Here is a 69600-nt window from a genome sequence, read left to right on the forward strand (position 1 = left end):
CTGACTCCGTCCACCACCTCCTCTTCCTTTCACCTGTCGTTTACCCTCGCTTTACGTCACCGTTTGATTGCGAAACGCAAACCTCCGCACCATTAAACGACACACAGCTCTCTCTCTTTCTCTCTCTCTAAGCAAAACTTTTCACCGGTACGACCCAGACAGTTACACAATCTTCAACCACACGCCTTCTCCTTCTTCTTCTTCTTCTTCTTCTTCTTCACTTCTTCACCAACATCACCAACGCAAATTAACCATGAAACTGTGCGTTGCTGCGGCTGCAGCCGTCACTCTGTTTGCGGCGTGGCTGATTCTTGTCGACGCGCGGTTTGTGGTGGAGAAGAGCAGCATAACTGTTCTTTCGCCGCACAAGATGCGGACGAAACGTGACGGCGCCATCGGTAACTTTGGCCTTCCCGACTACGGAGGATTCATCGTTGGCTCTGTCGTGTATCCAGCCAAAGGCTCGCACGGTTGTCAGGTCTTCGACGGAGATAAGCCTTTCAAACTTCAGTCCTATCGTCCTACTATTGTTCTTCTTGATCGTGGAGGTATCTATCTATCTATCTATATATCTATCAATCTATATGTGCATCTATCTGTTTCTTCTGTTTTGTTTTCGTTGACTTTGATTCGTTCATCGTGCGTGCTTCATGTTTCATTCACGTCGTGTTAATTTACTGTTACGTGATCCTTTTTTTTTTTGTATGGTGTGTTCTGAAACTAGTTATGTTCGTTGATAGTTTATACGTTGATTTTACTATGGAATATGTTTATCTGTTAGTTGGTCCCGTTCTTTTTTCTTGTTATATTTTCTCTTTTTACTGAGTTTCTTATCTTTTAGTGAAATATGAAGAGAAATGAAGTCCTGCTGTTTCTTATTTTGACTGTTAGCCTAGTCATTGTTTCCTCTTAAATTGGCTTTCTTTTCCAGTTCGGATAAATGGTTTAATTAAGCGCTTATCACGTAAGTTCACTTTGTATAAACTGTTTATATACCAGAAGGAAAAAAATAAAATGGGGAGTTATCCTAGAGAATTGGTTCGTGTTCGGACGAATTTCTTCCAAAATACTTATAAGTATAACAAAATATGAAAGAAAAATGAAGTAAATTAATTTTATATGTTAATTAATTCATATGTAAAATGATAAACTAACTTACAAAGAGTCTCTTATATTAATTTCCCATAAAATTAATTTTTAACTTACGTAATCTTATTCCAAATTTTACACAAGTAATTGTCTTATGATAGGTCCGTATAAGCTATAAATAAGCTCTTCTAAACAGATTCTTGGATGTTTCTTTTAATGAATCCTTAAGGCAACAAAAGAACATGGCTCATAAGCATTTCATGGGAACTTCAATAATCCTTTTCTACTATTATTCTTCATATCCATATTTTGTGATGCTTACTGGGAAATTTATTTGCACTTGTAGAGTGTTATTTTGCCTTGAAGGTTTGGCATGCACAACTAGCTGGTGCTGCAGCAGTTTTGGTGACTGACAGCATTGATGAGTCTCTTATTACCATGGATTCTCCTGAGGAGAGCTCTGATGCTGATGGATACATCGAGAAGATCGTGATTCCATCAGCTCTGATAGAAAAATCCTTTGGTGATTCGTTGAAGGACGCTTTGAAGAACAAAGATGAAGTTTTGCTCAGAATTGACTGGAGAGAGTCAGTACCTCACCCTGATAACAGAGTTGAGTATGAGTTTTGGACCAACAGCAATGATGAATGTGGAGCTCGTTGTGATGAACAGATGAATTTCGTGAAGAATTTTAAGGGTCATGCTCAGATTCTTGAGAGGGGTGGCTACACCTTGTTCACACCTCACTATATAACGTGGTTTTGTCCACCGCCCTTCATTCTTAGCAGTCAGTGTAAATCGCAGTGTATAAACCATGGGAGATATTGTGCCCCGGATCCAGAGAAGGATTTTGGTGAGGGATATGAAGGAAAGGATGTGGTGTACGAAAATTTGAGGCAGCTGTGTGTCCATAGGGTTGCCAATGAGAGCAATCGTTCATGGGTCTGGTGGGATTATGTGACAGATTTCCATATCAGATGTTCTATGAAGGAGAAAAGATACAGCAAAGATTGTGCTGAGGAAGTGATGAAATCATTGGGTAAATATTACTTTTTGATGCTGTTGAGTTAAATGAATTTTTTTCTCTTCTATTGTGAAAGTTAAATCTTAATGCTACAGATCTGCCTATGGAGAAAATTAAAAAATGCATGGGTGATCCTGAAGCGGATGTGGAGAATGAAGTGCTAAAGAATGAGCAACAAGTCCAGGTCACATTTTAATATTTATAGCTGTCTTTAGAAAATTTAAAGAAAAAAATGTTATAACTGTCATAAAAAAGGCTACATTTTAAAATGAAGTACCAAATCCAGACGATTACATAATTGAATAATTGATGTACTTGTGTTTCATTTGTGATATTCAGATCGGTAGAGGATCTCGTGGTGATATCACCATTTTGCCAACATTGGTTTTAAACAATGTCCAGTATAGAGGTTAGTTACTTAAGTCCCTACATGAAATCAAGTAAATTGAACAAGTCGTGCTTTTACTGATCTTCAATAATGTATGAGTGACCTATGCATTCTTTTATTGAATTTGGCTATCAAAATCCTGTTTTAGGGGTCCAGAAAAAATGCTCTTACTCTACATATTATGACTTTTGGTTCTACATATTTCCCTGGCTGGGCCACTAAAAAGCTCCGTAAATTTTGACGCTTCTGTCTAAAACTAGAGCATCAACCATCGTGATCATCTCCCGAGACGTAAATGGAGAGCTTTTTCTGTTAATGCAAAAGGACATGTTTCCTTGTCCGAAAACTAGTTTAGACTCACGGAAGACTTTAATTCGATACCGGATGTCAACCTAATTCTTGTTTATGAATTTAGGGTTTTGACTCTGCCTTTACTTTATTGAAAAACTTGGTTTTCTTTCTCACTCGAGGCAGATTGGTGTAGTTTAGAACTTTTTTAGTTCTCTCTAATGTAGTTTTGTTCTTCTGTGTCATCTTATTCCATTCCTTTATCTCTTGCTTGTATATTATGGGCTCTATGCTTTTTATTTTAGTTAATTGGTTAGTTTAAATTTTGTATTGGTGTAATGTAGAGGATGCTTGTGTTATATGTCAACTTCAGCTATCCTTTGTATGAACATACCTTATATATCTGATTTCTGAATATTATATTCATCTCGTCTAAAGGAAAATTGGAGAGAACTGCTGTACTGAAGGCTATATGTTCTGGGTTTAAGGAGACTACTGAACCTTCAGTTTGTTTAAGTGGAGGTTAGTGCGCTTGATATCTTATTATATGAATTTCATTTATGATTGACTCTTCTAGTTCTAAAAGTGTAATGTGTAATATTCTAAATTATACATCCTGGTTTGAGTTTACCAGATGTTGAGACTAATGAGTGTCTTGAAAGAAATGGAGGATGCTGGGAAGACAAAAAGGCTAACATAACTGCTTGCAAGGTATAAAATAAGGAATTACTGTTACCGTTTCCCTTCCCCAAAGTTAGAATCATTGGAAATGATGTATGGTAGCCATTTGTGTCTGCTTACGATTGACTACAAACTTAGCCTTTATACTTTTATTCAGGACACATTCAGGGGAAGAGTTTGCGAGTGCCCTGTTGTGAACGGTGTTCAGTATAAGGGTGATGGCTATACTACATGTGAAGGTATGCATTTTCCAATCTAAAAAGTTATTTTAGAATATCAAAATATTCGTTTCTCTTTTTTCATACATCAAGATGGCTATGGGAGCTACAGATTAAAAACACTTCTATGTTTTGGAAGTCATCCATATGCAACTTTCATCATTGAGAAAATTTGTTTTATATTGTAATGGAAATCCAAATACAAATGGATGTTTACTCAAATTCTGATGAAGATCGGTATATCCTCTCCCCTTAAACATTCTTATTTGTGGTCTAGATTGATTTACTTATGGAAAAAAAAGGCAAGGGAATATGAATTCATGTTTAACATTTTATGAGAATTACTATTACTATTTATTCGTTAATCGTTATGTGGTCAATTTTCACTTTAATAAGCACTGCATTCATAATGAAAAGATCCGTTATTAAATTAATCTTTAATTCCGTACTGGGTTGCTTGGTTTAACTTATAAAGATGGCTTTTGAAAGATATAAAAGCCCCATTTCAATATTGCTAGAATTGATTTATTCAAGCCAGTCATCTCTGCTTCTCTTTGGAGAGCCTTGTGTGTCAGTGTTACCTATGGCTGCTAGGAATAAATTAATAAAATATTCAAATACTATGGATGGGTTAATGTATATTTAGAATGACCAAACTACTAAAAAAGTCGTAGTAGAGTTCATATTAAGAGGCACAGTTATATGTTCTGTTTCATGACGTTTCTGAGGTTTACATTCTTTTCCTTATATGACAGCTTTTGGACCTGCAAGGTGTTCTATAAACAATGGTGGTTGTTGGTCAGAAACTAAAAACGGAGTTACTTTCTCAGCTTGCTCAGTTCAGTACTGCATAACCTAACTTTCATTTCATCTTCTGATTATTGAAAGACTTATTCTACCACTTTCCTTTACATCCCTCTTGGCTAACTTAATTCCCTTCTGTATAAATGAAGGACTCCAAGGCGAATGGTTGTCAATGCCCGGTTGGGTTTGTTGGGGATGGTTATAAATGCGAAGGTAACATTTGATTTTACTGTGGCAAGCAATTAAACAAATGAGGTTTTCTTCGTACGATCAATTTTTTAAATATACAAATCTATCTAAAAACATGTTTTGATCTTTTCAGATGTTGACGAATGTAAGGAAAGAAGTGTTTGTCAGTGTGATGGCTGTAGCTGCAAGGACACTTGGGGTGGTTACGATTGTAAATGCAAAGGAAATCTTCTATATATAAAGGAACAAGATGTCTGTATTGGTAAGATATTAAAGCCCGACTTTTACTTTGCTATTAATACTTCTGTCAATTTATTATCCCACCACCATAACTAATGTTTTCTAAAGAAAATTCAGTTTGTTTATGATTAGAATTTTGCTTTCTGTCTTGCGCAGAAAGAAGTGGATCACGATTTGGACGGTTCCTTGCCTTTGTGGTCATAGCAGTTGTTCTGGGCGCTGGTCTAGCTGGTTACGTGTTCTACAAATATAGGCTCCGGGTAAGCTTAATCCGTTCTCAACTACAGATAATGTTACACAGTTCATGTTAAATTGGAAATCCAAATTATCACCAATCACTATATTAATTTACGTGTCTCTTTTTTTGTAGTCTTACATGGACTCCGAGATCATGGCTATCATGTCACAATACATGCCACTGGACCAGCAAAATAATGTAGTTCATGCTGAAGCTCAGCCTTTACGACAAGAAGGCACCGCGTAAGGTATATTCAATATTCATATCTCTTCACCTATTAACCAAAAACAAAACTTAGATGCAGTTCAAGTTTATCTGATATTGATATTGTTCTTTGATTAGAATTGATGTTTTACTTAGTAATTTACGTTATAAAAGGTTTTTATAAATGGTCCACATAAATTATCAAGGTGAAAACATGTAAGGAACTGCATTCAGACAGCTTTTATGGGGAACAATATTCTTATTTTACCATTATCTGTATTCTGCCTGCAGACATACATGATAAGTAAAAGTAGTCAAAGGAACTCGTTGCACTATAGAATCCATTTGAGAGATGGATTATAAACAGGTCTGGCTATGTGGATTTGAATCCATTTGACAGCGAGGGAGGATCAGTACTTTACTGTAGGATAATTATGCGAACGATTGGAATGCATACAGAAATTTTCTGCATAGAATAATTTCCAATTTCCACAGTTTGTAAATAGAACTTTTGAGATGTACATGTATACCTTAGATAGAGAATAAGGATCCACGTGATGTTAGAGAACAACTTATGACAACATTTATACCAAGTTGTCAATACAAGGATATCACTCTGCTTCTTCTTTGTGGCCTAAATATAATTTTTGGTTCACCAATCGAATATCTCATCTTAATCAAATCTGCTCAAAGTTATCTTCAATTTATCAAGTTCTTTTCAATGTCTTAGTCGTGTTGCAGCCATGTATCAAGACTTATAATTAATAATAAAAAACTTACATAAAATACTTATGGTACCGGTTTTCTCCAATCAGATTAGGAGTTTTACTTTGGTAATTTACACTTAATTTAGTACATTACATATTATGAAGGTGTTAAGGGAATGATACCTAAATATCATAGGTGTTGTACGTAATCTTTTATTTATAAAATATATATTTCATTGTTTTATCAAACAATTGCAAGTCTTAAACTCCTTTTCCCCCTATTTCTCTGATAAGAATCTGATCATTATTGGTTACTGAATTAGGAATTGATAATTTCTGAGTAGCATCTTTTTACGCAACACATCATGTTAACCAATAGTAATATCAATTAATAATTTATTGATTAATTCTAAATAGGCGTTGAAAAAACTCAAATTAAAAAAAAAAGTACTTAATTGAACTGGAATAAACAATATAAAAAATCTGTTTTTATTATTATTAAAAACTAAATTAAATTATTACTTTTAATTCAATTTATAAAAATCTAAAATACTAAAAGATTAGTTTAAAGCGCTACTAAACAATTATAACACTTGAAAGGAAAAATATTACATAATCATCTATTATCCATTCTTGAAATTATTGGTTCTTTATTTGACAACAAACCTTTTTAAAAATATATTCATATGATTTGTTTGCTGTGAAATACTTTGAGTAATATATAAACTATTTATTGACCATTTATCTTGGTCGTTCAACCACATACATTGATGATTTATTGATTAATTCTAAGTGTTGAAAAAACTCAAATTAAAAATTTACTTAATTGAGTTGAAATAAACTATATAAAAAAATTGATTTTTTTATTAAAAGCTAAATTAAAGTATTATTTTTAATTCAATTTAAGGCTAAAATACTTAAAGATTAGTTTAAAGCACTAATAAACTATTATAATATAATAGTTGAAAAGAAAAATATTACATAATCATCTACTACTCATTCTTGAAGTTATTGGTTTTTCATGTTGACAGCAAGCCTTTTCGAACATATACTCATTAATATTATTATTTGGTGTGAAATACTTGGAGTAGTATACGAACTATTTATAAGTAATTTGCCTTGCCTCTTCAACCACATGCATTCAACGCAATTACGACCAACTCAACTACAGCTAAAACATAATTAGTGACCTTTATTACTAAACTTATTTAATATTAAGAAGTACTCTTAACATTTGTAATCTCTCAACTAATTATAACAAACTATTAAATGTAACTAATTACATTAAAGTTTACTCAACAAAATCTCCAGTAAACTTAAATATTTATTTTGTCTTTAATCATTTTTCTTTTCATCTTAGCTTTACCATACATAGTCTACGGTATGCTTACTACTTTTACTAATAGTCAGATTCTTCACCCTAGTTGACTTGTACTTCGCTTTCATTATGGTCAACTTGTTCTTACTTTGATCGACTTGTTACTCATTGGGTTCTTTGCTATCTTAGTAACCAACCTCTTCTTACTCGAGTTCTTATCAATAGGTTGAGCTTCTTTTAAGATATCAAACCACTCCCATGTATTGTTGCGCTCAATTGCATTGATCTCTTCATCCATTTCAAGTCGCACTTCTCATATTGCACCTTTAATGCAACTCTTAGATTTTTCTCGACATGCAATTGTTCTCGCAATTTTGAAATATCTTATTTAAGTTCCAGGCTTCGTTTATGCAAAACTTGCTTTCTTTTCTCTTAGTTTATCTGTAACTCTACATTTCCTATAACTTCCTTTTTAATTATTTGTTGCAAATCACCTTTTTCAAGCTCTAACCTTTGAATAACAAGCTTGTCTGCACACATGTTTAGGCTATCCGAGTTGTACAGATGCACCATTGAGCTTTCTAGACATCTCATCGAGCTATTTGAGTTTTTCACTTGTTTTGTCAACTTAACTGAATTATCTACATGATCCACTTAGATATATGGGTTATTTAGACTTCCCACAAAGTTATCTAAGCTTTTTATCCACCTTACCTAACTATCTGAATGCATCATTGATCTATCTAGGTGTTTTGCTGACCTCTCAATGTTACTTGATTATCTTGTCAAGTTATCTATGATACTCAACCTTTTTGTTGAATTCTCTATACTACTTAACCTTCTTGTCGAGTTCTCTCTTTGTTTATGTTCGACCCCTAAACTATGTCTTATCATTAATAACACCACTTCCTCTTCAATAATTTCTTTAAGAAGGTTGGTCTTCTCTTCCTTCTTGTCCTTAGATCGACAATTTTAGCAAAATGTCTGACCCTATCACAATTGAAGCACTTATCTAAGTAGCACTCTTTTGCATAATGATCATACTTGCCATATTTGAAGTACTAAACATTTGATTTGCTTGAATGACCTCCTTTACATAGACTTCGTCCATAATAAAAACGCAACAATATAAATGACATGTGTTGTTGTTTAACATGACTCAGTTATTCAATGTGATATGTATCATTCACTATAACATGTCATTTACATTATCATGTTATCACTCTCTAAAAAGTATTAACAAAAATTTAATAAAAAAAATTACATTAACTCAAACATGAAACCTACATAAAAAAAACAAAAGAAAACTAAAAAATATTAAATAACTTCAAAATATATTAAAAGCAAAAATGGTTTTAACTCAATTTAAAAAAATATGTAAGTAATTAAATACTCATAAAATAATCCAGCGTAAAAATACTTATAAAAACAAAATTTTACCATAACAAATCCTAAAGAAAAATTATTAAACATGCATTAGTGTAAAAAAAAAGATAGAATAGTAAATTTGGTGCTTGGAAATATAGCCAAGTTTCAATTTTATCCCTAAATACTAATTAAACAGTAAAATTTAAAAATATTTCTATATTTGGTTTTCCCTTTCAAATAAATTCTGTATACTATTATTAAAATGCAATTTAATATCTATTATTATGATTAAAAGGCAATTTACATAAGTTGGTGGAAGCAGAGACTGGATAACGTTCTCCTCTATTCATATTCTTCTGCCTACACTCTGCTCTGTTACTGTCACTGCTCACATGCTTTAACTCAGTGCTTCTCTCCATTTTCATTATCCAATGGCTTCTTTTCCTCTTTACAAGCCAACCCACACCATTTTCTCCAATACCCAGGTTCCAATTTCTTTCCTTTTCCCATCCATTTTCTGTCTCTCGCCTCTGAACCTCTTTCCAACCATGTTTTCTTTCTCAACAGTTCACGGGCTTGCGCAGTGGCTTTTTCTGGCGACCCTCTTACTCCTTTGAGGCTCTTCCTGAAAACAAAGTACAACCCATTAGAGCTTTGGTTGCTAAATCCCCATTTCCCCTGTTTCAACCTCCTCAAGTTGAAGAAGAGTCACCGTCTGAGGTAAATCCCATTTTTTGTGTTGCCTGTTTTGCCCCTTGCTTATTTGCTGTTGGTTGTTTTTATGTTTTGGCACTGACTGACACCTATGAACAGTTTGTGTCTTTGCTGTTTCCTTAATTTGATGTGCTTTGATGTCTGCAACACTTAAGCATGCTGGAGACGGGAGCCATTTGTTAGTCTTATATAAAGATTTAAAAAAAGTAGTTTTTATAAACGAGATAATCTAATTTGAACTTTTATAGAGAATCTCATTTCACGAGCGTTTTGTCCTCCTTGTATAAGTACTTATGGAGAAGCTTGTTAAAATATACCTTAGTCCATCTTTTTTGAGAGCTAAGTTGCATAAGTTTATTTAACATATACGAGAAACTCAATTCATTTTACCTTTTTTTATTCTTGCAGAAGTGATTAGAGAAAAGTTTATTGAAATAAGACCTATGTAACGCTTTTTCTGTGATTAGTTAGTTTTTGTTTGTCTTTATGCATGTAACAAAGTGGATTTAAATACTGTAATAGTGTATGGAGCAACTCCATCCATATAGTTCATGATTGTTACTAAGAAGTTGATATAGATACATGTGCATATTGAGATTAAGAAAAGTAGAAGAATGTGGGGACAAGATAGGGTTTACAGTGAGAAGCAAGAAAGGTGGCAAGAAAAGAGGGCTTACAGTGAGAAGCAGAAAAAAAGAGATTGGAAAAATAAGGCTTAGCCCAGAAGCAGGAGAACCTGAACAAAAGATGCTGAGAAAAGATGAAACTTTAGGGAGAGAAGTTTTAATTGAAGAGACTACAGATGGCTATGACCATCCGAAATCTTGAACAATAATGATATTAACGACGACATCATAGTAGGGGAATGGGAAGGAAACAAAGTTGATAGGGAGCTTACACATTTCTAGTTAGAACATTGTCTTAATATATGTTGCAACTAGATTTTAATATATAGTAAACGTATTCGATACTTTTATGTTCACAACACTTAATACGTTACGGTGAATGTTATTTCTAGAATTTGATGCGTTTTTATGTGTATAACTCTTATTGTGGTAGAGTAAGGGTTGTTTCTAATTTGATCTGCTTTTATGCATATTAAGATTCAATATCTTCTTTCTTGAACGGCCGGCCTTTTAAAGAATTCTTCAAGGGGCTTCTGTTTGATGAAATGTTTCTTCATTATCTTTTTTGTTAATTTATTTGTTCCTCTAGTTGGAGCCTGTGGATCCTGACTTCTACAAGATTGGGTATGTCCGAAGCATGCGAGCTTATGGTGTTCAATTTAAAGAAGGGCCAGATGGTTTTGGTGTGTATGCTTCCAAAGATGTAGAGCCTCTTCGCCGACCAAGGGTAAGTGACTGTATTTAATATTGCTCGTTGCCACAAGTGCTGATACATCACTAAAGTTCTACCAGATATATATAGCCTTTCCAAACAGCTGGTAGTGGAACAAGTGAAAATGATTGCACTTAATGTCAAAATATACAATTATTTAGATATTTAGTTATTTGTATCATGTCGTTTATGATTATAATTTTGGTAGCTGTCCATGGATGATTTCTCTAATGATGAAGTTGGGCAGGTTATAATGGAAATTCCTCTTGAATTGATGTTAACCATAAGCAAGAAGCTCCCATGGATGTTTTTCCCGGATATAATTCCCTTGGACCATCCAATATTTGATATTATTAACTCAACAAATCCAGAGGTATTTGGAATTCTCCTCTAAGTTCATTAGATCATAGTAAGATATAACCAACTATGCTTGATAGTTTTTTGCTTTTGATGATAAATGCTTATGTGTCATCCTTTGTTTTAATTGTCGTACCTGCTACAAAAGTAAAAAATGTTCTGGTCATCTGCCTAATGCAATTGTGTAAATCTTTATGGCAGACAGATTGGGACCTAAGGTTGGCATCACTTCTCCTATTTGCATTTGACTGTGAAGGCAATTTCTGGCAATTGTATGGTGACTTCTTACCAAGTGCAGATGAGTGCACTAGCCTACTTCTAGCTTCAGAGGTGTGCATAAAACAAACTGGATTTACATCACCGTTGTTAGATTGGGGAATTCCATTTTTTTAATTATTACTGATCAATTCTTGATATCAAAGGGAGATCATGTACCCAGTATATGTTTCAATTCACATATAAAGGGCCGTTTTAAAGTTTTCTCCTTGATGTTGGATTATTTCATAAGACTAGGAAAAGTAGTACTAGTTCTATCACGTGTTACTTGTCTATTTTCTTTCTGGTGTTCTGTGTAAATTTGAGGGACCCTTTAATTGCTTCTTCTAATATTAAGATATTTGTTTGGTCTACATAAAATTTAGGTAGGAACAATGTAGTCTTGCAACTAATTCTACTAGATATTGCACTTAAATAAGCTTCCATTTGCAAATAGTTGTAATTTGTAAATTACTCTGGTCCTTGTAGGTTTTATATTTTTACGTTTTCTTATGGAAACCTTGACGATAACATAAACTTTGGTTGAGCCACAAGATATATGTCAAGTCTTAATTAGCATGGATTAATCCCTTGCAATCTTAAGGTTTTACTGCATGCATTGACATGCATTTAAATTGCTTTATTTTGAAACTTACAATAAAGTTTTAGTAGTAGTTTTATGTCATCCCATCTATTGATCTGTATCGCTAGGAAGAACTTTTGGAGCTACAGGATTCCAATCTCGCTTCCACTATTAGAAAACAGCAACAACGAGCCTTAGAATTCTGGCACAAAAATTGGGTAAGCAGCAAATTCTTACTTGGTTAGTTAGTCCTCCATTTTGCAAAACTTATGATGCATTCTTAACAAATTGTGTTGATCTTGTTTAGCACAGTGAAGCACCCCTTAAAATAAAGCGTCTTGCTCGTGATCCACAAAGGTTCATTTGGGCAGTAAGTATTGCACAGTCACGATGTATTAACATGCAAATGAGAGTTGGTGCGCTAAATCAAGAAGCAAACATGCTGATTCCTTATGCTGGTGAGCTCAGTTCACCTAACTCTGACTAAATATATTACCTTTCATGCAGTCATATAGTCAACGGGAACTTTTATCTTTGAATTTTACTGTAGTTCTATTTTCTTAAGGAGTTTGTTTATTTTGATGTCATTTACCTGTTTCAGGAGAAACTCTAGAAATTAGAAAAATATAAAACTTGAAAAATAAGCATTACAAAGCCATATTTCATTATTATAAATTTATAATAGGAGTATATATTACAAAGAAGAACTTAAAAATTTCGCTGTTTGATTTATTCAATATGCATGGAATACGTTTTTTTCTGACTCTTTAAGCAGAAGAAAAAATTGTATAACATGCTAAGTTACATTCTCTTGGGGGAATTTATTTCTTTTCTATTTTTGATAATGTGAATTTTAGAAATGAAGTTTGTTGAGTGATTGGAACTAATAGTATGGATTGTGAGTTAGTTGTGAACCTTTCATTTTCTCACCGGCTTTCTTTTACATTAAATTTGGTTTTATTTCAAGTTAAAAAAAAAAAAAATCTTTATCCATTCCTTGTCTGTTATTTTTTCTTTGTATTGTTAGAAATTTGAACGACTATCACATTTTTATGCAACTGATTATACAAATAAACGAACACTATTAGACAGTCCTTGAAATTGTCTTTTTCTTTCTATATCACTTTAATTATCAGAAAAAGAAAACAAAGCAATATTGTAGAGGTAAAGAAGTGGCCAAAATTTTGCAATAGTTTCTTTGTATATATTGCATGTGGTGGCAGCATTTATTTTTACAACTTAAAACTAAGCTAAATGATTAACATGGTCTTGTTTTTCAGATATGCTGAACCATTCATTTGAGCCAAATTGTTTTTTCCATTGGCGTTTTAAGGACAGGATGCTTGAGGTTCTCATAAATGCTGGACATCGTGTTAGAAAGGGAGATGAGGTAAGCTATTTGCTTTTTTTGTGATAAATATGTTCAATGTATTTAAAGTATGCTGGAACTTCTCTTAGGAAATAACTATCATTAGTAGTGCATGTAAATTAATTATCCTAATAGTTTATTTTATACACAGGTGTCGTTTATCTCCTAGATGTATATGTAATCTATTTTTTATTTATCATTTGATTGGTAAGGAATAACATTTTATTTATCATAATCTTCCAATTCTGTTCATGGTGCTTGGGGAAACCTCTTCAATGAAGTGGTGATTATATCAATGCATTGTACTTTGGGATAGCTCTTCAACTTTTGCTACTCATTACTCTAATTATCCAATGCTTGGAACCTTCCAGAGGTCCCTTGAGAACCAAGACATATGTATTGTGGTTTAGAATGTTATTAGACTCTAACCTTTCTTAATGATGTAAAATGTTCTCCAGGGTGTAGTCCTGTAACAATTAACTTCACTTAGGAAAAAGAAAGGAAAAAAAAAAGAAAGAACAGAAGAAGAATAGGATGACTAAGCCTCCTAAAGTTACAAAGCAACACACACTTAAACAAACACAATTAACAGGAAAAAGACATAAAAGGAAATCATCATCATTACTTCAAGAAGGATCTAAAGTGGATTATTAACTCAAGAAGGCTCTGCAGTCCCTTTGCATATTTGTTCAAGAAACCCCCATAAGAACTGGTCAGCCAAAATGCTCAGAAAAAGCTAGATAACAAGTCATCTAAAGAGGATAGCTGCTAAATGAAAATTCTCATGTTACGCTATAGATACATGCATCTAAAACCAGAAAATAGAGCAAAGGTCCACAATTTCTTGCATTGGAAGATGCAGTTGCATTTAGTCCCGCATCAAGTAAAGATATGACCTAATTACAATTCACAAACCGGTTTGTGAGATTGAATTAAGTCCAAATTTTAGGATCTTGCTATAGCCAAAAACACTAATGGAATGGGGAGGAGGGAAAATAATGAAATTGAAGTAAGAAATGAAATCCATGTTTCCCTAAAAAGTTAAACATCTTATGGGTCAAATTCATATTGATGGCTAGCATATAATCATGACTTCATGTTTTGTACTTATCTTTATTATTATGGTCTAGACATAGGAGTATCATTGTTCTTAAGGTTGAAATATTAATTTGTTATTTTATTCGTTAGATGGAATTCCTTTAGAGCATAAATGCTTTTATGTTGGAGTAACTAAAATATTTGCTTCCATGTTTATTTTATCATTTGTATTGTATAATTCACCAATACATGAACACTCTGATTATACTGTCCAAAATTGTAACAGATGACAGTTAATTACATGAGTTCGCAGAAGAACGACATGTACATGCAAAGATATGGATTTTCATCACCTGTGGTAATTTTCTTTCAACTAAATCTTGATGAATGGGATTTCTATATCTTTTTGTTCTTTATCCTGAATATTTGTGGGTAGAGGAAAGTATACATTAAATAGAGCCCATTACAGAGCTCACTGTCAACCATGAAGAGTGTCTTTGTTTTTTACCCCCACGTCAGCTTTCTTCAATACTACCTTTAATCGACATCTTTTTAACTCCTCTCACCTTGGTTGTTGCCACACTTTATTCATTCAATAATCTCAACCACATCTTTCACCAAACTTAGTCTCAATGTTAAAAGATTTAGTTTTCCATGTAACTATGGGAAAATCCAATTAAATAATTTTAGTTTGATTTAAGTTTATATAACCATTCTGATATGTACTTCCAATGGTCACTTTGAAGTATGACACATGAAAGTGCTTCTTTGAATTATTTATATAATGATTTCGTTATTGATTTTTGCTTGTAATGAACAATTCATGCAAACTTCTACTTTTTCGGTTTATATGCTGAGTTTTTGAAATGTAGTTCTCAGAGTTGCTTAAATTGCAGAATCCATGGGATGAGGTAGAATTCTCAGGCAATGCACGTATTCATTTGGATTCCTTCTTGTCAATCTTCAATATATCTGGCCTTCGTGAAGAGTATTACCATAACAGTATGGCCAATATGATTTTTCTTTCTGGAATCTGCCATGTTACACTTAAGTCTATTCAAATTGGCAATATTTAGATTGTTAATGAGATATTTTTGGCAGACGATCTGTCAACGGATGGCAATACTTTTGTTGATGGAGCAGTCATAGCTGCAGCACGAACATTGCCAAGTTGGTCAGACGGGGATGTTCCTCCAATTCCTAGTGTGGAAAGAGAGGCTGTGAAGGAGTTACAAAATGAATGCCAAAAGATGCTCGCAGGATTTGTTACAACCTCTAAGCAAGACCAGAAATTGTTAGGTAAAATTTGTCGTTTGTAGCCTTACTGTAGAAAGTAGCTACACAGAACTAATTGTCGTAATAATTTGTATTATGCAATCATTGCTTTGTGAGAATATAAGTATATATTATCCTGAAAGTGGTATACATAGCCTCTTAAGTTTTCTTCTATATCAGTAGCACACGTGAGCTTGAAAATGTTTTGGGGTATATTCTGGTTAACCTGGAGTCAGTCTATCTACATTGCCGAAACAAGTTACAATTCTACATGACAATTATATCTTCTACATAAGCTTCATCACTTCTATGGAAGTTCATTAACCCTGCAAAATTTACTATGTAGTACTTTTGTCTACAATGTTAGTTGTACCAGACATGCGTCTTGAGTCAATTATGCAAATCCAATGGGCAAAAGGCTCAAAATATCATTAGGTTTATAAAATAGTCATATGTTGAGCCCTTGTAAAATTGTAAGACCAAAGTTTATTAAAAGTTCCAGGACTGCGTGAGTATTTTGACTAACTCAATTGATCAAAATTTACCCAAAGTTTCATGATACAAGCTAATTCTTAGCTTACACATCATGATTGCAGATTCCATGACAGATGCTACGAGGACACTAGAAGCTGCAATTAGGTATGCCATATTTACATCATTTAGCTGTTTCAAAAGTCTTTTAAATTTTTTGTAAGGACATCTTAATTCCTAAACCCTCTAATTATGGTTTCTCTGTGAATGCCACATATGCAGGTATAGATTGCACAGAAAAATGTTGATGGAGAAAGTTATCAAAGCATTAGACATGTACCAAGAGAAAATACTGTTCTAATCCCGATTCTACTGCAGGAGAATAGTTAGGAAATTTTGTTAACAATGCGGTATATATACCTGTAATCCCTCTCACCGAAACAATGCTCGGTAATGCTCGGTATCCATTAACTGCAGATTCTTCATTATGTTGTACCTTACCAGCTTTTGTGTTGTACCTTGTGCAAGTTCTAAGCAAATTAATAAAGAGTTAAAGCATAGAAAGAAATCAAACCGGTCAGCAAGTCACTTGTTTAACCATGTATCGTATGTTAGCACTTCGAGTCATTCATATATATATATATATATATATATATATATATATATATATATATATATATATATATATATATATATATATATATTAATAGTAAGATAACACACATTTACGTCATTTGATGTATGTAATAAGAATAAAATGATTATAAAAAAATGAATTTTTTGTAATTTTTTAGAAAAGAAGAGTAAAAAGTAAAAGAAAAAATAATATTAAATGAATGAAAAAAATTTGAGTGTCAAAATATTATTTTTCATGTATATATATAACAAATGATTAAATATGATGGGATTATTATATTTTATTAATTAATTTATTAAATTTAATTAAATTATGGTTAAAGGCTATATATGAAAATTTTATTAAATAAGATTATAAATAATATTTTAATTTGTTAAAGGATTAAATTAAAGTATTAAAATTAAAAAAAAAGGAATTGATAAATATAACAAAAATGGATCATGGTTCCTATTTATAACTATATATAATTTTTTTTAATTTTTTTAAAAAGAGAATTTAAAGTGTTTTACAGATGGAAGATTTCTTATAAAAAGAGAAAATTAAGAAAAAAAATCTACAGTTATTATGTTAGAAGATCAAATACCAATTAATTTACATTGTTAAAAATCAAATATTAATTAATTTACATTGTTAAAAATCAAATATTAATTAATTTACATTGTTTTCAATTATCTATAAGCTTCTGCGTGTTGCTCTATTAAAGAAGGTTTATTATGTTAATGTAACATCGAAGAGTTGAACTGCAAAAGATAACATAAACACCTTTCAAGAAAAGTGTAAATCTCAAAATTTCATACGAAAGCAAATGACAGCTTGGCAAGTGTTTAAAGACAACATGACAATATGCAAAAATCAATACAGCAGAGCAAGATGTTTATAGATTGTGGAGTAAAAGAAGCAAGCAAGATGCTTATAGATTACTTCAGATATAATACCCAGTACTTACAACATGGAAAATTGAGGAATAGAGATAAAGAACCGAGAGACCGCAATTAACGAAGAAAATTTCCGGCATTAATCATGATATGCTGTGTATTGTTGTGGAATATTTATCTGACACAAGAGTTGTTTTCAATAAAAAAGTAATTTTTTTCTTTTTATGATTTAAAGACTTCATCTTCTGGTCTTAAATTTATTGTCCCGTAACCCTCCTTTAAATCAAAGGATCTTTTAAGACCCATGTTTTAAAGTTACCATCTTAGATATATGGTCTTTGTTACCATGCAGTATAAATGATAGTTTCTCAACTTCTCGTGTAAAAACGTAGTTGAGAGGAAGAAAAACAGAGGGAGATAGGGAGGAGGCTGAGATGAATAAATTAGAAAAAATTAATATTTTACTATTCACTTTGTTTTACCAATAATCCCCACAAGAGCAAGTTCCATTTCTGAAATGATGGAACCTTCTAACATCTCTAAGAATGATTTCTCTGTCCACAATCTTTGATATGATTTTAGTGGCAACATGACAGTCATTACAAACTCGAAGGTTTTTGGCAACCCTGATGGTAGTCCCTGGGAGGGTATTTAAAAGGCCAAAAGCTATAGCCAGTCTCTCACTGTGCCCACATAGCATAGTTTCTTTCTCTTCATCATCAACGTTGTGAAGAACACATGAAGTATCAGGCACATAGCCCTCCTTTCTCATTCTTTGGGACAGAGTTTCAAGATACTCATGAAGTTCTTTACTCTGTGGGTGTGAAGCATCCCCTGCCAAAAACTTATGAACCTCATCACCATGCTCAATCCAACTACAACCAGGTTCTTTTCTTACTCCCATTTCCTTCATTTTCTTCCGTACCTCTATTGCCTGTTCCCAGAGCCCCGCTGAGGAGTATATGTTAGACAGAAGAACATAATGGCTGGCTACATTTGGCTCCAAGAGAAACAGGTTCTTTGCCGCAATTTCACCAATTTCTACACTCTGGTGAATCCTACAGGCGCCAAGCAAACTACTCCATGCATCTATTTTGTTCAAATTGGATGGCATTGTGTGGATCAATTCACAGGCCTCTTTGATCCGACCAGATCGGCCAAGCAAGTCCACAAGACATGCATAATGGTCAGCTCTGGCTTCAATCCCATGACTAGCTTTCATTGTATGGAATAAATGAAGGCCTTCATCCACCATCCCAGAATGACTGCAAGCAGCAAAAATAGCAATATAGGTCACTTCATTGGGCCTTATTACTTCCCTATTGCTTCCTTCTGCTGTCATTCTTCTAAAAAGTTTCAGAGCCTCTTCCCCTTTCCCATGCATCCCATACGCCATGATAAGAACATTCCAAGTAATAACATTTCTTATCGGCATTTGATCGAAGACTATCCTAGCCAAGTTCAGGCAACCACATTTTGCATACATGTCCACTAATGCACTTCCCACAGCAACATCCATTGCCAACATTTCTTTAACAGCGTAAGCATGAATCTCCTTTCCTTTACCTAACGCTGCCAAGGCAGCACAACCCGGAAGCACAGCCATTAGAGTTACCGAATTCGGCTTGAGGGGAATGCTCACATCATCTTCACAATCAACAAATGTGTCTCTCCCATCTTCACCTTGACCTCTCTGCATTTCATGCAAAAGATTAAGTGCATCATCATACCGCCCACAAACAGCACAGCCAGTTATCATCGTGTTCCAGGACACTATATCCCTTCTATCTATCTCACCAAATATCATCTTCGAAATTTTAATCCTTCCCATCCTGGAATACATGTCCATCAACGCATTCTGCACATACTTATCCTTCCCTAATCCCTTCTTCACAACGTAACCATGGATCCCTTCTTCATCCAAAAACTTCTCGCAACGCACACAGGCAGGCAAAACACTCGAAAAAGTAGTGGCATTGGGACAAAACTCAGACTCAGAAACCATCTCAATAAACAGTCTCAACGCTTGATCATCAAGCTCATTCCGAGCATAACCAGCAAGCATGGCATTCCAAACCGCCACCGTCCTCCTCAACACTCTATCAAAAACCAACCTACCCTTAGCAGCCTGTTTGCAATTACAATACATGTCAATCAACGCAGTCCCAACAAACGAATTCTCAATCAAATCCCCACTCCTCAACGCATAGCAATGAATTTCTCTCCCAATCCTCAACCTCTCCAGTTGAGAACAAGCTGGCAAAACACTCGCCAGTGTAACCCCATCAGGCCTAACCCCGTCAACGATCATAAGGTACATATACATCAACGCTTCCTCAAACCTATCATTCTGAGAAAGAGAACTAATAATAGTGTTCCAAGACACAATATCTTTACCATCAAACACGTCAAACAATGTCTTAGCATCGCCAACTCTCCCCAATCTCGCATACATGGTCACCAACGCATTGTTGGTATAAGTTCTCAAATCGTCGTTTCTCAGAGTATACGCGTGCACTTGCTTCCCGAGCCGCGTGCCACCCTGCACGTGAGAGCACGCGTGTGCCACACTGACCAGCGTGAACGAAGTGGACTCCACGTTTTCCGACAGCATTAACCGAAACAAGTGCAGGGACATCTCCCACTCCTCGAACCGACACATCGTCGCGATCATGGAGTTCCAAGACACGTGGTCTCGCTCGGAGATTTTGTCGAACACGAGGCGCGCGGCAGCGAGGTCGCCGCATTTGCCGTACAAGTTGACAAGGGTGTTAGCCACGGCAACGGAGGACGCGTGGCCAAACTTGAAGACGTGCCCGTGGAGTTGTTTCCCGAGGCTGAGGTCGTGCACGGCGGTTGCAGCCTTGAGAACGGCGGGGAAGGCGAAATTGTCGGGGGTTGCGGCGGCTGCGAGCATGGCCGCATAGGTGGCGATGGCGTCGTGGAAGGAAGAGGATTGGGTCTGGTATCGGAGGAGGTCTATCCATTGGGACGGAGAACGGAGTTCTACGGCGTCGGCGGTGGCGGTGACGGTGGGTGGAGGAGGGTGTTTGGGAGTCGGGAGAGTGCGGATTTGGTGATGGGTTTGGAGGGAAAAAGGATAGGGGAGTGGCGGTTGGATAAGGTTAAGATTCGAATGCATTTTAAAATTGTGTCTTTTATGAAACTTTTTCTGCTACTTATCTTTTTCTATGCTATAGGAAAGTATTTCAAATCATTTAGACAAAAAAAAATTAAAATTCCTTTTTTTCAAAATTGTTTTATCTCTATTTTTTAAAATTAAATTAAACTTCAACAAGAAAAATAATCTGAAAAATGTGTTCACCGTGAAAGTAAAATAACATTTTTACTTTAAAATCTAAAATAATTTAAAATAAATTTATTATAAAAGTATAAATATTAATTTTTTATGAAGTAGTCGTGTAAAAGTTTCCAACTTCAGATTAGTCTAGTTCTGCAAGGAAAACGTGGGTGGGTGGGTGTGTGCTTGTTGTTATGTCCGGTGAGAGTTGTATAAAGGTTGTTCCTTTGTGATGGTGACACAGTGAGAGCATTAGGGAGAATGGAGTCTGAATTGTTGGCACCAACAATTCCAGCAGCCAAAGTTTCAAGCCTCTTCATATACCCAATCAAGTCATGCCGTGGAATTTCTGTTTCCCATGCTCCCCTTACTCCCACTGGTAACTCTTCTTTCTCTCCTTGTTTCTGGCCGAATCAACATACACAAAACTGTACTAATATTATTCATATTATATTGTTATCTCGTGTGACAGGACTTAGATGGGATCGGCAATGGGTGGTGGTGAATTCCAAAGGGAGGGCATGCACCCAAAGAGTTGATCCAAAGCTTGCTTTGGTTGAGGTTCAACTGCCACCAGATGCACTTGCTGAGGACTTTCAACCTACGAACAATTCCTATATGGGTAACCTCTTCACAACATGTGATGATTTTCTGGTTATTTATTTCAAATATAGATGGATTGATATGCCGGTGGCACCTATGTTTTCATTTACAAAGAAGAATAAAAAAAGTATTTTATGAATGAGGAATGATGGAAATTAGAACTAGCTAGAGGATTAGATTCTCTAAAGGGAGTGATGTTCTCTCCTTCAGAAAATTGGAAGTTAGGCTATCTACTGAACTTGTCTTTATAGAAATTATTTTCATTTAACTTCTTTAAAAGTTAAGATGGATAAGGATAAGTTGATTTTTACTTATGGAGATGCTCAATGCATTTTACCTTCATATTTTCTTATTATGGAGACGTTTATTAAGTAGATTTTGACTATACTTTGATACTGGTACATATCCAATAGCTAGACTGGCAGTACTGGTCTCTGTTTTGATTGAAAAATCGTATCCTCATGGTCCGGGTTTGGATGCTGGTAAGGTTAAATAGAATGGACAGAACAGTTAGTCAGGGGAGTTGGTCAAAGAAATATATGGGTTTATGTTTCAGTCATAATAGAATTAAGAACATATTAAGATTAATTCAACCGCCAAAAAACTTATATCTCCAGGGTGTACTTTGTTCATATTCTTGGCTAATTTGGGATATGTCTTTGGTGACCACTCCTCCTCCTCCCCCCTCTCCCCTCGTGTGTCATATCTTCCTTAGAGACAATCATGGTTTGTTGCTTGGTTCTTAAGTTTACCTTTTTGGCCTTCTTTTCCTTTTGGTCTCTATGTTATTGTCTTTTACACTATAATTTCTTATCCTTTGCTTTGTTATCTGTCTCTTCTTTCTGTATGACTCCTGGCATCAATTTGTTGGATTCTTGTCTCGTGACCATCTGAAACTGTAGCATTTTTCAACGGACATTTTTTTTAATTCAATTTTTACTTAAGAACGTTGTACCTGTCGGTCAAATTGTAGCATTCTGGAATGCTTGAGATAGCAAGGATACCCTGACATCAACCCTCCTATTCTTAGTTAATAAATTCACTTTTTGTTGATTCCTCATTTGACAAATGCTTTCCTTGTGTTCTTTGTTTTGAAAAACAAAGTGGCAGTAGTTGAATTGATGATGGACTTTGTCTTTTCGCATTCTTCATTATCATGATTGTTTTAATATATTTTAGTATATAAATATTAATGCCGCTACCTTTATATTACAGTATTGAAAGCTCCTGGGATGGAATCTCTCAAAATTTGTTTGAGTAAACAGCATGAAGTAACAGAAGCTATCATAGTCTGGGAATGGACTGGATCTGCCTGGGATGAAGGAATAGAAGCCTCACGGTGGTTTTCAGATTTTTTAGGAAAACCCTGTCAACTGGTCCGCTTCAATGCTGGTAGGTCATTGAAACTATGAAACATTAAATATTAAGATAATGAGCACAGAATTGTCAAGAAGGGTTTGTTACCTTAGACATGTAATGAATTGGTAGAGAACTATAACCGTTTAGGGAATATACCTGCAATATTACTTGAAAGAACTATTAACTTGCATTGCGTTGATTCATTAAGATGAATACATATTACATTGTCTGGAGAAAGAGAGATTATTTATCAAGCATAACTCACAGAAAGAAAGCAAAACCCATTAATACGAACCTCTTCAATGTTTCCAAATGAAGCTTCGGAAGTTAGACGAGTGGATCCTAATTATGTTGGGGAACAACATCGGACCTATTTCTCTGATGGTTATCCATTCCTACTTTTATCTCAGGTCAGTCCAGTGTACAAATGAAGTTTTATTTTACTTAAACTCTGATTTTCTACTCAGTATTGTCATTTATGATTTTCAGGAATCATTAGATGCACTGAATGAGCTTCTAAAAGAACCCATACCTATTAATCGTTTCAGACCCAAGTATTGATTTTTCAATTTCCGTTGTTTAGTACTACAATTTTATTGTTTCATAAATTTGTTGCTAATTTATACCTGAAAGTACTGTTTTATCTAAATGGATTATTAAATCACATAATTGAGTTTTTTTGCTCCATGATGCAGTATCCTTGTAGAAGGTTGTGACCCATATTCTGAGGACTTGTGGACTGAGATACAAATAAGTGGGTTTTCATTTCAGGGAGTCAAGCTGTGTTCCCGTTGTAAGGTGAAGAGTTCTTTTATAAGTTCCCACCTATCTTGTGCTCATTGGAACCTTTACCTGGTGACTTGTGTTAACAACTTTAGTTCTAACATGTACCACTATAATAGGCATACATTAGCCTCTGTGTGATGTAGAGAGCTTGGATGGTGTGTTATGTGCCTTTTATTAGATAAAGAAGCAAAGAATGAATATCACTTTCAATTAGGGCTCAGTTGCTGTTATCACCAACTTTATATCATTCTAAAACAGACATGACTTTATAGAACTTCATAATTTTTTAATATGTATGTAATTCCTCTTGTCCCTTAGATTAATACCCAGGATCATATACGTATCACTAATTTGGTTAGTTTCAAGCATGTGCATTAATTAAGGAGGACAGGACTTGGGTATATCTTTCTATAATTTTAGGATGAGATGTAAGGATGTTATGGGTTTATTGGAGCAAAGGATGGTATCTCTCCTCTCCCTGGCCCAAAATTTAACGAGCTTCCTTCTAGCACTTTTTTTTTTTCCTTACCCTGATGTTTTACATTTATCATTGGTTGTACACACCCGAATCTCTCATCAGGCCTTAAGTTTAGATCTTGTTTGAATAAAATTTTTTTATAAGTTTTTCGAAAAGAAGAAAATAAATAAAAAAATGCGTTGATTTTCTCCAGAAAGTAAAATGAATTTAATTAAGTGCATAAGTTGATTCTAGTGTAAAAGTGGAGCTTAATTCATTTTACCTTTTTTTTTTTCCACCGAGTGTTCATCAGTAAGTTTACAAACAAGGACTCACTGCTCTTAGTTGCTTGCCGAGAAACCTTAGATGTTGAATAGATAATGTCTGCATTTATCTACTATTTCTTAGTTTGGTTGTGTTTGACTTGCATGATTATGTTCAGGTACCCACAATTAATCAGGAGACTGGGATATCTGGATCTGAGCCAACTGAGACTCTTATGAAAACTAGGTCTGGCAAAGTCCTTAGACCAGATGGAAAAAATAAAAACAAGGTGAGGCACTTAGTCACCAAGCTTTCTATGAGTATTCCTTATGTTTTATTGACATGTTTATTGCTTATACAGGTATACTTTGGTCAGAATATGGTATGGAACTGGATGGATTCTTCTGCTAAAGGGAGTGGAAAAATCATTGGAGTTGGAGATCCTGTTTATGTTCTTAGAAAGGTCTCTTCTGCAGCCGAAGCAGCTGCCTGAACTGTGTATATAGAATCTGCAGGATTCTAATACCAGCAATTAAAGTGCTGCAATTACAAACTTTATCAAACATCAGCCTATTAAATTTCCACCATTGTTATAAAATGTAATATACACTTTAGTTTTGTATGTCTAATTCAATAAATATATTATATGTGTGTCTGTTTCCATATTCCTGAAAATCAATTTAACTTTTAAAATATCCTGGAATGTAATTTACGGAAATGTTTTCTTTTTCATTGTTCCGGAGCTACATATGGTGTATTCTGCCTCATCTTAAGTGAATTACTTATTGTGCTTCTTTCAATTTTCTTATTTCAAAGTATATGTCTGTGTTACTAAATTTTTCTTGAGTTATCATAACTATTATATTAGGGATATAGTTGAAAAAAAAAATATATTATCCTAAAATTTAAAAAATAACATAAAAGAAGAGATTTTTTACTAAAAAACTAACTATCGAAAAGGAACTGAAATGGTATGTTAGTAGTTATTATAAGTAATTGATATTTAAATTCTTTAATGAAAGTTTGGGATTTAATTTTTAATTTATGTTGAAATCAGGATAATAGGCATAATTAACTTCCAAGTCAGTGGAATGAGTGACAAAAATATTAGTTAAATATTAAGTATAATTTTCAATACTTTCTAGAAAGAAAGTATAATTAGTTCTTCTAATTATTAGTTTAAAGTTTTGTTTACATTTAGAAAAAATTATATCACTTTGATCATTTTACTAAATTCGATAATCATTTTCAGAAAAAAAAAAAAAAAACTCTAAAGAAAACTGTTTCTTCTGTCAAATTATCTTATCTATAATGTGATGTCGTGTCAGGATAACTGTGTACTTCTAGGAAAACTGCCTGTTCCTGTGGAGTTCTAAAGATATTTTAGATTGCTTGGTTGGAAGTCACAAATGAACTGAGATGAACGAAAATGTGAAAAAACCATGCAACGAGTTTAAAACTGTCTCATAATCATAAATAAACATGTGACTTTGTCAGTAAATTTTATATTTTTGATGTTTACACTAGATAGTTACGCGCGTTTCTTTATTAAGTTGTTTGAGTTTTATTTTTACAGACGTTAGTTCAAACAAACATAGTGAAAAACTTGATTTCACTTACTAATTATATGCAAAAGTAATGAGTTTGGATTCTGTTTGATGGTGAATGCTGCTATAATAAGAGTAACCTATTGAGAGTGGTGAATTACTTAGAAGAGAAAGAATGGGTGGTGGAGCATCAACAACACCAACACCTTCAGCCAAAGTATCAGCCATCTTCATATACCCAATTAAATCATGCCGCGGAATTTCTGTTTCCCATGCTCCACTCATTCATACTGGTATGAAATCTTTCTTTCTTTTCTTTTTTTTTTTTTCCACAACAATTTTGTTTCTTTGTTTGTTTATGATGTAGTGTATACACAGGTTTACTAGTAGTCTTGAGTTGTGTGACAGGATTTCGATGGGATCGACAATGGATGGTGGTGAATCCTCATGGAAGGATGTACTCTCAAAGAGTTGAACCAAAGCTTGCTTTGGTTGAGGTTGAACTGCCATCTGAGGCCTTTCTTGAAAACTGGGAACCAACTCAAGAATCCTATATGGGTATATTGCATGTTCCAAAACCATAGCATAATAAATAGTAAACATCATTAAATCAGTTTTTAGATAGCACGTATTCGTGTTGTTGAAAAAAGATTGGAATTTCATGTTCTTGATGGTTGTTTTCTTCCTAGTTTAATGTTAAGTGCCACTTGATATTACAGTGGTGAAAGCACCTGGGATGCAAGCTCTCAAAGTTTGTTTGAGTAAACAAGAGCAGGAAGTAGCAGACGCTGTCACAGTATGGGAATGGACTGGATCTGCCTGGGATGAGGGAGCCGAAGCATCTCAGTGGTTCTCAGATTATTTAGGAAAACCATGTCAACTGGTCCGCTTCAACACTGGTAGGTCTGCGAAAGTATGAAACCTTAGAGAATAAGATAAGAAGAACAACAAAAATGTTTAGAGTGGTGTACTTTAGGCACGTAATTAATTGTTAAAGGAGTAAAGCTTTTTTCAGAACAGAACTCATGCAATGAATCATTACAATGAGTGCACATTAACTGTCTGGAACTCTTTAAGTTGATAGCATGGTCCATAGAAACAAAAACCTATAATGCTGTGAATTAGAGGGCTGGCCAGTTTTAAGACCCGTTTCTTGCTGTGTTGTCTCTCTCATTTTGCTTTGAATGAGAATGCCGGTCAGCCTTGTTATCTTGAACAGGTCACCCAACAGACAAGATACAGATTTCATATACTATCCATTGAAAGTTTCCTTTTGGCCTATGAAAGTTTCATATACTACAGATTTCATATCCATTGTGTTTATGCTTAATGTATTTGAAACTTAGGATGATTCTAGAAGTCAATGAGAGAATATGTTTTATGTTTTAAGTAGGATTGTAGTTTTTCAAATAAATCTGTTGTTTTATTTATATATTACTGTTATTTTATGCTATGCTAAATGTATGCAACAATATAACATGAACCAAACTACAATGTTTTCCCGTTGCATGCCATGTTACCTGTGAACCCAATGTCGTATCAGTGCTTTGAATGGCCATAATAGTTATGATAACAGTCCAGTGTTATATTTCCAAACTGTAACCAAAGAATCTTAACAAGCCTTGGAGAGTTAAAGGGGAAAGAAACAGACACGAGACCTGCATTAGGCCTGAATTATCTTGTGCAGCAAAGTTGGCTTGAGAACCAAATTACTTCCAGTAGTAATATACAGAGTTTGAGGTGTTTACTTTGAGATTAAAATATTTATTTAATGTTTCCAAATGCAGCTTCTGAAGTTAGAAAAGTGGATCCTGATTATGTCAAAGGACAACATGATACCTTATTTACTGATGGTTATCCATTCTTACTCGCATCTCAGGTCATTCTAGCTGGGAATGAAGTCTATATTTTACTTATTTGCTGAATCTTTTACTCAGTATTTGTCATTTATCACTTTCAGGAATCATTGAATGCACTAAACGAGCATCTGAAGGAGCTCATTTCTATTAATCGGTTTAGACCCAAGTATTGATTTTTCAATGTGTTTTTGTTTACTCCTGAAATTGTATTGTTTCCTAATGTTTGTTATTTACATACACCAAGAAGGTGCTGAACTGATCTAAGCAGATTATTAACTCACACGATTGAGTTTTTGGGTGTTTCATTGTGCAGTATCCTCGTTGAAGGGTGTGAACCATTTTCTGAGGACATATGGACAGAAATCAAGATAAGCAAGTTTTCATTTTATGGTGTTAAACTCTGCTACCGTTGTAAGGTACTTTATAATGTCCCACCCATCATTATGCGCCTAAAGAACTGGAGCACATGACTTACCCTGACATTGTCCATCTATGACTCATCTACTCGCTACTCTGTAATGCTTTTCTAACTTAGATATCTATCACATGGATTTGACTCTTCTAAAGTGAGCAAACATTTAAAGTTGGGGGGCATACAGTGTTGATTTGAATTGAAGTGCCTCCTTCACTTTAGAGGAGCTAGATTCTAAAACGCACATGCCAATCAAATTTTTCCTGTAATTTCTTAGTTTTCTTGTTTATGCAACTGGCTTGATTGATTGTTGTATGAACAGATACCTACAATCAATCAAGGGACCGGAATAGCAGGGCCTGAACCAAATGAAATTCTCATGAAAACTAGGTCTGGAGAAATCATAAGACCAAATGATAAAAATAAAAAAAGGGTAAGACCTTGAGTCATCAAGCTTTCAATAAAGCTATTTTTGTTTAATGATGTGAAATGACATGTGAACTGCTTCTGTAGGTTTACTTTGGTCAGTATATGACCTGGAACTGGACAGAATTTTCAGCTGAAAGAAGTGGTAAAATCATTGAAGTAGGAGATCCTGTTTATGTTCTTCGGAAGGTCTCTTCTTCAGCTGAAGCAGCTGCTTGAACTGCGTATGTGGAATCTATATCGATGCTATATGAGAAATTAAAGAGCTCCAATGACAAAAATGATCAACCATAGTATGCAAGCTGCGGCCTGTGATAAGGCTTGTGCAATGAATAAAGAGGTTTTATTTTTCTATTCCAATTATGGTAAGTGGTGCCAAAGATAGTTGCACGCACAAACTGGTTGAAATGTGATTGGTTACTGAGTAGTTCCATGAATCCACTCGTGTATTCTATCAAGAAAACAGCTAAAATTGTCTCCAAAAATATCCACCGAATGAATTGGCAGCAGTGTTTATTCGTTGATGAATGAGTGGATTCTATTGTTTAACCATCCAATAAATGATAAGAATTTTCAAATTTTATGGTCCAAATGGTGATCACTTACACTGACAGCATCTAAAGTAATCTCATTGACCTTGGGTTGTGCATCTAGCACACCAATTTGTCTACCTTCATGCACTGTTAAAGTGATGATCATGCCAACTTAGCCTTAGCATGCCGAGGCTTTCACAATGATTGCAACCATGCGTGGACAAGTTTTTGAGAAAATACTTGATAAGAGAAAAAATTAGAGTAAACTGATTTTTGTTATAAGCTAAAATGCATCTGAAATTTTAAAAATTTTGAATAAAATCGTTTTATTAAAGTTAAAAACAAACAAATTTTAATTTATGAATTCTTTTTATCATCAATGAAAAGAAGTTTATCCATCCAAAATTTATGTGCTGATCTAATATCAAATGCTCATTCCCACGGTTCAAGTATTAGATATCATATATACCGCCTACAAGAGAATTTTTGTACTATTACAATGCCAAGAACTCGTTCCGAGATCCACTTATTAGATATACTTGATAATAGAGCTTGATTTTGGTAAGATTTGTATATTAAAATTTAAAATTACACCTACTACTACTTTCAAAATAATAGTTACAAAAAAAATTAATATTTTTAATTTTATAAATATGTAACACCCTCTTTTAATATTGTTGGATCCTATAGCTTCTGGGGTTCTGGTGATTGCTTTAGTGATCACAATAATCAGCACAAGAAAAACTTCATTTCTCAATTGGATAGCTTCTGCCATTAACACTGCTGTTATTATATTTGTGATTGTTGCCGGGTTTATTCATGCAGACACATCAAATTTGTCACCCTTTTTACCTTATGGGGCTAAGGGGGTGTTTCAAGCTGCAGCAATTATTTATTTTGCATACGGAGGATTTGACAATATTGCAACCATGGCTGAGGAAACCAAGAAGCCATCAAGGGACATTCCTATAGGTTTGGTTGGGTCAATGTCCATGATCACAGTGATTTATTGCCTGATGGCACTCTCGCTGAGTATGAGCAGAAATACACAGCAATAGACACTGGTGCTGCATTCTCAGTTGCATTTCAGCATGTGGGGATGAAGTGGGCAAAGTATGTGGTGGCTTTTGGAGCCCTGAAGGGAATGACTGCAGTGCTTCTGGTGGGGAGATTGGCACAGGCACGTTATATTACTCAGATTGCACGATGCCACATGATCCCACCATGGTTTGCTCTTGTGCACCATAAGACCGGAACCCCAATAAATGCTACATTGTTGATCACCATTGCAAGTGTCATCATAGCTTTTTTCACAGGCTTGAAGGTGCTGTCAAGCTTGATATCTGTGAGCACACTCTTCGTCTTCATGATGATATCTATTGCCCTTCTGGTGAGGAGGTACTACGTCAGAGGGGTCACACCAAGGGAGAACCTGTTAAAGCTAGTTATCTTCTTGGGGCTTATCATTGCTTCTTCAATGGGAATTTCAGCCTACTGGGGGCTGAGGCCGAGGCCTAATGGTTGGTTTGGATACACTGTGACTGTTCCTGTTTGGTTCTTGGCAACTCTAGGGATATCATTGTTTTTGACTCAGCAGAGGGTGCCAAGAGTTTGGGGGGTTCCACTTGTCCCATGGTTGCCATCTTTGTCAATTGCAACAAATGTATTCCTGATGGGGTCTTTGGAGTATGAAGCCTTCATAACATTTGGAGCGTGCACAGTGGTAATGCTGATCTACTATTTTCTCTTTGGACTTCATGCAACTTATGATATGGCTCACCAACAAGAAAAGCTGCAATCAAAAGTTGATCACAGAGAAACCATCAAGAATGAAGGGCCATAGACATTGCGCATTTGTTTTGAGCATTTTGAATTAGATTTCCCTCACGCAAACCTGTTCCACAATTTACATGAAATTATTCATGCTAGTAACCATTGAATAGTTGAATAAAAAAATGCAGGTCATATTACTCAACAAGAATAGAAGAATTGAATAAATAAAGAAGAATCATGTTTCAATTGATTCGTACTTGCACAGTGTATTTTCTCTAAAGGTTATCCAATGCAAGGAGCAACATGGGCAATAAACAATTCTACAGAAATAGCAGAAAATAGATAAAGGTTTTTTAATAAAAGTGTTTACGATATCAATATTCAACATTTCAGCTCAGACACGGTTAACATCACTAATAAATGTTTTCCCCGCATCATAAACAAATTGCCAACATTTGATACCAAATATATCACAGCCCAAAAACGGTTGCACTTTGGACAAATTACTGTATTTACTGAAAGACTCGGAAAGAATGCTTCAATAGCATACATAGTTCTCTCAAAAGCTTCGCGTACCACTATCAAATTCATCATACCAATTACCAGAGAATACTTTTGACAGAGTACACTGTACTGTGGAAAAAACCGAAGGCTATAATCAGCTAAAAAAGCTTTTAGAAATCAAGAATGAATTACCAAAACAAAATTTGCTTATTACTCATTATACAACAAGAGTAGAGAACGTTTAAGAAAATTAAAATACGCATGAAATGACCAGATAAACAACAATTGTTGATACTTTGACTATTGGTTTCATTCCTCACAGCCCCACAATTTTTCTCACTCAATCATCATCTACGACTGTGATAGATAACTATGGAACTATCGTATTTTTATAGACCAAGCATCCTAGACCAATTTGAAAAAAAAAAAAAAAATAGCAAGGAAACCAAGTAGCTTACATAGAAAGATAATTCTGGGTCCTATAGACAACCATTACTAAAACATGAGTCTTTCATTCTGTTCCTTTGCACGTAAGATAACAAAATACGAACTCTGCATTCTGCACATGCCCACAAAAGAAAATTGCACTTTTGTGTGTTGGCATCCAGCAGCTAATTAGTTCAACAATTAATCGTATCATTGACTTTCATTTGCCTTCTACAAATGCAATCTGCAATATAGTTGCATATTCAACACAATTGTTTGGTGACTAAATTTACTGATAGCATTTTAAGATGTTGTGACGTGCTTACACAGCCAATGACTTCAACAGAGCCCTGTAGAAATACATCAGTCAAAATATGGTGCATTAACAAATAGATCATAGCCAATTGGATAGTGGAACATTTTAAGCTTCAGGACAATGATCCCCATTGTAAGTTTTAAAATATTAATATTTTAAACATCTGAAGTGGTTAAGTGATATTATAATCACTTGTCACCTGTTTGGTTCACACCAACATCTCCACACAGGCCAAATGAATATAGGATAGCAGAAAAGTCGGTATTTGAAGTGTATAACACCATCTGGCTTTATGAAAGTTCAAGGCGTTTGGCTTGAGGACCTCAATCAAGCTCCCTGTATCCAAATTTCCTAAGATCCAAGGAAAATTGTAATTGAACAACATACCTTACCAGATTTTAGCAACTTAGCTTGCTCCAACATTCACTGATGACTTTTCGACCATTTTTAGGTTTGCAGAGCTGTTGAACAATCATTGCCCACGTAGAAGCTTTAGGCAGCAAAAATTTATGCAGCATCACTTCGATAATTCTGAAAGCACCTATTGTTCTCTGTTTCTTAACTAGCCTTACTACAAGCTCATCTAGAAACTCCCTACCATCTTGAGGTGGATTCACATTTTCTCTTAAAGTTTTCAAGAATATGTCGCACGTAATAAAATCAGGATCACAACCTTGATCTAGCATAATATTTAGAATATCAATGGCTCGAGAGATGTTATTATGCATGCAAAAAGAATTTAAAATTATGTTATACGTTATCACATCCGGCTGTACCTCCGGCCCCTGACAAAGCATCTGATTGAAAAGTTTCACGCCCTGTTCCATTAAGTTAGCATTACATAAGCCATGAATCATTGAACTGTAAGCCACAACATCTAATTTAATTCCCCTACTCAGCATTTGCTTCCACACCATTAAAGCCTCCATAATCTTCCCATCCTTGCACAAGCCATTAATTAGTATACTGTAACAAACCTCATTATGATTACAATTATCGGTTGCCATCTCTTTCCAAACAAGAATAGCTTTATGGCTAATGCCTGCTTCAAAATAACCCCTCATTAGGGAACTGTAAGTGAAGGAATTGGGCAAGTAACCTTTACTCTTCATTTCAGATAAGACCTCCCTTGCTTCATCTAACTTCCCTTCTCGGCAAAGCCCATCAATAAGAGCACTATAAACAACAGTATTTGGTTCACATCCCTTTCCAACCATTTCCTTCCACAACTGCATTGCATGATTGAATTTTCCCTCCTTGCACAGGCCGCTGATAAGGGACGAGTACACATACTCGTTCCCACGACGGCCTCTCTCTTCCAAGGAGACCAAAACTCGAGCCCCATCAGAGGCTCTACCCTGTTTAACAAACCCATTAATAAGTGTTCCAAAAGTAACATCATTAGGCACACACTTACTCATCACCATCTTATTCAACATACTCACCGCCTTCTCCAACTTTCCCTTGAGGCACAAGCCATGAACAAGTGCATTATAGGTCACTTCATTCGGGACACAACCCTTGAGAAACATATTATCAACAAGCTTAGCCGCACGTGCCAAGTCACCATTCTTGCACAATGCACTGATCAACACATTAAACGCCACGGGGTTAGGGAAGGTGCCCTCAACTTGCATTTCATCCAACAGCGAAACCGCCTCGTCGATTCTACCCTCCTGACACAACCCATGCATCAAGGTCGAATACGTGTATGCATCGGGAGCACAATTCCGTAGTGGAATCTCTCTAAAAACCTCAATTGCTCGATCAACCAAACCAAGCCTACACATGGCCTTAATGACCAAGTTAAAAGTGAGTGCATTTGAGTGTATGTTAAAACTCTTGGATGCAACAACATGTGAGTAAAACTCCAAGGCACGATTGAAAAGACCCTCTTGAATAACCACATTGAGAACCGAATTGAATGATTTCACAGTTTGTCTACACTGAAACTCACCCCCCATTCTGAAGAACAAGTCCACAGCTTTCTCAGGCAAATGGGCCTTCCCATAAGCTTTGAACATAACAATGAAATTCTTCTCCATAAAAGCCCTTCTTTCGCGCTTCATTTGATCAAGGACCTCTTCCAGGGACCCAAAATCGAGGCTAGAGGCGTGGTTCTGAATGAGGGAATAGAAAGACAAATCACCCAATTTGTAAGAACCCATTTTGGTACCTGATTTGAAGATTTCAGCCGAAGGGTGAGGCTGAGGGCCATGGGGAGAGGAAGAATGAAAGGGGAATGTTAGGTTTAGGGAGAAATAGGGATGGAGTGTTGCTGGAAGAGAGTGTTTGAGAAGGTTTGTTGTGGAGCACTTGGGCAGAGCATGGATCATTACAAAAATGTGGGGTTTTGATTTAATGGACAGTGTCAGTGAGTTGAGTTCAGAGTTTTGAGAACGTTATCGTCGTCTTGTCGGAGATGGAGGCGATTGTCTTCTTCAGTTCTTGCATTTTCATGAAGACGTTGAGGGAGCAAGAGCAAACCATATATATTAAATTTAAGACCTAAGGATAATTAAAAAAAAAACATTAAACTATGTTGATTTGCCATAGTAAAAGTATATATATGTATAAAATCCTCTATTTTAAAAATGAAAAATATTTAATTATATAATAAAATTAACTTTTTAAATTGTAAAAAGTTTAAATGAAATAAAATTATTAGAGAAACTCATTATACTGAGTTGAATAATAAATATAATTAAATTGAGTCTGGTTTATGTTGTTGATTTTTGTGAACCAGTTCAATTCAAGTACAATTTTAGTTGATTGATTAATTAAAATTTAAAACAAAAAAAATTAACTATTTTAAATATAATCACATTTTATGTTATTATTTATTTTCCGAATGTGATAAAATAATCTCTCGATTTAAAAAGTAGTGATTATGTAATACTGTTACGTTTGCTTGCCTTTGCGTAGCGTTAAACAAATATAAATTAATAATTGAATATTTAAAAATAATTATGTAAAGAGAGATTTTCTTTTTTTCCTATTAGTTAAGTGTTGGTGTGTCACTTACGCATTTACATACATCGTCCAAATCTGTTTTAGGCATAGATATCTTAGAATCAATTAAAGTTATAATATTTTAACAAAATAAATTAAAGATAATTACGATTTTATTCTACTTCAAGAATTAGTTTTATATTTTTTGTATTAAAAATTTATATAAATGCTTTTGCATATATTATGTCTTTTAGAAATAAAAATGTTACACTTTTTTTTCAGATAAACAAGTCATTTAACAACTGTGACTTTTCTTAAAAGAGATTTGATCTTTAGTTAAAAATTTTGTTTTTGTTGATATTTGAGATTTTAATTTCGGTTAAATATTTTTTGTCTGTAAAATTAAAATTTGTTTATATATGAAATTTTGATATAATTTCATTTTTAAATTTTAAAAATAAATTAATTCAATTATATTACCTTTTTTATATATATATAATCACATCAATAATGTTTAAATTATTTTGGCATATTTAATTCAAAAATCCAATCCAAAACACTCACACACACAAAATGTAAGACTATGAAAAAAAAAACTATACTAATTCATTTTTAAAATATACTCAATTTTAATTTCGCTTCCAACACATTAACACCATTTTTCACCCTTATAGTATTTTTACAGGATTGTCTTATCAGATAGGAAATAAACATTTTAGAAATGATTATGTTTCCAACAGACGAGGATGCACGGAGCTTCATTCTAGATGGTTTCTGTCTGGTCGACTTTTGATTTCAGCATTTGTTGTTGGTGAGCCATATCATAAGTTGCATGGAGACCAAAGAGGAAATAATAGATCAGCATTACCACTGTGCACACTCCAAATCTTATGAAGGCATCATACTCCAAAGATCCCATCAGGAACACATTTGTAGCTATTGACAAAGATGGCAACCATGGCACAAATGGAACACCCCAAACTTTTGGCACCCTTTGCTGAGTCAAAAACAGTGACATACCAAGAGTTCCCAAGAACCAAACAGGAACAGTCACAGTGTATCCTAACCAACCATTAGGCTTCAGCCCCCAGAAGGCTGAAATTCCTATTGAGGAACCAATAATGATCACCAAGAACATAACTAGCTTTACAAGATTCTCTCTTGGTGTCACCCCTCTCACATAGTACCTTCTCACCAAAAGGGCTGCAGATATCATCATGAACACAAAGAGTGTGCTCACAGATATCAAGCTTGACAACACATCCAAACCTGTGAAAAAGGCTATGATGGCACTTGCAACAGTGATCAAGAGTGTAGCATTTATAGGGGTTCCTGTCTTAGGGTGCACGAGAGCAAACCATGGTGGGATCATGTGGCACCTTGCTATATGAGTAATATAACGTGCCTGTGACAATCTAGCCACCAGAAGCACTGTGGTCATCCCCTTCAATGCACCAAAAGCAACTACATACTTTGCCCACTTCATTCCCACGCTCTGAAATGCAATTGAGAAAGCGGCTCCAGTGTCTATTTCTGTGTACTTCTGCATCATGCTCAGTGAGAGTGCCATCAAGCAATAAATCACTGTGATCATTGACATTGACCCCACCAAACCTATTGGAATGTCCCTTGATGGTTTCTTGGTTTCTTCAGCCATGGTTGCAATACTGTCAAACCCTCCATATGCAAAATAAATAATTGCTGCAGCCTGAAACACTCCCTTAGCGCCGTAAGGTAAAAAGGGTGACAAATTTGATGTGTCTGCATGAACAAACCCTGCAATAATCACAAATATAATAACAGCGGTGTTGATGGCAGAAGCTATCCAATTGAGGAATGAAGTTTTTCTTGTGCTGATTATTGTGATCACTGAAGCAATCACCAGAACCCCAGAAGCTATAGGGTCCAACAAGTTGTACCCCTCTTTGAGATTTGTTTTAATGCGCAATGAATTCTTTGGACGGTTCAAAAGGCTTGTGAAGTAAGAAGTCCATGATCTGGCCACTGCTGCACTTCCAATTACACTTTCAAGAAGAATGTTTCCAGCTGTTATGAAAGCAACAAAGTCTCCTAATTCAACTCTCAGATAAGCAAATGACCCTCCTGCTGATGGAACTTCTACGGCAAACTCAGTGTAGCAGAAAACAGAAAGCATTGCTGAGAACCCTGAGGCAACATAGGATAAAACAATTGCTGCTCCAGCATGGTTATGAGCCTCTTGACCAGTTAGCACAAAGATTCCTGCTCCAATCACTGCACCAAAACCGAACCATATCAGATCCCACCAGTTGAGGCAACGTTTCATGTCATGCTCACTTTGTTTCTTGAGCTCTTCTGTCTCGGTGGCATCATCTGATCTGCTGAAGAGACGATCCTTGAACCTTAGCCATGTTTGTGAGAGCGCAGAAACGTAGTTGTTCCAGCTTTGGAAGGACTCCTCTGGCAAGAAATCTTGTTTGCTCCATCTCCAATACCCTCTTTGAGGTTCTGCCTCATCATTTTCTCTTGTGCTAGTAGACATTCAAAATATTGCTTCTTTTCTGAAGCTATTGAGTAGATTTGAGTGAAGGATTGAGGGGGGAAACAAGCATAAACAGATATTTAGAAGTATGGGATTGAGTCCTTCCAAATGTCTTAAATTCTTGTCAGTTTGTGTGGAAATTTCACTCCTCCATCAATTGTCTTTTAGTGTACATTAAATAGAAGAAGGGCCACATCACATGATATATAAAAGGCCGATCTACCGTGCCCTTAAGAATGGAAACACAACTTGCATATTTGAAAGAGTAAAATTCTATCAGAAAAATAGAAAACTGAAGTTGTTTCAGAAATAGCTTGAAGGTGTAGAGATTTTCTTACCCTTATGTAATTGACACAAACATGTGAGACTTTTTGAACAGATAAAGACAAACATGTCCAACAAGTATGTAAATTGCTTCCCAATATTTGAAATAGATCATGTCAGACTTTCCTTATAGGTTTCAAAGTTATACTCTTATTTGATACAACTGAACTTACTGAGAGTAAAAGCGTCAGCATACTAAAGCTATGTTGGAATTCTCGCCACGTTGTTATCAAATTAGCAATTAAGGCACGATGTCTTTGGAAAAAACAATGAAGTTGTCACATTATGCCGACTAACATGAAGATTCCATGATTTATCCCATAGACTAATTGATATGGAAATTCTGTTGATTCTTTTCTTATCACTGAATTATCAATCACTGTCCATTACAGCGAGTAGCTTACTAGTTGTAAGGTTGCACAAGTCAACACCATCAAAAGATAAACCTATCCCTTCCATTTCCATGTGCATTATTGGATAAATTGTGTTGTCTATTTCTTCACATTGGATATAAGTGGTGTTTGCTTTATGAAAATCATAAGATTTTTCCAAGGAAATTTTCTTCAGATGGTTTTAATCTATGGAAATTTTAGTTATAAATGTTTGACTAAGTAAAACTAAAACAGTAAGAGTGAAAGTGAATCCATTTTATTCACATACTTTTCCTTATCAGTCACCTCGACACCTTTCAGTTAACACATAAAAAAAAATAATAATAATAATTTAATTTATTGAAACTTTGTAAGAATTTATAGTTTTTAATACAATTCTTTAAAGTATTGGAAAACGATCACTAATATAAATGTTTATCATCTAATATCAGTGCATAATCAAAGGGGAGAGAGGGTTACTTTCAGCTTGCTGACTTTAATAATTTTTAAGTCAAAAACACTTCAAAATGCCACTTCTCGTAGAATCCATCGGAATTATTTAATATCATTAATCGAAATTCACTAATAATATTAGTACTCAAAATAATTAGATTTAATATTAAATGTATTTTTAATGCTAATGTGAAATTATTAAAATTTATTCTTTACATGTTACAGATGAATTTCTCTTATTTTCACCTTCATATTGCATTGTGGATGAATTTCCTTTTTCTTTCACATATATTGCATCACATTTACTTTACACATGAACAAATAATACTAAAATTTTTATTTTTTTTAATCATCAACAATACTAACCTCCTTTTTAATCCTCCCTAACTAATGTAGATATTTATGATCTAATTAATAATTTAGTCATATATTTCATTGACTTGTTTTCATTTATATTTTTCTTTTACTTAATTGAATCTTCATTTTTATATAAAAATAATGTATTCTATTTTATTAAATTAATTTTAATATTATTTAAAAATATCACATGTCAAGATAGATGTAGATTTCGACCACATTATTTATATAATGTGTTATATTGAATTTCATTTTAAAAAACAAAATAAAAACTCAATTGAATAAAAAGAAACATAAAACTAAAACAAAATAGAAACTTAAATATAAAAATCAAATTAATAATTAAATTTTTAATTATTTATAACCTAATACTGAATATAATTGAGTTATTTGATTTTAAATAATTTAGCATGAATAATTATAATGTTTCTTTCTTTATTTTTCTGTTTTCCTAAATTTTATATCATTCATTATTAGTAACAACAGTTAATATTAAAAATGAAATGAAACAAAACCATTTGATATTAACTTATGATAAACTGTTTCATCTATTATTTAAATTATTTTAAATCTTTTCATTGTAAACGAAGAAAGAAATTAAAACCTATTGGTTACTTTAATCTTAATAATTTTTTTAAAATAATTTCTTCTTTTTTTGTTTTTTTTAAAGGGGAAAACTATGACAGAATATAACTCGATAAGTGAATATATATAAAAACCAGTAACGAATAATTACTAAAATTTGAACTCTCAGAAATCAAATTCTGGCATTGAACAAATGAGTCTATTTCTGTAAATAAATTGTCATTGAGTTTAATTGGGTAACTAATTAATTTTATTTTATTATATAATCTCTTAAATTAATTAATACTTTTTATTTCATTATATTATAATCTATTACTTAATATTCTATAAACATATATAAAATTAGTTATATATAATAATAATAATCTTAAAAATATATATTAAGTGAGGGCAAAAGTTTAATTTTCAAAATATTTATTTTAAAATTATAATTTAAATTAAGTTTTAAAGCCACAGAACCCTATGGAAGAGAATGTAACATATAAATATAGAGAATTACGTTTGAGTTTGAGCTACATCTAACTCTTAGCCTTTAGATTCTCAAGCATGCCTCTATAGAGAAATATTCAGCCACATGCATTTGGTTGAATGTCACAAGAGAAAGTAAATAGTAATATCATTAGGGAAGGGGGTGATAACAGAAATACTAGTTCAAAAACGTTAGAGCCTCTCTAGTAATCTGACTCAGTTGAAGAAAGCCATTCTTGTACTGTAAATAGATCAGGGAGAACAACTGCCCCTGACTTTCGCCATTCCTCAGCTTCTGGAGTCTTAAATCTGTCCACCAATAGTGCATGCATCCCTATGCTCTTAGCTGGCTCATAGTCTTTGCGCATGCTGTCTCCAATATGCAAAGTTTGTTCAGCTGGAATGTTTCCAGCCCTTTCAAGTGCAATCTCATAAATTTTTGGGTTTGGTTTCTCAACGCCTTCAAGACCAGAAAACACACCAAAGTCCCACTCAGATCCCTGCATCATTAAACATCATACATAGCAATCAGACATTCTTGTCTCTGGGTAAGTGTACAAGACAACAAAAAGACCTGTAGTGAATAGCAAGTACTAGTTCTTTCAAGACCACCATGATGATAACAACCAAAAAAAGAAATTTTTCCCATTAAGTAATATCAGTTACATTGATAGCTCTAAACAATTTCCACAAATGTCCTTTCTGCTCTCTCTCCTCTTCTCTTGAGGCTAAATTCGGCTCCTTCAGGCAGCCTTTACAAAGATCATGAATCAATTATTGCATTGCGTTTGAAAATGGAAGTGTACCCTTCTCTATTATTGTTTTAAACAAGTGCACTCACAGAAATTTGAGAATGTGAAATTATGCTACTTCTGGTTAAGTATTGAAACAATTCTAAATGTATCTTTTGATGTCATTTACAAGTCTGACATAGCAAACTTTTAGAAAAAAACAAAGGAAACTTACCTCGTTTAATCCCAAAGCTGGAAGAATCACATCTTGATATCGATACTCAGCATTGCTCACAATACCAACTTTGATACCCTGTTCACGAAGCCATCTAAGAAATGGTTGAGAGTCTGGAAAGACAGAATATGGGGCAGATGAACCAAAGGATGCATATATGCGTCTGAAGATTTTCTCAAATGTCTCCTCATCATAAACATATCCAGCCTGCCAAAAAAACAAACTTCATATATAAATTCTCACATGTGGGATTGCAAATATTATGAGCTTGTAGCTCAATGCTAAATTCTGGGAGCTTAAATGAAGCTGAACACATCAATAAAGATTGGATTTAAACCTTTCTTAGTTCAGTGCATTAATTGTTTCAGAAGAGAAATTTAGTACCAAACTAAATACCCTACCTTTCCTTGTGTACCCGTGTAAATACCACTCAGCTATTATGACATTTAATACATCATACAACCAAAGTAATGACTTTACCGATGTCTTACCCTGACAAAAGAATCTCGCACACAGGTTTTCCACCATATAATGTTTGACATTTTGGCTGCATACCCAAAACACGGATAGTTCTTTGCCATGTCCTTATATGCAAGCTTAAAGCCCTCGTGCATACGTTTGTAGTCTGGGCAAGGCTGGCCTGCAGCTTTGGCTGCCATGCAATAATAGTCACCAAGCTCCCCTTTGTAAGCCATCAGGGTACCGGTAACATCAATAGTGACACAGCGTAGCTTAGCCAACAATGTCATGCTTTGTTACGGGATTGTTCAGAAGAATTTCTGATACAACAATACCAATATAAATTACACTGAACCAAATCCAGTAAAATAGAGAACTTCTTCAAAATTGATAAGCCTGCACATGTGATTCCAAAATTACATTGTTAAATTTAAAAGAAAATTAAGTAATGAAAGAGCTTACAAGATGATAAGACTTTGAAGTTGTTTTGTTGTTTAAAAAAGGGAGGGGACAGGAGCAAGGGAAAAGTTGGTACTATAAATGATATTATAGAGCAACAAGAAATTTTCAACATAACTATTAAACTTGAGATCTACAAGATAAAAACCTGGTCTGATATTCAATATGAACAAAGTCAGGGATGCATAAATAGCAGCNAGAAAACATAACGAAATGTATTCAATAGGNTACAAGTGAATATAAGGCGTGAATATCAGCAAGTAAGCATTTTCTCAGAAGAAAAAGCAATTTAAATTAACANGTATTTTAAATAAATATGAAAGTAGCAAATTTACACTACATTACATCCTTGAAAGATACCACGTTTATGAAGGAAAATGAAATTATTCCCATATCTCTGTTGCAAAATCTATTATACATACAAAGAAAATATAAGGAAAGCACTCAAGCAGAACTTTCTAACATAAATTAAAATGAAAGAGGAACATACAGATTCAGGTATATTAAAGAGATCTTTTTGCAGATGTGGTAAACCAATAACAAAAAAACTGAATTTGGTCTTAGAAAGTAAATCACATTACTTCAATGTTCCATTTCAAGCAACCACCACAAGTACCAAGCCAAACAGGATCTTCGGATTAAATATTCCTAGCAGTGACGTTTATTTTGTCATATTTCACAAAATAACTACAGTAGCATGTTGGTCAGTTTCACAAAAGAATGATAGTAATAAGTTCGACTCCTGAAAAATCGTAGTAAAACCCAGCTCTCAGGAAGTTAACAAGTTCATTTCATTTCAAAAAATTATCAGACACTCTCATTCATGAAATTATTTTATGGCTGGCCATCTAAGTAAAGTCTTGATCTTACATACAACTCCCATGATGAAGATAATATTTACACAGCTTCCAAAAAACAAATTATAAATTTAAAATCTCTTGTTACAATCTACAATCATCCAACCCAAGTCAAAAAATAATCATTATTTATCCTAAGCACATGAAGAATATCTCACACAGACCAACCCAGATTCCTCCCTAGTCTGTTCAATTACCCAAGATCCATAAGGATATGTCGAGATTGTATCAATGCATGTACAAGATTGTCATAACAATTACCAATTACTAAACAATTACAATCTTGAAATCAACACAGTCTTAAATTTGAATCAAACAATCGTCTGAGTCATTCGGTTGGTTAAAACACACACCAAAAGGATGATTCACTTCTGAATTTAAATCTATGTATACAATAAGAACTAAACTCTTGTTTATAGACTTGCCTCGCAAAATAAAAAGCAAAATCACATGGGGGAATGTGTCAAATTGAAAATGGGGTAAACAATGAGGTCAAACCAGCTAAGAGGTTAGATCAAGAAGCAAAGTACTCCCAAATATTAGATTTCTCATTTGTGAAAATGCTCAATAAGACATAGATTCAAAACAAAGCCCTACAAGACAGTAACAAAACCAAGATCCAATGAACAGATACCCACCATTGAAAAGAAAAGATTTCAATAAACCACACATACACAACAAGAGTGTGGTTAGGTCATCACCCACAAAACATATTACAAAAATGATTATATCTTTACAATCACAAGACACAAAAGAGTAAATTCTAACAATCATACACCAAACAAAAAAATTCTTACCAGAAACTCAGAAAACTGAAAAGTTAGAAACTTTGCCTCTGAATCATAAATGCTGCAGAAGATGGGAGAGCTACACTATCATGAGAAACCTTGTGCACGTTTCCATATGGTTTTTATTGGTGGGAAAAAATAAAGAAAGAAGCTTGAGGGGTGATGCTGTTTCCTCCTTCTCAAACAAGAGGATGGTTATGTTTGCACACAGGAAAATCATCAAATCACATATTTATCACTTAATAAAAGTTCTTTTCTTTTTACTTTTTTTAAGCATGACTACTTTTGATATTGCCAAAATTATGTATAAGTAATTAGGTGTTGTCTAATGTTATTAGCCATAAGGCAATAATTACAATATTTTTTGTAATTTTTATTTTATTTTGTATTAATTAAATGGATAATGATATTTAGACAACTTTTTTTTAACAATATTTGAATATTGATTACGTGTCAATATGGGATTGATCAAAAATTACTCCACAATTAATAATAATAATCATAAACATTATGAAATAATTTTTTACTAAATCACACATTAATACGTAATCAATATTCAATTAACACATAATCAATGTTTAAATGTTGTCAAAAAAATGTTGTCTAAGTATTATTATCCTAATTAAATGTATGTATGCATGTACATTAAATATAAATTAAATGAAATAAATATAGTTAATGTTATTTTGTACATCTGCACTAAGAAAACTTTCAGAAACTGCAAGACAGTAAAGAGAGAAAATATATCTCTATATAACATTTAATTGGATTTAATAATTAAAATAAAAGTTATAGTATAAAAACATTAAAAAGAACAATTGTTATGTGTTATAAAGTATTTAACGTAAAAAACGTTATATATAAAAAATTAAAATTACATATGTATTTAATATTTAGTTTATATAATTAATATGTATATTATTGTTTCTAATTGAATAAGTGTAGGGTTATTAAAAATATGAATAATATATACAAATAACTTTTTGTAATAATATAATTTTTTTAAACTTTTTAATGCATTATTGAATATTTACTAGATTCATTAATAAAGTTGTATAAGTCTCAAATAACAATGATTATAGCAGTTAATTAATCATAAATAATGCATTAATGGATTCATAAGAATATACTGATAATATTCCTCATATAACAATGATATAAAATTCCTACTTATAATGAAAATTTAACATACAATATCACCCTCCATGGGATTTTTCACTCTACATTTTGCTTTAGTAAAAGGGTAGTATCATAAACTTAAAAAGGTGTTATAAAAAAATTAAATTTAAGATAATAAAATAAAATAAGACATCTAGATATAACTATTAAAATAATTATTTTATCTTCTTATTCAAGGTGTAATATTTGCATGTCTATTTTATAACAAATGTTGGTATACCTCTACTTTATTTAATGAGATTTTGATGTTCTGAACATTATGTTATTATTTTGATTAATTTACTTTAGAATTTTCAGTGTATTATATATTTTCTAAAAACAAGTTTTTTTCCTATGTCCATAATTTTCACTTGTACTTATCTCATTTTAGTCTTTCAATCTAAAAGAAAAATATACAATTTCAATTAAATTATCAAATTCAGATATATTTCTAATTTGGTATAATTGAGTTCATCAAAAATAAATAAAACTGAATATAAAATCTAATAATGAATTATTAAAAAATTAAAAATTAAAAAAAAAACTAAAACCAAAATTATATAAAAGACATTATAACTCAACTTTTATAAAGATCATTCAATGCATCAAGAAATACCTTTATCATGTATGAAGGATAAAATCATTCTTGAGAATTAAGCGATAGAATAAATTAAAATATATATTTAATTATCTACTTTTGTGTGGTTTAATTTTCTTATTTTTATTACTGTAAAAAGACTTTCCTACATGATTATAAAATGTTATTGGATGCAAAATTTACCATTTTTAGTTTTTATTCTTATATTATTGTCATTTTGTAATAATTGGTACAAATATAACAAAACTAAAAATAATATATCAATTCATTTCTTTTTTCTAAAATTTGTATGGTTAAAGTATTTAATCATTTAAAATTATTTGTGTAAAGTAAAGAAATTGTGATATAGCATTAAATTGAGTCTTATTAATTCTTAAACTATATAAGCAAATGTTTAGACAGTAAAAAGAAAGTATTAAAGAGGGTGTAAATAGGTAAAAGATGAAGGACTAAATAATAAAAGAAGAAAACCATGGATTGTAGTCGCGGTTTTGGTACAGTATTAAGGGAAAAGAAGAATACCGTTAGCTAAGAACGAAAACCATGGCTGTAACTGCCATTACACGTGTGATAACACGTGTCTAAGGGAGACAAACCCTATGCAATGCTTGGAAATAGAAATCACCTTTTCTTATGTTTTATTGTGATTGCTTTGAAAATCTCTGACATTTTCATCACTTTAGATTCTGATCTATTCAATTATCAAAATGTCATTTCTTTCCCAATTTTCAAATGATTAACAAAATTGGTTCTCATTGGATTCCATCATTGTTTTTGGACAAATTATTCCATCGCAATTAAAGACTATAATTACCAAAAAAGTTTTTCATTAAGATAATATGAAAACCCTGTGGTTGAATATGTCATATATTATTTTTTATTACAAATAAAAGATGTTAAATATAAATATATATAGGGATTTTTGAAAGATTATATATTTATAAAAATATCTAAAGAACTTCATAGAGAACTAATGTCTTGAAACGTTTTATATGTAAATATATACAAATATATTATAATTGTTGCTGTAAAACAAATACAAACAAAAGTAAATTAGTATTAAAAAATTTCATAATAATTATATTAAATTAATATTTAATTGTAAATTATGTTTCATAAGTTTAATAAGATTTTAATTAATATATTTCATTAATGAGACCTTAATTGTCTTTATATAGAAAATATATTTTAAAGTGATAATGAATTAAAAATACTGAGAGATTTCAATATATTAATATTAAATTATTTTCATTATTATAAATCAGTTTTATTATTTTAAAATATATAATTTTTAGAAATCACTTTTTTAAAATCATATGTTTTTTTTCTAAGGATTCTTGTATCTTTTTCATTTGTTTAAGATCAGAAACCGTCCGTGTGATTCTCATGGAGAGATCTTCAACTCTACTCGATCAATTTTTCAAAAAGAGTAAGATAGTTTTCTGCTCTTTTATTTGATTTTACATTGGTTTCAGTCTTCTTTTAGGTTCTCTACTGATAAATTGTTTTAATGGCATTCCTTGATCATATATTTTGTTGATTGTAGTTGTTGTTTGGTCTCTTTGAACTGAGAAGTAGAGTAGGGTTCTCTAGAGTTATTTTAAGTTTTTAACAAGTAAGGGAAGCTAGTGTTTTATTTAATTTTGAGTTATAAAATATGAAATGATAGTAGTTAACATGTGATTTGAATGAATGTTGAATTATATGCTTGAAATTAGTATGATAGTATTAAGTAGTTTGATTAAATTGAATTTAGTTGAATGATTCTGGTTGGATGTGATTATTGATTTGAATGTGTTGTTTGTTGTGAAATGGTTGATGAATTGGTTTATGTGCTGAAAAGAAAGGGTATGGGTTAAAAGAGGAACTAGTTAGTCAAAAAAAGGGTTTTGATAGGGAATTTTTAGAAGTATGAGTCTAAAGGGACAAACAACAATATGGGACATTTTATAAGGTCAATCAGAACTTGTTTGAGTTATGTTTAGAAGGAATCTGATGTAGTATTGATTGCTAGCTAATAGGAGGTGTTTTGTATGGTTCTTGATTCATTTTTTTTGGGGTTTTGATAGATGAATTTTTTAGAAAAAGGTTAAATGGGAAAATTAGTAGTTTGGAGTCAGTTCTTAAGTCATTTAGAACTTGTTTAAGTGTTGAGTTAAGTTAAACCTGAGCTGAAGTTGATACTTGGTTCCTATGGTGTTTTCTGTCACGTTTTTGATCTATTGTTAGGGGTTCTAAGTAGTGAAAATATAAAGTACAGAGGCTATAATGAATTTGAGGTGTTGGGATATGTTATTGAGTCATTTATGACTTGTTAAGACTTTTAGTTGGCATAAATTTGACTTAGAAAGTGTTGTTTTGAGTTTAGGTATGTTTGGAGCTATCAAATGGACTTAATGCATCTAATTTCGAGTCTAATGATAAAAAAGGCACTTTGTTTTAATTCTAAACATGATTTCACATCAATTCTAAGGTGCAAGGAATCCATTTGATCATTATAATAAGTCTCAAGTGCGTCAAAAGCCATTTTCAAAGTGTTTTCAACTGATGTGGCACTTGAATGCCTATTTCTGGGTGCCTAAGCACCACGTTCCAGTGGCCATGGCGTTGAGCGTCCCATTGCTAACGCTGGGTGTGACTCTATAGGTCTTGATTTCGTTTGCTTTAGGTTGTCTTATGTTCTTTTGTGAGTTGTTTACGGTACTTTGATGGATGTTTCTTGGTTTCATGTGTTTTACTTAATGTGTTTATATGAGAGATATGTATGTGGATGAAAGGTTGCAGAAAAGAGTTTCAAGAAGGAATATCTTATTGGTGGCTTCAAGTGTTGCTAGTATGAATGGGTAAAGTTAAGTTGGGATTTTCCTGACTTTCTAATGATCATCCATGCTCAATTAGAGGTGATGAGTCATGCCGTGAGAATGACAGGAGGTCCTAGCCTGGGGACCTTTCTCTAATTGGCAAATGATGTTTAACGGACTAATCTTGTGTGGTAGCTTTGAGTGAGTCAGTTGTTCTACCATACAGGTGCAGGAACCTCTGTAACTCGACATTCATTTTATATCCGAATGGTTAAGTCTAAGTTTGTGTTATGATTAGGATGAATATTTTATTATGTGTGAAGTGTAATATATGATGGAATTTTATTTTACCATGTTAAATTGTTTTATCACTAGTTTACCCTTACTTTTGTGTTGTTTATTTATGTGTTTGTTTGTTTTTTTTTTGTAATGATCATCTAAATGATGTGAAATTTGAGAGAAGTCTTTTCAGTTACTCTAGCGAAAGGTGAGGGTGAAACATATGTAGTTGTTCTATTATCATATATGTAACATTTTCTTTTTCCAGTTTTATACTATTAAAATGGGATCTTACATTCATAAGTTCTCGCTCTCCAATCTTTTATCTATATTATTTGGACAAAACCTACTTAATATTCATATTATATTTCACAAATGATAACTAGTAGTTTTCAAATTATACGATAACCAACTCATTACGACAAACTGTACTTTGTTATTTAATCTTATTTAATCACAGTGAAATAATATATATGATACGTTTAAACCACTTTTATGCACAATAAATAAATAAATAAATAAATAAATAAATATATATATATATATATATATATATATATATATATATATATATATATATATATATATATCATGTAAATACAAACTAGATGAACAAAATAAAAGTTAGGTTACATAGGATATCATTTGCGTGAGTCATTGTGTTTGAACAATATTGTTCAATATGAGATAATTTATACAATATTTTTCTAATTCAAACAATGACTATTGCTTGAGCAAAAAGTTTAATTACTATGAATGACTCTTCCTTAGAGTGATTAAGCATAACAAGACCATATGTTCTTCCTCACCGAAAAAATTCTTTAATTTCTTTATTGTGAATTTATTTGACTCATAGATTTTATAAGCTATTTTCTTTAAATTTCTAGGTACAAGTAAAGTCCATAATTATTAGGCCTCATTTGATGTCCAAATGAATGTAAAACCTTTTGAAGTAAGAAAGTATCAATTCAAGCCTAGAATCAAGGGATTTGCATTTTTAAAATTCAATATTCTTTCATATTTTTTTAATTATGAATTTGTCTAATACATAACCATCTTAGTCTTATTCAAGTGGTGTGACACTTATCTTCTACTTTTATGTTACTTTTATGTTTCTTCAATATTTTATTATTTCATTTATTTTATAAAAAGTTGATTTTGTTTTTAAAGTGAGGTTTTCACTTATTTGTATATTATAAACTTGTCTTAATTTTAGACTATATGAAACTTTCAAACAATTTTTGATACACGTATAAAAAATAATCATTCTTATGTCAGTTCCATATTTTATTTTTGTTCTTATTTTTTATTCAAAATATGACTATGAATCATAAAACTATTTAATGATTGAAATATGTAAAGATATTTAATATTTCCTGGACTATACATTTATATGTCTATATATTTCCTAAACCTTTAAACAACCTATCAAAAAGAGGTCAAAACTTTTTTTCAATATATATATAAACATATTAGAAATCCTTCCAAAAAGAGGTCAAAACTTTTTTTTTTCAATTGAAAACATTCTCTTATCAATTTTGTTCCAAAACAAATTTAGATTAGTGCTATTGGTTTTAAGTTGACAAATTGGTATTCTTTTATCTCTAATTTTTAAGTCGACAACATTCTTAGATTTCAAGAAATATCTTATTTATAATGTTTACTTTGTAATAAACTTTTAATAACCCTCACTTCCCATCATAGTTCCTTGTGTGTCACAATTTTTCTTTAAAAAATGATAATTTCATTAAAATGTATTTATAGACTCGTTTTCTTCCATAACTATTTTGTCATTCTTTTCATTCAAATCCTCATCAAAATTATTTCTTCTTAACATTATTTAAGCTTATTTTAAGCAAATAGACTTTCAATTTATATATTTCAATTTTCAATTTTTCTCTAATATATAATGTCTTACAAATCTTACTGATTTTTCATGTTTTACTCAAACCAATTTATCTTACCCTAATAAATTTTTATCAAAATTCAATATTCAATATAATGATGGCATGATACAAGTAAAAAAAAATTAAAATATAATTAACGATGAAATTAAAAAAATATGATGTCATACTTAATTGATTATTTATTGTACTAATTAATTATAGTACAACTCTTTTACAAATCTAAAATAAACAAAATAATTGATTAAATCAAACAAACAGTTTTCTATTAAAAACAGTTCTGGAAACATACATTGTTGACGATGTACAGTTAGTAATTGTGAGGGTGCAGAAAGAAACATCCCTACAAGATTAGTAACAGCCCAATTTAAGGGTTATGTTGTTGGCCCAGTCTTACATTAACCATGTATCACTATTTTCATAATAATGACATTAATTAAAATACGGCGGAAGTTAAGCTGAAGACTATGGTATTGGATATTGTTGTTTTGTACTTAAACATTAAACAACGTAAGAGGATATCCAAAGTTTATACGAACTACTTAATGCGAATCCGAATATGATTACATTCGTGTTCCTCTATTTATTGTGACAGTCACATTTGAAGTTTGACCACAGATGTTCATTCATATTCCTTTATGTTCAATCATCCACGCCTGATTGGACACGACAATATCATAATTCATTAGCAGAAATTATTTTGTACCAAGAGAATTAATGGCCAAGAATTGCACTTGCAGATAAACTCTACTTCCCAATACTAGTGTTTTTTTTTTTCTTAAGTATGGTTTATCTTGTCTCTTTCAATCTCTTCCAATTCAAGAACCACTCAATAAAATGAATCGAAATATTTGTCAATTTTCTTTTAACTCAGAAGAGAACAAGATAAATTTGCCATTTGATTCCATAAAGCAGAGATTGAGAGCCAAGCATTTGTGTGGGAACAAAAAATCCATGCATTCATCAATATTTGATATTATCATCTAGCATCAACATCTTGTGTATGAGTATGATAACTTTGGTTTATACTTTCATGATAACTACTTCCAAAGCCATACACTAACATTATATATACCTATTAAAGTAAAAAGTAAAATCAGTCATAAGCTTTATCCGACAGTGGCAAAGAACATGCAGAACAACTTGAGCCGTTTCCTGATAACAGGATAACTAAAACCAAAAATTCAATTACACAACTATAAGAAGACACAAACAACTAAAGAAAAAAGAGTTAACTCATGAATTAACTCAATAAATTAACCTATAATTACAAGCTATAATATCTATTTATTGCTTTACACAGTTATCATATCACTTATGATAGATTTTCCAGAAATGACAAGGTTGCTAAACCAGCTGCCCAGACATCGTTATCTAGCACATGTTCTTGTGGAGAGTGACTGATGCCTCCACGACATCGCACAAACAGCATTCCCACCTGTTCAAATCCTCATTCATTGTCAGATTCTGGAGAGTAAATTGCATGTCAAAACACACAGATAAGGAACAAAAATGTGTCACCTTTGTTAAGTGAGATATTGCCATTGCATCATGGCCTGCTCCACTCATTAATGTTGGCACTTCATCCTGGATGTCACCCTCCATCTTCTTTAGTGCAGAATAAGTTGCAGACTTGAGCTGAGAACTCAGATCAGAATCACAAATCACAGCACCTGCATCATGCTGAAGTGAACACAACAAAGTCATTGATTGTTGTTAGTACAATTCAGAAAACAACTGAGAAAAACAAAAGAAGGTCAACCAAACCAAACCTTGTGTTCAATAATGCAGGAAACTGAACGCTTGTCACATATTTGGTAAATTTGTTTTGACAAATCATAGATAACAGCCTCACGTCCGAGGTCATCAATTGCTCGTATGTCCACTGTATACGTAACCTACAACAATCCAAAAATTTACTGTCATCAAGGGCCTCCTCAACCACAAAAATATGAAATGATGATGCACGCCCACTTTGACATTCCAGGGTCAGCGCATTTTAGAAATTCATGGCTTGCCTGGCCTGGAATGACATTACTGGCACTTGGCCATGTTGATATCTCTCCAACAGTACAGACAAGTGAGCTTGACAGTGATTTCACTGTTGAATCACTGCAATGAGCATCATAAGAAAGGTATTCTTCAGGATGTTTACAGAGGCTTTCCAAGACCACAATTTGTTCCGCAGCAGCTGCCATAGGATCCTGGCGCATGGACATAGGGACTGTTCCAGCATGACCTTGTGATCCTCTAACTGTAACCTGCATCGTTGTTTATGTAATTATAAACCAACATATGCATAGGCAAGGGCGTATAAGTATAGCAATAACTACAAGTAAACTAACAGTATCAGTGTGAAGATAGATCTGTTCTAATAAATGTCTTTCACAAGAATTGATATTGAAAGTGCACAATCTTAGCTGCTGATAAGAAGATCAATAGTTAATATTCCAACACATTCAGAATTTGCTATGCATGTGCATATAATATCAACCATTGATTTTTTTTATCAGCAACTGAGTTACTTTAAGACGAGCCAAATCCTTCATTGACAAGTTCACCTCATAATTTTCACACGCATTAAAAGATTAAAGTTTTGTTTGTTTGAAAGACAATTTAGATAATCAGTTATATCTTGTTGGGTTCACATAGAAGTAACAACCACAACTGATCCAAGTAACTATGAGCATTACAACGCATGACAGAAAATCTTATTTGTAACATACCTTCAATCGTGTCTGCCCAGCTATGCCTTTAACCACACCAAGTGGGAAACCAACTTGTTCTAGCACAGGACCCTGCTCAATGTGAACCTGCAAAATGTAATAAACAACAGCCGAGCAAATTCTTATGAGCTTATTGATGAAATTTTTGAGAAAAATAGTTCAATAGATGAACAATGAAAATGCTTATCACACCTCAACATAACCCCAAACAGATTTTGGGTCATACTTGAGCTTCAAAAGACTTTCCTCTGTAATGTCTATTGAGTTCTCCTTAAGAAAATCTTTTATCATTACATCCCTGAAAGCGGTACATGAATAAATATACTGGTGATGAAAAATTTATTATAAATGTAACAAGAAAGTTGCAAGGTGAAACCTCTTATCAGATATCTCCAATGTTGTAGCAGGCAAAATACCAGCTATAGCACCACTGCCCAAGAAAGTAGTTTGAAATCTCACACCCTCTTCATCGCTAAATGCAATCACCTGAATCATTAGAAAGATAAGATGTCACCAATAAAACAGTAGCATAGTCCCAACATTTCCATGTACTTTTTCTGACTATCTTTTTCTCGGTGCACATCATTATTACCAAAGGATACGATAAATTAATGAGCAGTGAGCACAAATCAGTACTTTTTTACTGAAAACTAATATCAGTTACTTGACTAACCTCAACGGGGCGCTTTAGCTTTTCCAGCTTTCCATTGACATGCATGGCCTTCAAGGCAGATATTGCAGAGACTATTCCTAGGGATCCATCAAACATCCCAGCATCAACAACAGTGTCCTAATATCCATCATTCAAATGGATCGTCACTATTGTCAAGGAAAGGTTCAATTTTATTTAAACAAATTGAGGGAACAAACGACTCACCATGTGAGAACCAATCAATAAAGCTTCAGCATTTGCATTTGCACCATCGACTCGACCGTGTACATTTCCCATTTGGTCCACCCAACTGCAAAGAATAAAAGCATCAGTCATGTCTTCAGAAAATCTACTCAGGGTTGAAGAAGTTAGAAGGCTAACGTTCTCAAACCAGCATCCTCCATCCATCTACGAATAAGACTAATTGCCCTCATGGATGCAGGACTCAAGAATGTCCTCTCCAAATAATTTTTACCATCGCTCACCTGTAATCCAACAACAACATTAAATTCAAAGAATAAATAATTTGCAGTGAAGTGTACGTGATGCAATAAGCAATTTAGGTAACACAATGTTGCTCATTGCTTTCAATGCTATACTTTAAAACTGACACACATTGAAGTTATCTGCATTTCCTGTATGGATCAGGATCATTGGGGTCAAGAACAGAAACTCATACATGTATGAGTAGAAATATAAATGAAAAAGTATCAAAGTAACGCTGAGTTCAGATATATTACCTTCCCAAGCTCATAAAGCCTCGCCACTGCCTCGTCTCTTAGAATCTGTGGAAACAAATCATCTCTTTTTTCTAAATCTCCTGTCTCAATACCTAATCATTTCAAATAGGTACTTAGAACATTCACGCAATCAATCACATCCATCAACAAGAGCAAACAAAGCTACCTTGTGTTTCCCGTTTTCTTTACTCATTTTTGTAAATTTAATTGCGCCAGTTACACACAATTTCTCACTACTAATTGTGAAGAAGAAGAAAAAAAATCCCAATTGCCACCATAAAAAACAAGATACTTGCATCAGCCTCTTTCTCTTTTACACAGACTAATTTTTAATTTCAAAATCTGACCCATAAAAGAGTAGCATACCCCTCCTACCAACACCCTATCCATTCCAGACACAACTTGAACTCAGATGTCCCAATCAGAATAATAAGTTACTATAAATCATCTCGTCAACACAAGCATATCCAGTGAACTAACAAGAGTCGTGAATTGACCCATTAGCACGGCACAACTATAACAACCAAACAAAACACAAATTTTCTGATCTCTCTCAACTCGGTCCTCACACAAACACCATCTCCATGTGAATCAGGTGTCAACTCATCCACAGGCTCAACACAAGCCCAGAAAGGCACACCCAGAGAGATGGTCAAAGGGAGAATCACAATACAAGGACCCACATGAATATTTTATTAAAAAAAAAAAAAGATCCCTTTTTGCGTAAGCTGGCTGAGAGAGATTCAAGGTGACGCCAGAAACGGGAGAATCTCAACCGTCACCACGCTGAGTGTGCCTTTTCTGGGCTCTGTTGCATCGAAATCTGAGAGAAAGAAAGAAAAAAAGAGATCTTGTGCTAACATCATGGAAACGGAATCTGAATCCTTAAAAGGGTGACTCATGTCTTTGCACCTCATGCAAAGACTATATCACAAGAACAATAACATAAACAACAAGCTTTGTTTTTTATTTTCTTAGACAACTGAAAAGAGAAGAATATAATTACCAGAGAACATGGAAACACAGGAAAGAGCTGAGAGGAGGCAGGAGAGAAGGAAGCAAGAGTGAAGAAAAGTGGTGGTGGTGGAAAACATGGTGGTGGCTGGTGGTTGTTTATGGATGGAGAAAGCAAAAGCACAAGAAGCTAAGCTAAAACTGAAGGGTTTAGCTTTAGCTTAGCTAGGTACCAATGCTTCCCAATCTCAAGGACCGAGTGAAGCACAGGGAATAATATGAATTTGTGGTGGAAGTGTTGGCGGCTCAAAGGCTCACCAACGAGCCCGTGACATGCACGAGCGATGTTGCATTGTGGTGGGACCCTTCTCTTCTCTCTCCTCTCTCGCTCCTCTCTCTGTAAGTGCAAGTGTCAGTATTGCTTTTGGATTTCCATGTGTTGCAGATGCAGTTATCCTTTACGTAACTCCTTTCATCTCTATTCACCCATATTCACTCAATTACCATGTTATAATTTCCTCAAAAACTTTAAATATATTTTTATATAAATTTTTATTTACAATATTTCATGATAATTAAAATTATTTGTTTAAATTTTTACAAATGTGAACAGCACACGTGTTTTTCTTTTTCTAGTGATGTATGATAAAAATGAATTTTTTATTCTAAAAATGTAGTTTTTATTTCTAAAAATGTAACTTTTATTCTAAAACTGTAAAATATATTTTATTACTTTTGGTTTGGATCATGTAAGTAACATGAAAACTCTCGATTTGATGATTTGTTTCTATTAAATTCTATTAGACATAAAATCTCGACACATTTAACTTTTTCGGTTTACGTTCTTGAATTCATCATTTTCTGGTTTTGACTAATAAGACTGCTTAAATTTTAACAAATTTTCTATTTTGGAAAAGGTTTTTTATTTTATGGAAACATACACATCCTAACGCATTTTCTACTTAGTATAAGTTCGTACATTCTAACACATTTTCTATTTTCCTTAAAGAAAAAACATTTCCTATTTTAGACAATAAAAATTGATAATACGAAAGATAAAAATGAGTAATATTTTATAAATAAATAAATAAGAATTTATGATAAAAAATATAAGTTTTTTTCATCTAAACTTTATTTTCAATAATTAAAATTTATTTGATGAAATTTTTCAATAATCTAAAACTATCTTGTCTTAGGAAATAAGTATGCTTAATATATATATATATATATATATATATATATATATATATATATATATATATATATATGAGACTTGTACAAGCTTTTCACAATAGTATATGTAATTGTAGAATTGTTATGACATTTTTTGGCAAGTTACAATTATATATTTATTTTTTTATTCAATTTATATATGAAAATATATAGAATATGTAAATTTTTGTATTCTTTCCTGTTTCTTTAATGAAAATAGACCGTTTTTTAAAGAGTTTTTTCTTTTATTAAAGTGTGACCTAACTTTTCGTCAAGAAGGGAAAGAAAAACTATAAAAAGAAGTTAGATGACACACTAATGGTAAAAGAAGTTACATAAATAAACTGTAATATTAAACAATTATTGTTTATTTTCATGGAGACTTAAAATAAGGAGGGCAGGAAAGGATTTAACAAAATTTTATAATTTTTAACAAATTTAAGACAACAATAAAGAGTATATTAAATAATAAGAGGGAGTGATATTTTTTTTTTATTATTATTATTAATATTAATGCACATTCTTGATAACTTTGTTATTAATTGGTAAGTTTCATTCCTAAATTAAATAAATCACGTGAATTTCTATTGCAAGAGATTGTGTTGGCGAAGGTCTTTATTACATTTTAATCTAAATCACAAGAACTATGCAAATATTTATATTATTAATCAATAGAAGTGGTCATGCATGTAAGATTGTTAAATTTTATATTAAATACTTCAAAACTCATGTTTAAAATAATTTATAGTTGAATAAAAGTGGAAAAATTTAAAGTCATTGGGCATAAAATTTAATCCTTTATAATTTTTACTCATAAGATGTAGCGACCTCAAAAATATTTTTTTAAATGTATCAATAAATAGATGAATTGATAATAACTGTTTTATAATTTTTAGTTTTAGGAAACATTTCCATAAATAATGTAATTAATATTTTCTTTACAATTTCTTAGCCTTTATTAATCATGTTTATGATATAAATTGTTTTATTAATTAACTATTTTCTGACACGCGCTCTAATAAAGTTGAAATTATTGTTTAGAAAAAGAAAATAGTGATTTGTATTCTCTTTGTATTATTATCAAGCACGGTGTTTGAAAACAAAGTTTCTGGTCACGTCTTTCTAATTATTTGGTGTAAAAATTTGTCCGTTAGTGGTGACTGGGTTAAGTTAATAACTTTTAGTATTATTATGTTTGATAAATTTTATTTTCTTCAACTTTACATTATATATATATATATATATATATATTAATATTTAAAATCTGTTTAACTAATTTAATATTTTTATATAATAGATAATCATTGGTTAGGAATTGATTCTGAACTAAAAAGTTTAAATTGGTGAAAATCGATGGCACTTATATTAGTATTTGGAACTTCACTTTTAATGGGTGTATGATAAGACAAATGGGTTTAGGGGAAAGAGGTTACGTCTAATAATAAAAGTAGTGCCAATATGAGATATATTTATATTTATTTAATATATATTATATTTTAAAAGAAAAAAATAATAAAATAAAAATGTTAAATAAATGTAAAAGATTATGTAGACGAAAGTATCATTTCTGTTATATTTACCTTTGACACATTATTTGTTCTGGTTGTAAACTATTTGATATTAAAGTTAACGTAATATTTGTATGAATAAGCAGATTATATTAGTTATAAATTCATTTATATTTGTTTAAAATTTATGAAATATATTAAAAACGTGTGATAGTTAAGTAAGAGAGCTTCTTCTTATATTTTCATATCAGTATGCACCTTCAAATTATTTTATCTTTTCATATGTGTTTCTGTCAAAAAAAAAAAAATTGACGGTTTAAAGTTTGTTTTGAATTTAATTGAGTCCCTCTCAATTGTTTATGCTGCATTTCATCTCTTCTCTCCAAACCCTACACCCCTTACCTCCTTTCTTCTTCCACACTTCTTGTCTCCTCTTTCATTTTTGTTTTCCTTCTCTCACTCTCAATCGTCATTCTCATCATTGTCCTTTGGTGGTTCTCCGTGGTGGTGTCGTGGTAAGCGTCTTTCCTGATTGCAGTGGTGATTTTTTTTCTCTTTGTTTGTTCTTTTGTTTGCTTGGGTGTCCAAGTTGGTTATGATTTCCTTAAGCTCAAATTATTGTATGATAGATGATGGATGATTAAAGTATGGTTTTCTACTTGATGTTTCTCTATGGTGTTGATGTATTTCTAAGCTCGTGCATGGTTGGATCTGTTGCAGGGACGAACCTTGGAGGCCTTAACCACACTTGAAAGTGCGCTTAAGGCCTTGCCAGCATTGGAAGTGCGGTAACAACAGACTTAAAATTTAAGTTTGTTGTTAATCAACAGACTTAAACTTTAAGTCTGTCAAATTTAAGTGTGCTCTAAAACAGACTTAAAAGGTCCAAAATAACAGACTTAAAAAGTCTTTTTTGTAGTAGCAATATATATACACATAGTTTTTAAGTATAACTAAAACATATACACCTCAACCGCTGATCAAAGTAAGTCATCGTGACGTAGTGTGGCTCTAACGTCACAGTTCACCATAAATCTAGGGTCCTTTAAGTGGTGTTTTCCTCATCACTAAACGCCACTTTCTTCGAACTCGTGACAAACCTCCACGATAGATGTGGGATTTTGAAAACCCACAAGGAAGAAGATAAACCCAATGGTGGCGGGCAAGAGATTGAAAAATAACAGGTTGCAACGCATCAAAACGAGAAAGAAAAGGTCAAAACTCATTACAATTTTTGAAAAACGCTGATTGAGGATTTTAAATCTTAGGGCTTCTGATTTGGGAATATTCCTTGAGAAATTTGGTAAAGTCTTACTATGATACTAAAATTGCATAGAATGATACTAAAACAAGACAAAAATTGGAGAGTTAGACATACTATGAGAGATGTTGAAATAATAATTATGATAAAGTAGCAGGTCTTCCTAAACCTGTCATAATAAATTTTGAATATAATTTCAATTTTACCACCTGATCTCACTTACTATGAGAGGGTTCATTGTACTTGTCATAATAAGTTTTTTCTTTTTACTTATTATGATAGGTATCCCCTTTTACCAATCATGTTACTTTTATTATGAAAATGTCATTATTGAATTTATTATGATAGATCCTCTTTAACCGGTCATAATAATTGTTATTTTTATTATAAGAATATCACCAGTCAACTTATTTAAGGAAACTACACATGTTATAATAACTCATTATAGATTCCACCTTTTTCAATAATGAGTCTTCAAAATTATAAAAAAAAAACTAATCAAAATCTTAAAAATAAATAACAAGAATGAATTTTAGAAAGATAAAAGTTTTAAAGAAATGCAAAATAAATTAACTTAATGTATATATTTAATAAATAAAAAATTAATATATTTTGTATTTAATAAATACAAAAATAAATCAAAATATGTATTTACCTAATCCTTATACTTTAAGAGCAAAACAAAATTGCAATACTTCTAATTTTATGAATAAAACGAAGTTAAAGATAAACTAAATATAAATTGTTTCTATCACGTCTAATAATTTTACATCATTTAGAAATTGATATCTAAAATAGTTTAAATTTTTTTTTTCTTCCATAATTTAGAGTGTCTTTCAAGAATAAAATTAAGAAGACATTGCTAAGGACAAAAAGTATAATACTCTATATAAAGAGTGATTGATGGAGGAACTAATGTATCTTGGTGGGAGATGAGAACATAGTTGTTTGAATTGTTAAATTTTATTTTTCTAGTATATAATTTTGGATGTAGCTTAGATGTGATAGTCATGTGTATATATTATGTTATTTTTCCTTTTGGACAATTGTATTGATATATTACATATCTATATATTGAATTATCTCATTTTAGATTATTAATTTTAGATTATTAATTATAAAATGTCTTATTTTATTATATTAGTATGTTGTTATTAAAATGGAATGTTACAATTATTTTAAATAAGGTATATTTAAAAAATGAATTTATTGTATTTTATTTTAAAATTTATTAGAAATACTTTAAGACATTGTATACTGTTAATAGTAACAGAGTTCAAATCAACAAAAAAAAATACTGTATGAATATATCCTTGTAAACATGTTTCATGTAACTTGGAAAATGAAAATGACTTGCATGATATATATATATATATATATATATATATATATATATATATATATATATATATATATATATATATATATATATTTGAGAAAATAATTTATATACGAGTGCAACAAAATCATCACCATATAAATATTTAAGTTCTTTAACATTAAAAAAAAGTGATGTTTGTATTGCAATGTAATAAATACACACCATTATGTATATAAGTTAAAGTGGTCCTGTTCTGAGTTCTTAATGTGAGCTTTGTCCGTTTATTTTGGTAGTTAATGTTTTCTTTTTATTCCATCAATGAATTAGATATGATGAAAGGTGCGTCTTTCCAAATAATGACTATACACTCCAAAACATATAATATAGATTAATTTATGCTTGAATAACAATTTAAAATATGAATTATTTTCTTAACATTCATATTATAAAAAATATACCATACGATTTTTATCGGAATTAAATATCACCCAATTTGATTATTTAAGAAGATCATTCATATTGTTCGTCTAAATTATCTATTTAGATCGATTATTTTGATTGATTATCCAGATTGTCTACCTTTAAAAATAAACTTTTTTTTGTAAAATTTTTTTAAACCATGTTCATTTATTACCTAACAGTATAATCAGATTATCAGTAATAATAACTCATTATGTCTCTAATCTAGATTAAGATATAACTAGATTGTGATTAGGTCAACGTAAATAAAGAAATAATATTGGAGAGAATTCACATAATATACATTACTTGTTTTATAATATTTTGTATAATATTTTATTGGAAAAAGGTGTTAGTGGGCCCAGAAGAAAAAGGGACAAAAGTTGTGCACAAAAAAATTGATATAAATAGTAATAATAATAAGAAAAATGTTTTGGTTATGTGTGAGTTATGCAAAAGATTGTTGGCATCTTAAGGTGTGTAGAAGGAAGATGCATGGTGACGCGTATTCCACGAGCAGAATCGGTCTGTGGTCATTTTCTGAAAGATACCAATGGACCTACACAGTGTGCCTCTGCCTCCACATATTCCTATCCTCATCACCTTTTATTATCCTTCATTTTTATACTGTTTATCACTGTATATCATCTCCACAATATTCATGCATAATCTTCTTATCAAAATCTTTTTTTTTTTTTTTCTGTACTTTTGACCTCATTCAATACTTTTTTCGCTGCTTCTAAATATATATATATTGCTTTTTAATAACTTCTTCAACATATCAAAATTAAATACTGATTTTATTTAGATAACTATAATATTCTGATTATACGTTTATTCATGGATAAATAATATTTTCAACATCCATTGATCAACATTGTTAATTAATTTTATTTAGATGTTAAAAAATCAAATAATCACACTCATAGGTAAGAAAAATTATATATTTATATTTCTTATTTGCACGTTTTAATTTTAAATTATTTTTTAAAAAAATTAAATTTTTAATATTTTATTGATGCAACTTAACAATTTTTAAAATTATAAATATTTTATTTCTATCAATAATTTTTTATAAATTTATTTTTATTTTAATTTAATATGTAAATTTAGAAGAGAGTTTCAGAATATTCAATCATTAGACAAGTATAATGGATTTCATTCTTAAAGATTTCGATTGTTAAACGAATGATACTATAACTAAGAGAAAATAATTTGAAAAAAAAAAACACTCAAGAAGTTTAGGAAGGTTGGGTCGCTGAACAACGTAGGGATTTGTTAAGTGAGTTTTATTTGTTAGGATTTAACGGTTAGGTGAGTTAGTTCTCTTGTTGAACGAAAATGTATTTGTAAAAATCCAAAGAGTTCAAAGAAAAATGAACACTTAGTGTATATACTCATTAAGTGTGAAAGAGAAAATCTTTGTGAAAATTATGTAATTACTTTTTGTGTGATATGAAAATATATGAGATCTAGATCGAGTATAGTCAAAACTTATATTATAATCTACTAAGAGGTATGTGATGCTTGATAGAGTCAAAACTTATGTCATAATCCACTATATTGAATTATTATACGAAGTGTATTAAATATGGATGATAAAAGATAATATTTTGATTCTACTAATTATCAAACTCACTTAAGTAAGGTATTATATAATGAGAGTTGACGAATGTCCCTATGTTTTGGGAAGATAATATAAAAAGATTGTGTTTTGTGTATGGTATTGGAATTTAATATATATAGGATAACTTGAAATATGAAATTGAATAGACTCAAGACATAAATGATCATCTATTGAGAGATTATATGACATACAAAATTTTTGATTAAACTCACAATTCTTCCAAAAGTAAAATATATTTTTATTATTGGTAATTTTATTTATCTTCATTTGTGTGGTTGATAAATTAAATATGATATCCTAACTTTTTTTTTTTACATGAAGTGATGTTTTATCTGATTATCCTAATTTGTGAGGTTGTAATTTTCATTTCTAATGATTGTGCATGAGGTTGTGATTTTCATTTCTAATGATTGTGCACTTTAATGTAGAATGCTAGTAGGTTGAAGTATTAAGTATTGTGTACTAAAAGACTAAATAGAATTTAATGATATATATAGAGAGAGAAAAGAATAAATAGAATTTAATGATACACAGAAAGAAGGAGGGAGAGAAAGAGAGAGATTTACTACATATTATATTTGGTTGGGAAGGAAAAGCTTTTGATTTGTACTTCATCTTGGAGGAAGGAAGGGGTTGCTTGATTTTGACCGAAATGACCAATGAAACTGAGTTTGCTGAGCTCAATCGAGCTTGCTAGTCGAGCTTGTCCAGTTAAACTCACCTTGTCCACTTTGCTTGTTGACTTTGCCAAGTTAAACTGATCTTCCTTGTTGACCTAACTGATCCTGTCAACCTTGCTTGTTGATTTTGAAGACCTTATCCTCTATTGTCGAATTTGATAACCTTATCATCTATTGTCAAGTTTGACCAATAAAACCATACGTACTAAGCTAAAAGAAAACTTCTTTTATTAGAAAACGTCCTTTTATTTTTACAATTTTAAATTATTATATTAACAATTTCAATTTCATTTTAATATAATTTTCATTTCTTAAATATAAACTTATATCAATAATTTACATAAAAACAAATTGATAATCATATATTTTTTCAATTAAAATATTTTTTAATCTATCATACTCATCAGATCATTCACAAACTCTTACTTACTTTTTCTTTAATTCTCTTCATTCATCCTTTTAAATCTTTTAATCTAAACAATATCACAATTCTCCCTTCATCTTTTCAAATTCGGTTTCTTACTTTTCCTCAAAAAATTTATAAATACTTTAATAATATTTTTTATGTTGCCATTCACCATTAACCGTCATATATGTTATAAGTCCTTCCTTAGAGTCAAAGTTCATATAAGATGCGGAAAATTATCTTCAATCAAAAACCAAAATCTTAAAAGAAATGTTTTTTTTTTCTCTTTTACTTTACAAAAAATTTAGACTCGTATTTATTTTCAATTATAATTATGATTATGAACTTTTTTTAATTACATAATAAATTGCATTATAAAAAAATCTAAAATTAAAAATTATCACTGTTTCGTTAAAGACTAAATTAATCAAAATTTTAAAATATGACCTGACAAAACAACTGCGAATGAATTCTAAAAGTAAAGTTTATCTGTTTTCATAGATGAAAATATATTTGTAATAAAAAATGTCATAAATCTTATAACTTTGAGATTTTTAATAAATTATACTAAATAATAAAAGTAACATGGAACACTGTATAGTGAAAAAGTAATTGGAGTTAGACAAAGATTGTCTAATAATAAGACAAATAATTAGATTAGTGCATAATAACTTTTTATGGTCAAAGATTAGAGTAAATTATTGAGAAGGGACCTAAGATTAGATTGTGCTTCTACAACCATAATCTTTATAAATAACTTCTCCCCAAAAGGGGGAGCGCCTTCTCTTTTTTTTTCATTTAATCATTTTTAAATTAAACACTAATGCAATCATTCATCAATTTCAATTTAAATATATCTATGCTTTTTTAAAATCTAACAAATACAATATAAAAATTATAACATAAATTAATATTATTTTTTCTTATATTATTATTGATCAGAAATATTTATCAACTCTCTTGTTGAAAAATAGATAAACTCTTAGAATCCTGACCCTTGATTAGAGAACTTAATTAGTCATGATTAGTGAATTATTTTTTCAATCGTGTTTTTCTCTCGTTTACTAGCTTAAATAGTAGCCGGGATTTGACTAGAATCAATGCTAATCTATGGTCATGCAATCATATTTTTTTTTATTATCTAAAAATAACGTTTATAATAAATTAATAATCGTTTTTAAAGTCATATATTATATGACTTTTGATTACTTCACCATGTAAAAGAATATGATAGTGTATAAAGAATAAAATTAAAAAAGGACTATAGAAAGAATATTTTATTAAAAATGTTACATCAAAACATTGCTTTTATATCGTATATTATCATATTATATTACAGGTTTTTTTTTTTCATTTTTTCATTTTTTATTTTAATAAGAGAGAGACATATTTATGCCTTTTACAAATTTAAACAACTCATGTTATTTGATTTGTTACTTTTATAGGTAAACTTAAAAGAACCCTTAAATTCCTTAAATGTCAAACGTTAATCATTAACAAAATAAAAATAATAAAAATAATTTAATTTTTGAATTTCCAAAATATTCAAAATTGATTTCTAGATGACATAGTATAATTGACCCTTAAAATTTATACAAAGACAAAATACAATTTTTAATAAATAAAAATATTTTTTATTTACTAAAATACAAAATCTTACGAGTACATAATTATTATTTTTTAAATAATCGTCAAGTATTTTTTTTACCATTCCTACAAAGTTATATATTATTTTTCTTGAATTGTGTTGTTTTAATATAGTAAAGTAAAAATGTAAATATACAACATAAAAAACTCGTGTTTTTTTTTTCTAGTTTAAATTAATTATTGATGAATGAAAATGAGAGATAGTGGACTATCTTTTGACAATAATTATATGATTTCTTACCTTCATTTATTCCATTGTCTCATTGATTATGCAAGAGAATATTGAAAAGGTGGAAGCCCTAAGACCATAGTCAAAGGCAGCACGCCCTTTAATTCTTTAATTAATAATTTTTAAGATTAGAAGACACAATTAGGAGCGTTTTCATTGGTTAATTATGGAACAAATTTAGATTAAATTTTGATTTTGTTTCTGTGAGCATACTGTGCAAGTAGTCCAATCCAACTTGAATGCTTAGTGCATCATCACGGACTTGCCCTTCTTTTTTATTAAAAAAACATCATCGACCCCACAAAAAGCACAAAACAAAAAATAATGATAAAATTCACATGTGCTGTGTAAAATATTATTTTTCTTTTTTCTATCTTTTTAACACAATGGTCCACTGCATTCTTCTAAACAGTGACCATCAAACTTTTCCCCGTTGAAAAATAAAATATCTGCCGACTTAAAAGCAACAGGACAATCAGGAAAATAATTAATTTTCATTTATTTCATTAAAATAATCGATGGTTGGAATATTATATTGTCAGCTGTTCATTATAGATTCTGGGATCGATTCTGGACTTTAATCTTAGTATGTACCTCATCCTATATATTTTGATTCCTACTTTTTCATCCTTGTCTTTATATATGTTTTTTTAAAATATTATAAAACAATAAAGCCTTATTTGTAAACAGTTTCCCATACTTTCATATAAAAAAGGTGTAGATAATGTCGAGTGTACGGATAGGTGGAAAATAAATTAATAATATTTTAAGAAATAACGTGACAAAAAAAGGTAGCATTTCGGTGACTAAGTGTATGTATCACTTGATTTTATTAGTTTTTTTTTTTTTTTTAATAATTATCAGAGTTGATACAATATTATCATTTACAATATGTAGTTAGATGTTGGAGATGTTTGACAAAATTTATTGTTTTTATCGTGTTAGTTTACTATTGAAACATTTTTTTTAATAAAAATATTATAAGTATTGAGGATATATAATGTTCTTATCATTATATATGATTATATATTTATTCTTTATAATTTAGCCAACATATAAAAGTGGAGGTCGTGAGCTACCCACTTGAGAAATAAAAAAGAAACATAGGAATTGCTGGTTGAGTTGTTGTACCGTTCATTATTGGTTGAGTACATCCAAATGTTTCATATCACCATTTGGAACAAAAGTTAAATATATATATATATATATATATATATATATATATATATATATAATTTATATTTCTTTTCTTTTTAATTACGTAATTTAAAAGTAAAACCGTGACAAAACAATCAAAACTTCAAAATGGCAATATTTAAAAATATTATCTTTGACCGATTTAAAATATATATATTATTAATTAATGTATGGATTCTAACTTTAGTTGAGTACCTTATAAGATAGTAATGCTTGTCATATTTGATTATTGAGTAGGCCAATGGCAAATGCTGAAAGCCACAGATGTAGTTATCCTCAGCCAACATCAACCTAAGAACGAGGTCAGGTGAAGCAAGTAGGGTTAGAAGCATGTTCTTGGAACAAAGCAAACCATGGCATGTTACATGAGTCATGTTCTACTCTACTCTACTCTACAAGAACATAATCATACACCAGCCACCACAAAAAAAAAAACACAGTGGTCACAACTCAGCAAAACCACAATCTCATCACTTCTCAAAAGTATTCCTTTGTAGGGAATGCTGCCTGATGAAAGTCACCAATCAGGAAAAGAGAAACATAACCATTGTCTTGTTACCATCTCAGGTCTCAAAACCAGTCCTTCTGCTGCTGCTAAACATGATTTTCACTTCCAAGAACATCATATTCATCGTGCTGAAAAAACCAGGTATATGAAAGAAAAATTTCTGCTTTTGGAGGGAGTTAAGTAAGGAAAAAGAATCATATATATATACCTGGTGATGCTGGTACTACCCTAATACAACACAAATTAATCCATCATCAAGCTGTTTATAGTGTTCAATGGAATCAGAGTAAAAAAAAACACAGATATTATATATTGGTCGTGTTTATGAAAATGACAGATTATGAGTGTGGTGGTAAAACTTTTAAATTATTAATAAAAGTTAAGAGACGTAGGAGACGTAATATTTGACATGCATAATTTAAGATCTGATTGAAATCTGGAAGGAATATTTAATTAGAAGTTAGGCCCGATTAAGAACAGCTTCCAATACTAATGTTTGGAATCAACGAAGAGGCGAGAGATTATAAGAATATTTAATGTGATAAACACAATGAAAGTCTTTGAAATATTGGCATCTGTCACCTTCAAAAATATATTGTCATCTGTCTGTCTCATACATGATGAAAATAAACCAGAAAGAATCTTCAAATGGTTTTTGTTTTTCTCCTTCTGTACTTTTTACTTTTTTATTTGAAGGAGTAAGAAGAATCTTTTGTTGAGAAAGGTGCACATTACAATATAAAATAAGGGAATAAACTTTCTTGCCTTGATTAAGAGACTAAATTATCTTCGCATAAAAATATATACATGTACAAGAGTGTTGTTAGCACTTTTTGTTATCAATAAACAAATAATTATAACTATTAAAAGACTACAAAATTTTAACATGAAAATAGAAAAATCATGACACTTATAATCCATGAAAATCTCTACTATGAAAATAATCATTGTAAAACTGTAATAATATCATACATTTAAATTTTATGCCAAAAAATAGAAAATAAATCATTTAGTGATAATATTATATTTTCAAAGTTTTTATTTTGACAACTTTTGTGAAAAGATGTAATTTCTTTCTATTTGAGTTTATTCTTGTAAAAGAATAGATTATTCCTGTATTTGTATGTCTTGTTTCTTTTCTTATGCTATGATTATAATTATATATATATATATATATATATATACGGAAGTAGAAATATGAGATAACGAAGATAATAGTTTTGGACCTAGAGTATGAAATTGAAGAATTAGTATAAGAGTATTTTCCATCATTAATTTATCCTATGAAAAAGTGTATTAAGTTCATAGTTATATTTTGAAGTAATTGTGATTTTGTTTTTAATGTATTTTGAAAGACGGTCATATTTAATCATGAACTGTAATACTAATAAGTTCACCTCTAGTTGGAAATGCTATTGATGATAACCTTATGATATTAATTACTTATTATTTTATATCTGTTAAAAAAAAATGAGTTGTCACACACTTTATAAAAGCATACTTAAAAAAAAACTCCATTAAATAACAGCTTCTTTTAAGTGTGATATCTTACATACACTTTTTATCTTATCTTAGTCAGAAATTGAATAGGTTAATAGTAAAACAAACAAAACGCAGTTGAAAAATAATATAATTATGTTCTAAAACAATACCGATAATCTTTAATCCTAAAAGGAAAAGTACCTAAAACAATTAATTAAATATAAATCATTCTAAAGAATTTTTTTAATTAAAATTAAACAAATTACATAATTGACTATGTCATAAATAGTAAATGTATTATCTTTTATCTACTCTAATAAATATTCAATTAACAACACCCTACATGAATAAAACTAAAAATTATTTATATACATTAAAATTTCAACTCTTGAATCAATTCGTACGATATTTTTAATAGTTAATTAGTTCTTGAAAAAAAAAAAAAGATAAGTTAACC

At 31.7% G+C, this 69600-nt stretch overlaps 11 protein-coding genes across 19 annotated transcripts; 6 read left to right on the plus strand and 5 right to left on the minus strand.

The window, feature by feature from the left end:
* Nucleotides 1–198: 198 nt before the first annotated feature.
* On the plus strand, nucleotides 199–6089 carry LOC106762608 (vacuolar-sorting receptor 6; the record flags this gene model as incomplete). Its single annotated transcript, XM_014646610.2, is given in 13 exon segments — nucleotides 199–548; nucleotides 1436–2128; nucleotides 2209–2297; nucleotides 2453–2522; nucleotides 3228–3311; nucleotides 3424–3500; nucleotides 3628–3709; nucleotides 4444–4526; nucleotides 4642–4705; nucleotides 4815–4943; nucleotides 5078–5181; nucleotides 5292–5406; nucleotides 5655–6089. Coding segments are annotated over 12 exon segments (1884 nt in total). The 3' UTR covers nucleotide 5406; nucleotides 5655–6089.
* Nucleotides 6090–9063: 2974 nt separating this feature from the next.
* LOC106762798 (protein PLASTID TRANSCRIPTIONALLY ACTIVE 14) lies at nucleotides 9064–16729 on the plus strand. Its single transcript, XM_014646869.2, has 13 exons — nucleotides 9064–9241; nucleotides 9324–9476; nucleotides 10686–10823; nucleotides 11056–11181; nucleotides 11367–11495; nucleotides 12132–12221; nucleotides 12311–12461; nucleotides 13284–13393; nucleotides 14697–14768; nucleotides 15307–15412; nucleotides 15512–15709; nucleotides 16282–16324; nucleotides 16439–16729. The coding sequence occupies exons 1-13, from the start codon at nucleotides 9188–9190 to the stop codon at nucleotides 16515–16517; spliced, it is 1449 nt and encodes a 482-aa protein (XP_014502355.1). The 5' UTR covers nucleotides 9064–9187; the 3' UTR covers nucleotides 16518–16729.
* A 1382-nt stretch (nucleotides 16730–18111) lies between these two features.
* LOC106760054 (pentatricopeptide repeat-containing protein At3g57430, chloroplastic) lies at nucleotides 18112–20853 on the minus strand. Its single transcript, XM_014643491.2, has one exon. The coding sequence runs from the start codon at nucleotides 20808–20810 to the stop codon at nucleotides 18147–18149; it is 2664 nt and encodes an 887-aa protein (XP_014498977.1). The 5' UTR covers nucleotides 20811–20853; the 3' UTR covers nucleotides 18112–18146.
* Nucleotides 20854–21112: 259 nt separating this feature from the next.
* Nucleotides 21113–25170, plus strand: LOC106759796 (mitochondrial amidoxime-reducing component 1). Of its 2 annotated transcripts, none has more exons than XM_022780406.1 (8): nucleotides 21113–21348; nucleotides 21442–21591; nucleotides 22788–22964; nucleotides 23199–23341; nucleotides 23421–23485; nucleotides 23627–23729; nucleotides 24617–24727; nucleotides 24800–25170. In XM_022780406.1, the coding sequence occupies exons 1-8, from the start codon at nucleotides 21231–21233 to the stop codon at nucleotides 24929–24931; spliced, it is 999 nt and encodes a 332-aa protein (XP_022636127.1). In that variant the 5' UTR covers nucleotides 21113–21230; the 3' UTR covers nucleotides 24932–25170. The 2 variants fall into 2 exon arrangements, with proteins under 2 accessions (XP_022636127.1, XP_014498623.1); XM_014643137.2 differs by having other exon boundaries at nucleotides 21116–21348; nucleotides 23250–23341; nucleotides 24800–25133.
* A 644-nt stretch (nucleotides 25171–25814) lies between these two features.
* LOC106759722 (mitochondrial amidoxime reducing component 2) lies at nucleotides 25815–29204 on the plus strand. 3 transcript variants are annotated; one of them, XM_014643039.2, is made up of 8 exons: nucleotides 25820–26278; nucleotides 26394–26543; nucleotides 26705–26884; nucleotides 27773–27864; nucleotides 27946–28010; nucleotides 28158–28260; nucleotides 28579–28689; nucleotides 28770–29204. In XM_014643039.2, the coding sequence occupies exons 1-8, from the start codon at nucleotides 26161–26163 to the stop codon at nucleotides 28899–28901; spliced, it is 951 nt and encodes a 316-aa protein (XP_014498525.1). In that variant the 5' UTR covers nucleotides 25820–26160; the 3' UTR covers nucleotides 28902–29204. The 3 variants fall into 3 exon arrangements, with proteins under 3 accessions (XP_014498526.1, XP_014498527.1, XP_014498525.1); XM_014643040.2 differs by lacking the exon at nucleotides 26394–26543 and having other exon boundaries at nucleotides 25815–26278; XM_014643041.2 differs by lacking the exon at nucleotides 28770–29204 and having other exon boundaries at nucleotides 25819–26278; nucleotides 28158–28359.
* LOC106760055 (cationic amino acid transporter 5-like) lies at nucleotides 28911–30300 on the plus strand. Its single transcript, XM_022780409.1, has 2 exons — nucleotides 28911–29047; nucleotides 30041–30300. Exons 1-2 carry the CDS (start codon nucleotides 28954–28956, stop codon nucleotides 30271–30273), a joined length of 327 nt encoding a protein of 108 aa, XP_022636130.1. The 5' UTR covers nucleotides 28911–28953; the 3' UTR covers nucleotides 30274–30300.
* On the plus strand, nucleotides 30170–31926 carry LOC106761930 (cationic amino acid transporter 5-like). Its single transcript, XM_014645556.2, has one exon. The coding sequence runs from the start codon at nucleotides 30315–30317 to the stop codon at nucleotides 31056–31058; it is 744 nt and encodes a 247-aa protein (XP_014501042.1). The 5' UTR covers nucleotides 30170–30314; the 3' UTR covers nucleotides 31059–31926.
* LOC111240524 (pentatricopeptide repeat-containing protein At4g20090-like) lies at nucleotides 30976–34722 on the minus strand. Of its 3 annotated transcripts, XR_002667691.1 has the most exons (3): nucleotides 32622–34722; nucleotides 31951–32268; nucleotides 30976–31109 (listed from the first exon to the last, which is right to left on the minus strand). XR_002667691.1 is itself a non-coding variant. In XM_022780408.1 (2 exons), exon 1 carries the CDS (start codon nucleotides 34568–34570, stop codon nucleotides 32633–32635), a length of 1938 nt encoding a protein of 645 aa, XP_022636129.1. In that variant the 5' UTR covers nucleotides 34571–34722; the 3' UTR covers nucleotides 31064–31109; nucleotides 32622–32632. The 3 variants fall into 3 exon arrangements, 1 of the variants encoding a protein (XP_022636129.1); XR_002667690.1 differs by having other exon boundaries at nucleotides 31951–34722; XM_022780408.1 differs by lacking the exon at nucleotides 31951–32268 and having other exon boundaries at nucleotides 31064–31109.
* A 1051-nt stretch (nucleotides 34723–35773) lies between these two features.
* LOC106761929 (cationic amino acid transporter 5) lies at nucleotides 35774–37873 on the minus strand. Its single transcript, XM_014645555.2, has one exon. It carries the CDS (start codon nucleotides 37705–37707, stop codon nucleotides 35950–35952), a length of 1758 nt encoding a protein of 585 aa, XP_014501041.1. The 5' UTR covers nucleotides 37708–37873; the 3' UTR covers nucleotides 35774–35949.
* Nucleotides 37874–40254: 2381 nt separating this feature from the next.
* Nucleotides 40255–44011, minus strand: LOC106760056 (haloacid dehalogenase-like hydrolase domain-containing protein 3). Of its 2 annotated transcripts, none has more exons than XM_022780411.1 (4): nucleotides 43804–44011; nucleotides 41723–42010; nucleotides 41232–41438; nucleotides 40255–40765 (listed from the first exon to the last, which is right to left on the minus strand). In XM_022780411.1, exons 2-4 carry the CDS (start codon nucleotides 41978–41980, stop codon nucleotides 40469–40471), a joined length of 762 nt encoding a protein of 253 aa, XP_022636132.1. In that variant the 5' UTR covers nucleotides 41981–42010; nucleotides 43804–44011; the 3' UTR covers nucleotides 40255–40468. The 2 variants fall into 2 exon arrangements, with proteins under 2 accessions (XP_022636132.1, XP_022636131.1); XM_022780410.1 differs by having other exon boundaries at nucleotides 41723–42086.
* Nucleotides 44012–51571: 7560 nt separating this feature from the next.
* Nucleotides 51572–55951, minus strand: LOC106762382 (allantoate deiminase 2). Of its 3 annotated transcripts, XM_022780412.1 has the most exons (13): nucleotides 55659–55951; nucleotides 54653–54744; nucleotides 54512–54547; nucleotides 54294–54397; nucleotides 54138–54222; nucleotides 53934–54050; nucleotides 53637–53746; nucleotides 53453–53558; nucleotides 53261–53347; nucleotides 52553–52795; nucleotides 52307–52432; nucleotides 52056–52217; nucleotides 51572–51972 (listed from the first exon to the last, which is right to left on the minus strand). In XM_022780412.1, the coding sequence occupies exons 1-13, from the start codon at nucleotides 55744–55746 to the stop codon at nucleotides 51850–51852; spliced, it is 1479 nt and encodes a 492-aa protein (XP_022636133.1). In that variant the 5' UTR covers nucleotides 55747–55951; the 3' UTR covers nucleotides 51572–51849. The 3 variants fall into 3 exon arrangements, with proteins under 3 accessions (XP_022636133.1, XP_014501751.1, XP_014501753.1); XM_014646265.2 differs by lacking the exon at nucleotides 54512–54547 and having other exon boundaries at nucleotides 55659–55945; XM_014646267.2 differs by lacking the exon at nucleotides 54512–54547 and having other exon boundaries at nucleotides 54653–54697; nucleotides 55659–55934.
* Nucleotides 55952–69600: the final 13649 nt, after the last annotated feature.

Source organism: Vigna radiata, chromosome 5, assembly GCF_000741045.1.
Source record: "Vigna radiata var. radiata cultivar VC1973A chromosome 5, Vradiata_ver6, whole genome shotgun sequence".
NCBI classification, from domain to species: Eukaryota; Viridiplantae; Streptophyta; class Magnoliopsida; order Fabales; family Fabaceae; genus Vigna; species Vigna radiata.

Excerpts from the sequence above, each read along its gene's own strand:
- LOC106762798 (XM_014646869.2), top strand. The coding sequence starts at position 9,188 with ATGGCTTCTTTTCCTCTTTACAAGCCAACCCACACCATTTTCTCCAAT. Across the intron at positions 11,496-12,131 it reads GCCTACTTCTAGCTTCAGAG|GAAGAACTTTTGGAGCTACA; the intron begins GTGTGCATAAAA and ends CTGTATCGCTAG. Across the intron at positions 12,462-13,283 it reads CATGCTGATTCCTTATGCTG|ATATGCTGAACCATTCATTT; the intron begins GTGAGCTCAGTT and ends CTTGTTTTTCAG.
- LOC106760054 (XM_014643491.2), bottom strand. The coding sequence starts at position 20,810 with ATGCATTCGAATCTTAACCTTATCCAACCGCCACTCCCCTATCCTTTT.
- LOC106759796 (XM_022780406.1), top strand. The coding sequence starts at position 21,231 with ATGGAGTCTGAATTGTTGGCACCAACAATTCCAGCAGCCAAAGTTTCA. Across the intron at positions 23,342-23,420 it reads CATTCCTACTTTTATCTCAG|GAATCATTAGATGCACTGAA; the intron begins GTCAGTCCAGTG and ends TATGATTTTCAG. Across the intron at positions 23,730-24,616 it reads AGCTGTGTTCCCGTTGTAAG|GTACCCACAATTAATCAGGA; the intron begins GTGAAGAGTTCT and ends GATTATGTTCAG.
- LOC106759722 (XM_014643039.2), top strand. The coding sequence starts at position 26,161 with ATGGGTGGTGGAGCATCAACAACACCAACACCTTCAGCCAAAGTATCA. Across the intron at positions 26,279-26,393 it reads TGCTCCACTCATTCATACTG|GATTTCGATGGGATCGACAA; the intron begins GTATGAAATCTT and ends GTTGTGTGACAG. Across the intron at positions 28,690-28,769 it reads ATGATAAAAATAAAAAAAGG|GTTTACTTTGGTCAGTATAT; the intron begins GTAAGACCTTGA and ends CTGCTTCTGTAG.
- LOC106760055 (XM_022780409.1), top strand. The coding sequence starts at position 28,954 with ATGACAAAAATGATCAACCATAGTATGCAAGCTGCGGCCTGTGATAAG. Across the intron at positions 29,048-30,040 it reads ATTTTTCTATTCCAATTATG|ACACATCAAATTTGTCACCC; the intron begins GTAAGTGGTGCC and ends TTATTCATGCAG.
- LOC106761930 (XM_014645556.2), top strand. The coding sequence starts at position 30,315 with ATGAAGTGGGCAAAGTATGTGGTGGCTTTTGGAGCCCTGAAGGGAATG.
- LOC111240524 (XM_022780408.1), bottom strand. The coding sequence starts at position 34,570 with ATGATCCATGCTCTGCCCAAGTGCTCCACAACAAACCTTCTCAAACAC.
- LOC106761929 (XM_014645555.2), bottom strand. The coding sequence starts at position 37,707 with ATGTCTACTAGCACAAGAGAAAATGATGAGGCAGAACCTCAAAGAGGG.
- LOC106760056 (XM_022780411.1), bottom strand. The coding sequence starts at position 41,980 with ATGACATTGTTGGCTAAGCTACGCTGTGTCACTATTGATGTTACCGGT. Across the intron at positions 41,439-41,722 it reads TGCGAGATTCTTTTGTCAGG|GCTGGATATGTTTATGATGA; the intron begins GTAAGACATCGG and ends TTTTTTTGGCAG. Across the intron at positions 40,766-41,231 it reads CAGCTTTGGGATTAAACGAG|GGATCTGAGTGGGACTTTGG; the intron begins GTAAGTTTCCTT and ends TTAATGATGCAG.
- LOC106762382 (XM_022780412.1), bottom strand. The coding sequence starts at position 55,746 with ATGTTTTCCACCACCACCACTTTTCTTCACTCTTGCTTCCTTCTCTCC. Across the intron at positions 54,051-54,137 it reads TATTGATTGGTTCTCACATG|GACACTGTTGTTGATGCTGG; the intron begins GTGAGTCGTTTG and ends GATGGATATTAG. Across the intron at positions 52,218-52,306 it reads CCTGCATTATTGAACACAAG|CATGATGCAGGTGCTGTGAT; the intron begins GTTTGGTTTGGT and ends TGTTCACTTCAG.